This window comes from Cherax quadricarinatus, chromosome 59 (assembly GCF_038502225.1).
Source record: "Cherax quadricarinatus isolate ZL_2023a chromosome 59, ASM3850222v1, whole genome shotgun sequence".
Classification (NCBI taxonomy): domain Eukaryota; kingdom Metazoa; phylum Arthropoda; class Malacostraca; order Decapoda; family Parastacidae; genus Cherax; species Cherax quadricarinatus.
The window spans coordinates 9,531,488-9,603,576 of NC_091350.1; the positions used below are offsets into that span (position 1 = coordinate 9,531,488).

At 43.8% G+C, this 72,089-nt stretch overlaps 2 protein-coding genes across 4 annotated transcripts in view; one reads left to right on the forward strand and one right to left on the reverse strand.

Moving 5' to 3' along the window:
• The first annotated feature begins 2,546 nt into the window (after positions 1 to 2,546).
• Lk6 (Lk6 kinase) lies at positions 2,547 to 41,690 on the forward strand. 3 transcript variants are annotated; one of them, XM_053791178.2, is made up of 6 exons: positions 2,558 to 2,656; positions 16,594 to 16,641; positions 37,173 to 37,298; positions 37,470 to 37,567; positions 37,760 to 38,580; positions 38,909 to 41,690. In XM_053791178.2, the coding sequence occupies exons 1-6, from the start codon at positions 2,632 to 2,634 to the stop codon at positions 39,129 to 39,131; spliced, it is 1,341 nt and encodes a 446-aa protein (XP_053647153.1). In that variant the 5' UTR covers positions 2,558 to 2,631; the 3' UTR covers positions 39,132 to 41,690. The 3 variants fall into 3 exon arrangements, with proteins under 3 accessions (XP_053647155.1, XP_053647153.1, XP_053647156.1); XM_053791180.2 differs by lacking the exon at positions 16,594 to 16,641 and having other exon boundaries at positions 2,547 to 2,656; XM_053791181.2 differs by lacking the exons at positions 2,558 to 2,656; positions 16,594 to 16,641 and adding an exon at positions 32,882 to 33,206.
• Positions 41,691 to 55,823: 14,133 nt separating this feature from the next.
• Positions 55,824 to 72,089, reverse strand: part of LOC128698791 (uncharacterized) — a 22,571-nt gene continuing 6,305 nt past the window's right edge. The window contains exons 2-7 of the mRNA XM_070097710.1: positions 71,547 to 71,640; positions 70,727 to 70,899; positions 66,867 to 66,995; positions 65,890 to 66,038; positions 65,554 to 65,672; positions 55,824 to 57,124 (exon numbers count right to left, since the gene is read on the reverse strand). Coding sequence (XP_069953811.1) covers positions 56,519 to 57,124; positions 65,554 to 65,672; positions 65,890 to 66,038; positions 66,867 to 66,995; positions 70,727 to 70,899; positions 71,547 to 71,603 — 1,233 coding nt within the window. The 5' untranslated portion in view covers positions 71,604 to 71,640 and the 3' untranslated portion in view covers positions 55,824 to 56,518. The remainder of the gene's footprint in view (positions 57,125 to 65,553; positions 65,673 to 65,889; positions 66,039 to 66,866; positions 66,996 to 70,726; positions 70,900 to 71,546; positions 71,641 to 72,089) is intronic.

The window sequence follows — 72,089 nt, forward strand, 5'->3', positions numbered from 1 at the left end:
CCTTTGTTTAGCACATGTAGGAGAACTGACAGTCAGAAATATTTACCTTTGTTTAGCACATGTAGGAGAACTGACAGTCAGAAATATTTACCTTAGTTTAGCACATGTAGGAGAACTGACAGTCAGAAATATTTACCTTTGTTTAGCACATGTAGGAGAACTGACAGTCAGAAATATTTACCTTTGTTTAGCACATGTAGGAGAACTGACAGTCAGAAATATTTACCTTTGTTTAGCACATGTAGGAGAACTGACAGTCAGAAATATTTACCTTAGTTTAGCACATGTAGGAGAACTGACAGTCAGAAATATTTACCTTTGTTTAGCACATGTAGGAGAACTGACAGTCAGAAATATTTACCTTTGTTTAGCACATGTAGGAGAACTGACAGTCAGAAATATTTACCTTTGTTTAGCACATGTAGGAGAACTGACAGTCAGAAATATTTACCTTAGTTTAGCACATGTAGGAGAACTGACAGTCAGAAATATTTACCTTTGTTTAGCACATGTAGGAGAACTGACAGTCAGAAATATTTACCTTTGTTTAGCACATGTAGGAGAACTGACAGTCAGAAATATTTACCTTTGTTTAGCACATGTAGGAGAACTGACAGTCAGAAATATTTAGAAGGAGAAGAGTGTGATTTACTTTTTATTGTTTTTTATTCGTTGTAAATATGTACATCAACGATTTAGAATAGTTAGTGGGTTTTTGGTAAATTTATGGTTTGTTACGATAATCATATTGTAGTAGGAATACTAGGCTTAGGTAGATGGTATAACTTATGATAATGGTGTAATGCTTCTTGACATTACAAGATTATTTATTATAACAAGGTGGTTCAATGTTTTATGGCAAGCAATTTATTGGAAAAAATTTGAACGTATTCTCATAAAGAGAGGGATGTATCAATAGACCTATGCTGATTAGTGTAGTGGTTTGTATATGAGGTTTCTAAATTTACGTAGGTCCATTCTTATTCTATATTCCTTTCTTGTGTTCAGAGCAGAAGGAATTTGAAGAAAAAAAATGAAGGATAATTGTACTGTACAGATATCAATTTCGAGCTAATTAAGAGATAGAATGCTTAGTTTGATGAAGAATTAGGTTGCATTGTTACTATTGTTAACTTATACACATGCATCTAGTTTAGGACAGTTTAAGCTTCGCCATCAGATATAGTATTGGTTATAGTTGTTATAATGTTAACAAAGTAATGGTAATTAGGTATTGTGTCAATATCCGATGTCAGGATTTTCATTCAGCGCAATATATTTGTTTGAATTTTCTTGTGCCTCATGTTTGTGTATGGTTTTAAATAAAATATATAAAAAAAAAACTACTATATAGAAAGCCGCTTGTTATGCAGAGCATTTCAGGCAAATTAGGTTAATTTTGTCCCCAGGATGCGACCCACACCAGTCGACTAACACTTAGGTACCTATTTTACAGATAGGTGAATAGGGACAGCAGGTGTGTTAAGAAGACACGACCTAATGTTTCCAGCCATACCTGAGTATTCCTACTGTGACGTTTAAAGTAAACTCTAAGTGTGTATATATTAAGATTCAAGGTGTGTATATATATACACTGTTGCTTTCAGAGTATACACATCCAAAGAGGTTAGTTGGTTAATGGAGTTAAAAATCTATCTACTGCACAAGGGTCATAAGGGCAATAATACTCTAATCCGTAAAATAGGATTAAGGTAGACTCTCATTATATATATTCTATGCACCTCTCGGTGCGTCCTAAGGAATGTACATCTCAGAATATTTACCCAGTGACTAGTGTTCATGGTTCACCTGGGATGGTTCACAAGAGCGCAGAACAACGACTCGCTCCTCACTTGTCAGTAAGTTAAGATTCGGATATAAACCTTCATCATCACTCTCGCCTTCCCATTGTTTTTATGATAAAAAAAATGACGAGACTTCTACGTTACTGGTAGATTTCAAGGTTAGGTTAGGTTAGGTTAGGTTAGGTTAGGTTAGGTTAGGTTAGGTTAGGTTAGGTTAGGCTAGGTTAGGCTAGGCTAGGTTAGGTTAGGTTAGGCTAGGTTAGGCTAGGTTAGGCTAGGTTAGGCTAGGTTAGGCTAGGCTAGGTTAGGCTAGGCTAGGCTAGGCTAGGTTAGGCTAGGTTAGGTTAAGTTAGGTTAGGCTAGGTTAGGCTGGGTTACGTTAGGTTAGATTACGCTAGGCTAGGTTAGGCTAGGTTAGGCTAGGTTAGGTTAGGCTAGATTAGGCTAGATTAGGTTAGGCTAGGTTAGGCTAGGTTAGGCTAGGTTAGGCTAGGTTAGGCTAGATAAGGTTTGTCAGTAAACAGGACAAGTGTTTCCTGACGCGGGTGTTATGATGACCCGCCGCTGGAGCTTATGGTCATCTGCCCGAGGCCTTCCGCTGGCTTATCCCACAACCCCTTTAAAAATTATGATTATGATTGGAGCAGAGTGGCATGAAGTACACGTAAGATGATTCGCTGGGTTTCAGTGTGGTGAAAGACGCGAGGTTCACTAGCTCTGAGTGGGGCTCAGGACAAGCAGGGTTGGTGGGGTGGTCAGTTGTGCAGTGTTGGCTGTCTGAGGCTGTTATGATTCTCTGGTGGAGTTGCTACGCTGGGAGTCCAAGATGGTTCTTGCCCTCACTCACGCAGGTCAGGAAACTTATTTTCGTGAATTTTGTATATTTATGGTTTACAAAATTCAAAAGTATATGGGAAAAAATATCGTATAGGCAACGCTGTGGTTTTTTTGTTAACCAATGTTGTTAACAGTGAAGACGGTTAACAGTTTGAGGTAATCAGTCCCTCTATGTTGATCAATGTTGGAGATGAGATGAAGGGACGGATTACAACTATTTCTAATATTTTGTAATCGGTCCCTCAGCCTTGTAAGTTCCTAGCATGAGCCAGTAGACCTCCTGCAGTGCTCCTCCCTTCTTATGCTCTCTTGCAAAATATTAGTTTAATAATCTTTCCTCAATATTCTGGTCAAAAATGATGACTAATAAAAGTCGTCCTTAAGGGGAAGGGGAATACCTTGATGACGGTGAAGGGCTCTTGATCTCTTAAGTTGGAGCTACTTCCCCGCCCCCCATGAACTTAATACCTCGTATTCCCCACGACAATGAACGACCCCATACGGATTCATCGCTTCCCCGTATAAAATCCTTTATATCAAAAACTTAGTTCTTTGGTCAAACTCTTCATAATAACGAAGGTTTGTGAATAAGACTCGTATACATCATCTGGGCATCTTCACTGGCGAAACTTCTCGCCCGCACAACAGGCTTCTTCAGTCGAATACAGGAGAATTTAACGGAAGGCACAAGTTTTAAGGTGATCAGTCACCCTGGGTGGAAGATGGTCAAGGTAGAGCAGTCGTACTACTGCCATCCCTTGTGCATATATTAGTGGGATGAAGCTTCTGAGTGCTCATAGCTGAGTGAACCACGAGTGAAGGCAGTCGTCTTCAACAATTCTTGGCTAAAAGACTAACATGACCACCTTCCACTCGTGGACCACGCTCACTTGTGACATCACTTCCAATTGCTTCACCTCGTCTCTACTGTAGTATACAAGGTCTGAGTGCATGCCTATGGTTTAGGCTCTAGGGACTGACCACCTACCTATTGGTTACTGACTAATCGTCAATACTACTATTGCTGCTTGATCCTTACGGGTTTGGCGCTCTCCGTAAATGGAACACCTCTGTACGTCTGCTGAGTTAGTCGCGTATTAGACTGAGGAAGCCTGTTGTGCAGGCGAACACTTAGGCGGTATTCTGGTGCTGAATGTTTTAAGTCTCGGTATTGTATACCATCTTGATGCCAGAGGTTCCTTGGCACAGGTGGGTGGGAAGGCTCTAGATTAAAGGCACTGAACTTCACCTCTTCTTTAACTCGAACCTGATTACCTCCTGTCCCTAGGCGCTGTGACCTAGATAGGTTCTAGAAGCACTGTATTAGCCCCTAAGAGTTTAGCTCTTTCCCATTTGTTTGTCCCTTTATCCCAGGTAACCTCCAGGTCCCTTAAGAACCACTTAAAAGGATTGTACAACGTGTGGGGGATGAGGTTAATTTCTTACCCAGACGAAGGGAAGATTGTTCAAATTACCAAGAGACCTTCCCTTGAAAGTAATGGCAAGTGTCTACGACTGCTATCAGAATAGTGTGTGTTAGGTAAGACACATATGCAACAGTTAGATATCTTTATTCCGAAACGTTTCGCCTACACAGTAGGCTTCTTCAGTCGAGTACAGAAAAGTTGATAGAAGCAGAAGATACTTGAAGACGATGTAATCAGTCCATCACCCTTAAAGTTTTGAGGTGGTCAGTCCCTCAGTCTGGAGAAGAGCATTGTTCCGTTGTCTGAAACAATATGAAGTTGAAGTGACAGGATGGAGCCTTTATATAGTGCCAGGAGGTGAGACGGGGGTTGCTTTGGGAGGGCAGGTCCCTCTCAAACCCAGCCGTTCTCACTAGTAGAGGTCGAAGTTGATGGTCTGTACCAAGATACCCTTGTGTTGCAGTGTCTGACAGAATGAACATTAAAATGGTATAAAATACCGACAGATTGTTAGGTAAGACACATATGCAACAGTTAGATATCTTTATTCCGAAACGTTTCGCCTACACAGTAGGCTTCTTCAGTCGAGTACAGAAAAGTTGATAGAAGCAGAAGATACTTGAAGACGATGTAATCAGTCCATCACCCTTAAAGTTTTGAGGTGGTCAGTCCCTCAGTCTGGAGAAGAGCATTGTTCCGTTGTCTGAAACAATATGAAGTTGAAGTGACAGGATGGAGCCTTTATATAGTGCCAGGAGGTGAGACGGGGGTTGCTTTGGGAGGGCAGGTCCCTCTCAAACCCAGCCGTTCTCACTAGTAGAGGTCGAAGTTGATGGTCTGTACCAAGATACCCTTGTGTTGCAGTGTCTGACAGAATGAACAATCTGTCGGTATTTTATACCATTTTAATGTTCATTCTGTCAGACACTGCAACACAAGGGTATCTTGGTACAGACCATCAACTTCGACCTCTACTAGTGAGAACGGCTGGGTTTGAGAGGGACCTGCCCTCCCAAAGCAACCCCCGTCTCACCTCCTGGCACTATATAAAGGCTCCATCCTGTCACTTCAACTTCATATTGTTTCAGACAACGGAACAATGCTCTTCTCCAGACTGAGGGACTGACCACCTCAAAACTTTAAGGGTGATGGACTGATTACATCGTCTTCAAGTATCTTCTGCTTCTATCAACTTTTCTGTACTCGACTGAAGAAGCCTACTGTGTAGGCGAAACGTTTCGGAATAAAGATATCTAACTGTTGCATATGTGTCTTACCTAACAATCTGTCGGTATTTTATACCATTTTAATGTTCTATCAGAATAGTGTTGCTGGATAACACATGTTCAACACAAATAACCCGCACATAGCGAGGAGCTTGCGACGTTGTTTCAGTCCGACTTGGACCATTTACAAACTCACACTAACAAAGACAAAAGATGAAGATTGAGACACTTATGCAACATATGGGAATCTTTATTCAGGAAACGTTTCGCCACAGTGGCTTCATCAGTCCGATACAGTCCGATGGTTTGAAAAACCATCGGAGGGTTTTTCAAACCCTCCCTCACGTGATGGTGGGGGAATGGGGGGGGGGTCGACGTTCGTAGAATAGTAGTGTCAATGTTAAAGGATGATGCATATTGGTCAGAGTTTTATGGTATTTTGTTAAGGATTCTTGTAGATCAATGGTTCAGAGAGCCGACACGTTGATAAATTAGACACGTGTGCAACTCTGGGTATCTCTATTGAGGAAACGTTTCGCCACACAGTGGCTTCGTCAGTCCATACAAAGGAGAATCTTGAACAGGAGGAGAATGAGGTAATCAGTCCCTCAGCCTTGAGTCGATGTGGTCAGTCCATCAATCTTGAATAGAATACGGCATTAGTGCGGAGGAGGAGCTTATAAACCGTAGGCAGGAGAGGTGCAGCAGTCGTAGGAGATGTCACGTTTGTTCAATGTGGAAGTAGGTCGTGCCCAAGGGTTAGGCAAGCGAAGAATTCCCAAGTATTAAGATCCCAAGAAATTGCAGTGTCTGACAGGATTGTAGATCCTGTTCAAGATTCTCCTTTGTATGGACTGATGAAGCCACTGTGTGGCGAAACGTTTCCTCAGTAAAGATACCCAAGAGTTGCACATGTCTAATTTATCACCGTGTCGGTTCTCTGAACCATTGATCCACAATCCTGTCAGACACTGCAACTTCTTGGGATCTTAATACTTGGGAATTCTTCACTTGCCTAACCCTTGGGCATGACCTACTTCCACATTGAACAAATGTGACACCACCTACGACTGCTGCACCTCTCCTGCCTACGGTTTATAAGCTCCTTCTCCGCACTAATGACCACATCGACTCAAGGCTGAGGGACTCTATACATCAAGATCAGTGATGTCAAAATACACAAACATTTAACTTTGTGCTGACACAGTGACCACATCGACTCAAGTAACAACAAAATTTAAGCTGATACACAATCAAAAAAGGGACCGATTACCTCATCTCTCCTCCTGCCATTAAAACTTCATCCAGATTCTACCTGATTGTATGGACTGATGAAGCTACTGTGTGGCGAAACGTTTCCTCAATAAAGATACCCAAGAGTTGCACATGTCTAATTTATTATGGATTCTTGTCCAAGGAATTTATAGTCTCCAGGTAGACGAAAATGAAGGCTATATGCGATTTGTAGCTTTAATATGTTGTATAATATAATGTGAAGTGCAGGTGCTGCTTCAGTTTCTCTGGAACACGAGTCACACGTGCAACAATCTTCTATAAATGGCTACCACTTACACAAGCACCAGCAGTCTCTCGTAGAGACTAGAACCAGTGATAACGCGGAGTCCTCAGCTGCCCTCAGTTTCCCAAGAATTGTAACCACCATAAATATAAATTTCTAATCAGCCATAACGTGCTCTTTATGCTGGTTTCTTCAGTTTAACTGGGGAAACCGGCAGTGTTTCCTAACCTGTGGTCCACTCGCCTGAGACCACGACTTGGCTCCAAGTACTGCTGCTCCAGCCTGTTTATCACTATCCCGACAGACATTTGCAGGTCACTTTTCTTTCAGGGAAAAGCTAGAGGCGTCCTGCTCTGAAAAATGTTGGACCACTACAGTGCTAGCATCCTTTCGCTGACCTCTTATATTAATCAGGTCGTAGATCGATAAGTTTTTAATACTGAACAAAACAAATGCTCTAGTCTATAGAGGGGCATGTATTCAGACTAGACAGGATAGAGCAATCACGTGGAAGGACACTATTAGTGATGACTTGTGGAGTTTTACACAAAGTTGGACTTTAAAGTATACCTTGATGACTCCAGGCCTTAGTGTAACTATATAAAAGGCTTCTCGGCAAGTTTGCAGACATGGGATTGTTTACAAACAGGGTGGAGGCGAGGCCAGTAAATCTTGAAAGGGTGCAGGGTTACTGTAAAAGTGGGCTTAAGCGTAATTGTTTAAAATTATACGCATGACTGTGGCACTATAAGCAATTTTGTGTGAGCATAACTTAAAACTAAAGAAACGTATATAGTGCAATTGGTAAATGGTGTACGTATTGTTGTCTTCATGACCCTCAGGTGAAGGTTTGTCAAGCGTCATAGGTAATGAAGTGATCAGCAAAACTTCTCGTCTGTAACCCGCAGGTCTAAACAGCTTATAGGACCTGGTTGATGTGGCAGTCGCTACAAGAACTTCCACAATTCACGAAAATCTTAAAACTAAAGTATAGCTGCAGGTCAGATTGAGATTCAGGGCTCTCATTGTATCCCCCCCTCCCCTTCAAGGGAGGTTTCTTGACGCTGGTGAGGGGGCTCTTGATCTAGGGAATTGGATCTGTGCTCTGGTTCCCTTAATTAAGCCTGAATATTTTCCATCCCCTCCCCCCCCACAGGCGCTGTACAATCCTACGGGTTTAGCGCTTCTCCATTATGATATTGTATCCCTTGTCTGGCTGCTAAACCCTGGCAAGCCGGTCCTGGAAGCTAGTGGGCCAGTGCTCACACTACCCCACGAAGAAACTAAAATTTGCACATCGTTAAAGCTGTTTTTGTTGGTAGAATGTCTTCGTTGCTCTAACACCTTATACCCGGCTTAATACCCTCTGACCATTTCTTGTCATCTATCCAATAGAGGAAGTTTCTTGATGGTGGCGAGGGAGTCGTGATCGAAGACACTGGCCCAAAGCTCTGATTCCTTGACTCGAGCCAGAATACCTACCCTTTCCTCTCAGTGCGACTCCCACGAGTTTAACGCTCCCCTAATCCCTATTACCTGTAATACGTAGAATCTCCGACAACCGATGCCTTCGAAGGCCAAAAGTTTCTCGTATGTAGTATGTTTATCTAGTTAGTATTCTACACCATTACAATAAGGGGGAAACTTTTCGCTACAGTGGCTTCATCAGTCCAATAAGGTGGAAAGAGGGAGTTTGAGGTAATCTGTCCCTCAGCCTGCAATGTTGTAAAATTTTCATTTTTCAACTTGTGTTTTCTAAACCATTTATGGAGTAATAGTGGGTGATGCTGGTGGGTGATGATGTCTGTTTACCTTCAGGGAACCTTGATGCTAGTGAAGGGGTCTTGATTTAGAAAATTGGTTCAATCTTCCACTTCAGCAGTGATGGCCTCCCATTCCCTGTGCTGTAAAGTCTAACGCTTCACTATCAATGTATCAATTTCTCCCATTACCTGTGTTATTAAAGCTTTGAACCATTAATGTGTGATTGTAGCTGCTCCACAGTGCACCGCAACCCCCCTTCCCTATACACTTTACCCCCCCCCCCGTGTGTACTTCACCTCCCCCCCGTGTGTACTTCACCTCTCCCCCGTGTGTACTTCACCTCCCCCCCGTGTGTACTTCACCTCCCCCCCCGTGTGTACTTCACCTCCCCCCCCGTGTGTACTTCACCTCCCCCCCCGTGTGTACTTCACCTCCCCCCCCGTGTGTAGTTCACCTCCCCCCCCCGTGTGTACTTCACCTCCCCCCCCCTTCACCTCCCCCCCCGTGTGTACTTCACCTCCCCCCCCCGTGTGTACTTCACCTCCCCCCCCCCGTGTGTACTTCACCTCCCCCCCCCCGTGTGTACTTCACCTCCCCCCCCGTGTGTACTTCACCTCCCCCCCCGTGTGTACTTCACCTCCCCCCCCGTGTGTACTTCACCTCCCCCCCGTGTGTACTTCACCTCCCCCCCGTGTGTACTTCACCTCCCCCCCGTGTGTACTTCACCTCCCCCCCCGTGTGTACTTCACCTCCCCCCCGTGTGTACTTCACCTGCCCCCCGTGTGTACTTCACCTGCCCCCGTGTGTACTTCACCTGCCCCGTGTGTACTTCACCCCCCCCCCCCCGTGTGTACTTCACCTCCCCCCCGTGTGTACTTCACCTCCCCCGTGTGTATACCAGTGAGTGGCTCTTCCTGGTGGCCGTACCACACTAGCTATCAACGTGAAGGTCGATGTGCTGACCTTGGTGTTGTATAACGGAGTAGTGGTTTGTTTGTGTGTTTGCGTGTACCCGCCTGATTGTGGTTGCAGGGGTCGAGACTTGGCTCCTGGCCCCGCCTCTTCACTGGTCGCTACTAGGACCTCTCTCCCTGCTCCATGAGCTTTATCATACCTCGTCTTAAAACTATGTATGGTTCCTGCCTCCACTACGTCACTTGCCAGACTGTTCCACTTCCAGACATCTCTGACTGAAGAAATACTTCCAAACATGTGTTTGTGTGTACGTACACTCATCCTTCAAGTCTTCCCACACGCCTCTCGTAATATTACTATCGACTTCACTGTTACTCTCCCTGCTCCTTCCTCTCATTCTTGTTCATTTCCCCGTCATCTTCCTCCACTGGAAGCGCTAAGCTCACGCCTCTCTAATGTCACATGTCTAGTGTTTACCACCGGAGCCTTTCTACACGAGATAAGCAGAGCTATTCCTAGACAGCTGCTTCAGTCTGTTAGTGGAATATATCAGATATATTTAATTAAACACGAGGTTTACATTATACTGCCTTTCTGAGAACTGCCTATCATAATTTCCAAAGCAAAATATGACTCAACACGATGGAGATTAGCAGTGCCATTTATTACCTCTTAGTAGAGTATAGACATTTAAATGCAAATATCACTAACATTAGACTATAATAATCAAGAGGTGGGACCATCAGTAGTAACTTTTCCTTGCTGACATAATAAGCTAGTCTGCCAGTCATCGCCTCGACATAAACACACATTAATTTCATGACCAATAATACGATGCCTGCATCAGTCCTAGTTTCAACTTCGTGCTACTGAATATACTCGTGTCTAAGTGAATTATAGCATAACTTCCTACTGATTATAGCTCTTCACCATGACTATAAAATAGATGGTAGAGACGAGGCATATGATTAAGTTTTAAATCCGCTACTGCTCTTCACATAACATAAAATAAGGGATACCGTATGGGGATGGGCCCAAAGGACCCAGAGGACTCTAAAGTAGTCCATACTGGCCTTTCATGGGCATAGATTTTATGACTGGCACAACCCACTGGTCTAACGCGTCTGTCCCACGAAACCATATAGTTAACCATACCCCTGGCCGGGATTGAACCCGCGGTCATAGTCTGTGTTAGCCACAGTGTTAGTCATAGTGTTAGCCACTAGACCAGCTAGCTGGTCTAGTGGCTAACACGACGGGCTGGAGTTTTGAGACTCTATGACCGCGGGTTCAATCCCGGCCGGGGGTATGGTTTGTTTGCAATAGTGTCATTACGATTTCTCGAGTCACCATATAGTTATTTGAAGAGACCGTGTGGGCTGTGGGGTCGCTGAGTGTAAGGAGTGTTGAAGGTTATGTTCTTAGTCACTTAATGCCTGTGGAGATGGGGAGGGGAACCATAAAACCCTGGAGAAAAACTACTTCCACACTGCAAAACTCGTCCGGGTTGTCAGACCCCAATCAACATTTGTGTGGAGCTCTAAACCCGTTATGAAGGGGGGTGAATAGTGAGCCTCGCGAAGGAACGTTGAGGCTCCAGCATCCTTCTCTCACTCAAGCCACAGATGACTTGCATATTTCTTCAAGCCCTGATGACACATTGCGTGGGTCAGATTTTAATGCTTTGTTTGCTAGGTACTTTGTCGATATGTAAACTGATAATTCCTTAGTCTTCTAATACCCAAGCTTTATCATTGTCATTATAACACTAAATATATAATTCACCATATACACAGTACTATACAGAAGGAATAATTCACCATACATATATAGTGCAGCACTGCTGCCAGGGTTAGTAACTGGGTATGAGACAGGAAGTAATTTGAAGCAATTTGTGCAGGGCCAAATCGATGATTGTGAGGGAAATGCAGGTACGGATGACTTCCACTGTAGTGGTCACATATTTGTAGCCATGGATGTTGTCAGTATTGTCAACGCTGGTGTCGAGAATGTTATCATACTGCTCGGCGTCTACAGCGGCTTGTCTCCGGCTTCAGGGGAAAGTATCTCACTTTCAAGGATCACAACAGTGCCACGATCGCACGTGCAAAGATGATGATAGGATGGATAATGAGAACGTTCAAAACGAGATATGCCAAGCCAATGATTATCCTTTTCAAATCACTTGTTCTCTCCAGGCTGGAATACTGCTGTACATTAACATCTCCATTCAAATCAGGTGAAATCGCAGATCTAGAGAGTGTACTGAGATCTTTTACTGCACGTATAAGTTCTGTCAAGCACCTTAACTACTGGGAACGCTTGGAAGCACTTGACTTGTACTCGTTGGAACGCAGGAGGGAGAGATATATCATAATCTACACTTGGAAAATCCTGGAAGGAATGGTCCCAAATCTGCAAACAGAAATCACTCCCTACGAAAATAAAAGACTGGGCAGGCGATGCAAAATGCCCCCAATAAAAAGTAGGGGCGCCATTGGTACACTAAGGGAAAACACCGTAAGTGTCCCGGGCCCAAGACTGTTCAACAGCCTCCCATCAAGCATTAGGGGAATTGCCAATAAACCCCTGGCTGCCTTCAAGAGAGCTGGACAGATACCTATAGTCAGTGCCGGATCAGCCGGGCTGTGGCTCGTATGTTGGATTGCGTGCGGCCAGCAGTAACAGCCTAGTTGATCGGGCCCTGATACATTGGGAGGCCTGGTCATGGACCGGGCAGCGGGGGCGTTGATCCCCGGAATAACCTCCAGGTAACCCCCCTCCCCCCCCACTCTGAAAAAAATGTGGTTGATTTTACTTGTTCCTGGTTAAGGCGGTCTGCTTCTCGTCTGAACGAGGGGCGTTCCTTCCCAATGAACAATTAACATTTTTCTCAATCTGTGATCGGGGCCTCTCGTATGAAATGATTGTTCTGCAGACTCTACATATTGTGCTCTTCCACAGTCACAGTTGGCACATGTAATACCTTTATTTCTACAACTACATGTATAAGGCATTCAGTCGTAGCTGACATCACTGACATACTACTATACAAAAAACCGCTTGTTATGCAAAGTATTTCGGGTAAATTAGGTCAATTTTGTCCCAGGATGCGACCCACACCAGTCGACTAACACACAGGTACCCATTTTACTTATGGGGAACATAGATAACTGGTGTAAAGAAATACGCCCAATGTTTCTACCCTCGCCGGGAACCTAACCCCGGACCCTCAGCGTGTGAAACGAGAGCTTTAGCCACTGGGCATCACTGTACTGTTCCTAGATGCAGCTTTCTGTCGTTCCTGTCTGAGTATGACTGCCAGACCTCCTAGTCAGACAGCTGTTGCACTTGCTATTAATTTTGTGGAACAGCATGTGGGATCAGTGATCCAGAAGTGGAGGCTAGATCCTTTGCTCGCTGCCACGGCTGTATTCATTCTTTCCCTCATGACTTAAGTTGTGTAGCAAGTTTTTCCATAATCTCAGCTACGAGGCTCTAGACCTGTGCTACCTGTTAGACTCAAACTTGGCAGTCTGACTTTAACTGTGGTCTTGATGTAGAGGAGAGCTCTGCTTCGTGGGAGGCTTCCTGTGACTTTCTTCTGATACATAGGCTGTTCTGGATTGTGGCCTAGATGTGTCTGTGGTCGGAGAGGTTTAGTTCTTGTCTCCTTGGATGGTGTCTGAAAAAAAATTGTGCAGAGTATCGAGACTGGTTAATGTATTAGTGAGTTTTGTTCAGGCTTAAAGCACGAAAGTCATGACTAATGGGTCAGAGGATGGTGTTGGTTTTGCAGTGAATTCAACTGACTCCTCTTAGGACAGTTCTGTGTTCACTGATGAGTTCTTAATAATCCTCCCTTCTCTCTTCCCTACAACTGGCTTAATCTAAAAATGGAAGGTATGACAATGCCGACAAATGTCCGAAAGAATAAGTGAATACATTTATGCCATCTTTATTGGGAAAGTTTCGGTCCTGGGACCTTGGGCAAAGTGACCAAGGTCCCAGGACCAAAACATATCAAACAAAATGTCCTCCATATTTTCATTATAGTTATACTTTCTATTTTTTATTAGATCTGCTGTCTTCTCGTATTCACAATGTTCTCTATGGCCCAGTTCGCTTCTGTCCGCCCTCTGGACCACAAGATGCGGCAGTTTGTTTCAACATGAAACAAATCTGGAGTTTAGTGGTGCCCTGGCCAGCTATAATGTCCCATGACGTGAACGAGCAGATGCCGAGGTAAAATCTGTAATTTCCAGCTCTGTAGCATTAATGTTCTTTGGAAGTCTGGTGAGCTATACAAATTAAAGGGTTCACCAGGTCGTGGGTGCTGGGTCGCCTTCCACAGTCACTTTCTGGTTTTATACTTGTAAGAGAGCCTATGACAATCTGAACCTTGAGGTTCTTTTGATATTGATTTCATGGGGATTTAAATAGTTTTTAACAGACAGCGTAAAGTTTAGTCGTGCTAGGTTTTTGTTTATCTTTTGTTAAGTCTAGTATTTGTCAAGCTAAATGATTTTTCCGGAAGCGCCCGTCAAATGTTTCAACTTGGCCATAGGGGGTTGTTGGTCAGGAAACTGTGTGGACCAAATGATGGTTAAGCCCAGGCAGGTCAGTTTAGCACGAGGATTGGTATACTGTCATCAAAGGGAATGGACTTGCCTTTAGTCTGTCTTTGATTTAACATGACCTCCCGTTCCTCTTAGCGCTGTGTAACTCCTGTGGGTTCAGAGTGAAAGCTACTCGCAGGCACCTTACTGCCTAGGAAAACGCTGTCACTACATTACTGAGACTTGCTATTGTCAGCATAGTTGCTGATCCCCTGTATATGTTTATGTAGCATATCTGAGCATCTAGTTAGTACCGTCAATATATTTTATATAGACGATCCCTTGCGACTGACATGTGATGCCATATGTGAGTGTCTCCCTGCGCCTCTGTCCCGGATAGACCTACCGTCAAGAAGGCTAGGCTGGGCTTTCCCTCACGACTCTGCAAATATGTTACCAGCCATACCCAAGTGTATTACTACACTACCTTTATCTCCTAGAACCCTCCGTCACACTGGAGTATACAGCGAATGATGATCACTATTGACAAATAATAAAATCAACATAGAAATGTCACTTTGACTTCTAGGTTATTGTAGGTAATTCAAGTGTTACTATGCATTATTTGTGTAACTATTTTGTACCTGTACCTAAATAAGCTTTCTAAAAAGCTCTACACACCACAAAAGGTTGACCCATTGTTCAGTCTTCTGTTGATAGAGAAAATAGGGTGGGTGTTGCTGGCAAGAAGTGTTCACACCAAACTACGTGCTCCTTGGTCACTGTCTAAGCTGAGTTAAAACAATTGGTCCAGACGGTCGTCAGTTCCAGCAGCAGTGCACTTACTGTCACGGTGGCTGGTAAGAATGGTTGTGTGGCAAAGGGAACATTTAAGAGACTTATTTTTTTTTTTTTGTCCCATAGAGTTTGACCAAAACATTTTGATATTTCCAAAGGAAACTGTTAAGTTATATAAGATCAACCTTAATTCCTCGAGTTAGGTTCCTTGATGCTGGTGAAGGGCTCTTGGTCCAAGGCATTTGACATTTCCTCTTCTTGGATCGAACCTGATTCTCCCTATTCCCAGGCATCGTGTATACAAGACTTTAGCCATTTAATCAATCTCCTTAAAAGCAATATAAAGGTTAAACTAACAATTTGCTCATTTCTAAGATTACCTGGAGGTTATTCCGGGGATCAACGCCCCCCGCGGCCCAGTCCACGACCAGGCCTCCCGGTGGATCAGGGCCTGATCAACCAGGCTGTTACTGCTGGCCGCACGCAGTCCAACGTACGAACCGCATCCCGGCTGATCCGGTACTGACTTTAGGTATTTTTTTGATTACCAAGACTAAAGAAATTGCAGCTACCCTATTCTTCGATCATTCCTGATCACCTCCCAGTGTTCGAATTTAGCTTCTGTTCCTTAATGTATAATCTATGCAGAAGTTCTAGCCCCTCGCCACTCCTTAAAAGTTTGGTTTGCAATGATTTAAGGGACAGTTTCTTAAGCTACCAGATTTTCAGCAACTGTTTAACCTTGTGATGAATGGTTTGAAAAACCGACAAGTTGAAGATGGGATCTTGGTACAAAGAATTCTTCAACACTTGTTCAACCTTTGGACGAAGACCTACTTCGACTAGTGGATGGTACCACTATGACCCCGCCTCCGCCTGCTTCGTCACCTCACTACAGTATATAAGCCACGTCTACGGCTCTATGCTGTACATTCTACAAGATTGATGGACTGAACACATCGACTCCAGTCCGAGGGACTGATTACCTCATACTCCTCCTCTCCTTACGCCTTCCTCTTTGTATTGGACTGATGAAGCCACTGTGTGGCGAAACGTTTCCTGAATAAAGATTCCCATATGCTGCATAAGTGTCTCAATCTTCAACTGTTTAACCTGTCAGGCTGCAGTGTGTTAAATATAGTTTTGAACAAACTTGAAATGAGAGGTTTAAGCTTGTGTAGACTAAGACAGCAGTAATGGTACTTAATACACAAGACCTATGCGCAATACCTGGGCAACTTTTCTTCTTAAGAGGCATATAAAGGCACTGGTAAGCGAAACTTCTGAATAGGTAAGTACTGTCTTGTTGATCCTTTGAGTCCATGTTGAGTAGGTAATGGTGAGTTAACGACAACGTAGTATTAGCGTAGTTAACATTGAACTTCTTGACTTTTGAAGCCGGTTTCTTGATAATGCCCACTGTGATAATGCCCACTGTGGGGTTAAAAAAGATTTCATGTAACTAACTTTTCTTATACACTCGTCTGCCCACAAGTATTAAGACCAAAATCTGTGGAACAAACCTTTTTATGAGACCATTTCATAACTTGGTAATTAAACCTGTCACTGGTAATTTTTCGCTACAAAAAAAGCCTTTTTTTCCAACAGTTTCTTCCCCTGACAATATTAAGACTTGCTACTCAGGTTTCAAAATTTGACAAGATTCTTGTGGACAATGACAAAATGTCTGCACCGTGGATTTTTTTTACCCAATACATTCTGTATATAATTTTGAGTTTTCAGGTGCCTGGTGGCCGCCTCAGGAGGACAACACATCACCCTTTGCTAAAGGCAAGTTAAAATTGTTTTTTTTTTTTAAATAGAGACTTTGGGGTAACATCTTGGTATCTTCACTGACGAGACTTTTCGCCCGCTAAGCAGGCGAAACATCTATCTAGTAGAAATGAAGACTAGTTACAAAACATTAGAATCCCCGAAATTTATTGACCAATCTTCGCAATTATTACTGTCACTAATTATCTTCTATAATGAACACTTCCGCTAGTTTAGTTATTTAAATATTGCGCAAAACGTCAATGTAAACATTCATAAAAGTTAAGGGACGCCTTTTTCCCCCTCCCATTAGCAACTGGGTTAAATTAACCCATATCAAAGGACCTGACACTCTAGTATCGTCACAAATCCTCCCGCGAGGAGAGGAACCTTTATGACGTTTCAGCCCAGGCCAGATCGAAACTTCGAAAGATTCCTCTGCGGTATTTTGCATTGTTCCAGCCACGGTATTTACGGTGTATTTTGAATCCGAGAAGAGTAACTTAGCTCCCTCGATGGTGGCTCCCTCGATGGTGGCTCCCTCGATGGTGGCTCCCTCGATGGTGGCTCCCTCGATGGTGGCTCCCTCGATGGTGGCTCCCTCGATGGTGGCTCCCTCGATGGTGGCTCAACTTTCCCCACACAGTGGCTCCCTCAGTCCAATACAAAGAACGGTGGAAATATAAACACACATGCAGTATAATGTGATCCTTTATTGACAACGTTTCACCCACACAGTGGGCTTTTTCAAGTCACACACTTGAAAAAGCCCACTGTGTGGATGAAACGTTGTCAATAAAGGATCACATTATACTGCATGTGTTTATATTTCCACTGTGTCTGTATTTGATACTATTTATTTCCACAAAGAACGGTAGAGAGAGAAGTCTGAGGTAATCAGTCCCTCACCCTTGGAGCTGAAGAACACCGGTGGTCTTCAGCTCAGACTGAGGGACTGATTACCTCGTCTTTTGTATATAATTCCACATTCTTCACATCATGTCCTTGTATTGATAAAGCCACTGGTTGGCCAAACTTCTACAATTAGGTAGCCAGATGTTGCACAAGTGTCTAATTTATATTATCGTATTGTATACCATTTATATAAAATTTTAAACGTATCCTGCCTTATGAACCCTGGAGGTTATTCCAGGGATCAACGCCCCCGCGGCCCGGTCCATGACCAGGTCTACCGATGGATCAAGGCCTGATCAACTAGGCTGCTACTGCTGGCCGCACGCAGTCCAACGTACGAGCCACAGCCCGGCTGATTCGGCACTGACTTTAGGTATCTGTCCAGCTCTCTTGAAGGTAGCCAGGGGTTTATTGGCAATTCCCCTAATGCTTGATGGGAGGCTGTTGAACAGTCTTGGGCCCCGGACACTTATGAACCCTCGTATATCCCTTCAGGTGGGGATGGGGGGTGTTTATTGCTAGTGATGGGCTCTTGTTCTAGAGAATGGAGTGGTCCTTCCCTTGTATTAAACCTGACTAATAAATTGAAACTGGACATAGGCATAAATTTTAACTAGGTACTTTTTTAGTAACTTCCTAAATAGGTCCATTTTGTACATTAATGTGGGAACACAGAACCCTCGAGGATCAATAGAAAACCTGGAGAGAAAGGTGATCATAAAATATAATTCGAGGAAGAAGCTACCACTAATTCCTCAAAATACCATTCACCAATATAACTCTTGGTAAGAATAGTTCTTACTTACTAGCTTAACTAATATGAGGATCCCCCAAAATGGAACCTTGCTAAGCATTACTTGATGCGTTGAAAATGGTATAAAATATCGACAAATTGATGAACAAGATGCATGTGCAAGAGGGATATATTTATTGTTGAAACACTTCACCTACGAGGTAGGCTTCAGTCAGAGGAGAATGTAATGCAAGCAGCAGTAGTGGCGAGGTGAACATGTAATCAGTCCGTCAGCCTTGAAGACACAGACGTGGTCAGTCCCTTAGCCTGGAGAACTGTTCAGTTCTATGGTCTGGAACGATAGAGATACCCAACTGTTGCGCATGCATCCTACTGAAGTTTCCAGCTCCGGCTGACAATTTCAACATCTTGTATGAGCCGCATTGTACGTGATGGAATATGACAGGGTAATAGATTTTGCTCCCAACGCTTATTGACATAGAATAGGGTAGCAGCAAAGTGCTGATGTATCCACTTTCCTGGAAAGAATAAGCATTGCGTATATACTGGATGCTGGCAGATGGCAGAGGCTGAAAGTCCACAGTGGACAAAAGTTTACGTGGTGTTCCGTATACCTTGATAATCGCCTCGAGCGACAGGTGGGCACAGTCTCGCTGCCTTGTACTTGATGAATTATAAAACTTCGGATGAATGGTAGCTGGTGAAATCTGTCAGAATCATGGGGATCCGATCTTCCTCGAAAAAAGTGGTTTCAAAAATCTGATAAATCGGCAGTCCTGCTGCTATATTCTGAGGGAACAAAACTGTTTTCTATGTGCAGAAGGTGGTGGGGGGAAGGAAATAGGGTCAGCGATAGCTGGGTTCAGATCTCAATTTCCAGATGGGAGGGATAGTGGGGATAGTCAGAACATGACTACGTAAAGGCAAGAGAAATGTTTACCTTGACAAATTCACAAGTGCGTATATACGCACTCTTGGGCACTCGCTCGGGCGAGTACGCATTCGAATTTTGGCACTTTAATATCTCTTAAATTACTCTGCCAGTTTGATGTGAACTTCTAGGCACCATGTAACGCTTTGGGGAATGGAAGACAAATCAACCTTGTTTGAATTGGTCAGTCCATCAGCCTGAAGATGTGCTAAACTTGTTCTTAAATCCGAGCACATCCTCCAGGCTGATATTGTACTTCAAAAGCTGGACTGATAACATATTTCCTTCTACTGCTTCTGCTGTCTGGTATTAACCACCCCTGTACCAGACTGATGAAGTCGACTGTGCAGACGCAGAGTTTAGGAATAAAGGTCTGTGGCACGCTTATCTACCTGCCGGTACTGACTTGCGTACGGAAGTATGAGGGCACTTGGTGTGCAGCCAATTGGAACAAATATTCGAAGTTTTTAAAATAAGTTGCCTGTAGGGACCTCGGGGAACTTGGTGATCTGAAGATTTTGACTACCCTCCTCCCACCCCCGATGAGTTATTTTAATTTTGCACGAGATATGGTCTTCGTGCTAGCTTGCCTTGGTATTGTCGTTGCCAAGATGGCAGTGTGATGTAGCAGTGTGATGTATCAGATCAGTGTTCCCAAATGTCAACTTTCCTCCACGTCTAGGCTAAGGCAACCTTTCGTCCAATGCCTTAGCGCATTGGACGAAAGTATGGGTAATCGTCACTCACCAAGTAGCCTCGTTCCAACAGAGCTGCGTTTACTATTACCATATATGAGGCAGCAGGTGTGAGTGGGACCTTATCTGGTTGACACTGAGGCCGACGTTACTCCTGCCAGTGTTGATAAAATATTTAACCTTCAAAGCACTGGAGGTGACAGGCAGTGAAGCATGGGATGGCATCGTATATACAGTATGTAGCATTAAACCCGTGTATTGTAGGCTCTTATCCTCCGTCCGATGAACTCAACACTGCGCTTTCTCAGTCCGTAAACTATGTATTGAGGTTGATGATACCAGTGGCTTGTAATTCTGACCAGTGATCCAGCATTTGAACACCGGGTAAGTTTACAAAATACTCACATAAGTGAAATGATACTTGTAGTGGTAGAATATTTTGAGGAAAATTTTCAGTTTACTTAAGAGGTTCACATAACTACAATTATTATACATAGTGTAAATTACCAAGGATAACGAATGAATGGCTGCTCTAGTACTGAAGGAATTACTGGCGAAGTTACCTCCACACACATCTAACAAAGTATTAACAAGAGGCTAGTTACTGAACCCAAACGAAGTCAGTGTCCCAGAACTGGGCGGATCTATGGCAGTGGATCTCTTACACAAGAGGTCTGACTCCTGTAAGTCGCACTGTTAGTGTTTCCTAGAGTAGCCTAGTGGTGCTACCTGTTACAATTAACATTGGGTAAACATGTTCACTTGCCCCCCACCTACCTATCTGGAGTAATTCCAGCAGGTACTAGTTTCTTACACACGACCTGTGTTTTCTTACACAGGATGTGACATTCCAGCAGGGTGAGTGACACTGTAGGAGGGAGGGCGGAGTGAGTACCAGGAGACCCACAATACCCACCACCATGCCCTCCACCCACCATGAGCTCCACACCTTCACCAGCCCTCCTCCACCATCAGCCCCCCCCCTCTTCCAGCCCTCCACCCACCACCATCAGTCTTCCAGCCCTCCACCCACCACCATCAGTCTTCCAGCCCTCCACCCACCACCACTGGAGTTTACCTGGAGTTTACCTGGAGAGAGTTTCGGGGGTCAACGCCCCCGCGGCCCGGTCTGTGACCAGGCCTCCTGGTGGATCAGCGCCTGATCAACCAGGCTGTTGCTGCTGGCTGCACGCAAACCAACGTACGAGCCACAGCCCGGCTGATCAGGAACTGACTTTAGTTGCTTGTCCAGTGCCAGCTTGAAGACTGCCAGGGGTCTGTTGGTAATCCCCCTTATGTGTGCTGGGAGGCAGTTGAACAGTCTCGGGCCCCTGACACTTATTGTATGGTCTCTTAACGTGCTAGTGACACCCCTGCTTTTCATTGGGGGGATGGTGCATCGTCTGCCAAGTCTTTTGCTTTCGTAGTGAGTGATTTTCGTGTGCAAGTTTGGTACTAGTCCCTCTAGGATTTTCCAGGTGTATATAATCATGTATCTCTCCCTCCTGCGTTCCAGGGAATACAGGTTTAGAAACCTCAAGCGCTCCCAGTAATTGAGGTGTTTTATCTCCGTTATGCGCGCCGTGAAAGTTCTCTGTACATTTTCTAGGTCGGCAATTTCACCTGCCTTGAAAGGTGCTGTTAGAGTGCAGCAATATTCCAGCCTAGATAGAACAAGTGACCTGAAGAGTGTCATCATGGGCTTGGCCTCCCTAGTTTTGAAGGTTCTCATTATCCATCCTGTCATTTTTCTAGCAGATGCGATTGATACAATGTTATGGTCCTTGAAGGTGAGATCCTCCGACATAATCACTCCTAGGTCTTTGACGTTGGTGTTTCGCTCTATTTTGTGGCCAGAATTTGTTTTGTACTCTGATGAAGATTTAATTTCCTCATGTTTACCATATCTGAGTAATTGAAATTTCTCATCGTTGAACTTCATATTGTTTTCTGCAGCCCACTGAAAGATTTGGTTGATGTCCGCCTGGAGCCTTTCAGTGTCTGCAATGGAAGACACTGTCATGCAGATTCGGGTGTCATCTGCAAAGGAAGACACGGTGCTGTGGCTGACATCCTTGTCTATGTCGGATATGAGGATGAGGAACAAGATGGGAGCTAGTACTGTGCCTTGTGGGACAGAGCTTTTCACCGTAGCTGCCTCGGACTTTACTCTGTTGACGACTACTCTCTGTGTTCTGTTAGTGAGGAAATTATAGATCCATCGACCGACTTTTCCTGTTATTCCTTTAGCGCGCATTTTGTGCGCTATTACGCCATGGTCACACTTGTCGAAGGCTTTTGCAAAGTCTGTATATATTACATCTGCATTCTTTTTGTCTTCTAGTGCATTTAGGACCTTGTCGTAGTGATCCAGTAGTTGAGACAGACAGGAGCGACCTGTTCTAAACCCATGTTGCCCTGGGTTGTGTAACTGATGGGTTTCTAGATGGGTGGTGATCTTGCTTCTTAGGACCCTTTCAAAGATTTTTATGATATGGGATGTTAGTGCTATTGGTCTGTAGTTCTTTGCTGTTGCTTTACTGCCCCCTTTGTGGAGTGGGGCTATGTCTGTTGTTTTTAGTAACTGAGGGACGACCCCCGTGTCCATGCTCCCTCTCCATAGGATGGAAAAGGCTCGTGATAGGGGCTTCTTGCAGTTCTTGATGAACACAGAGTTCCATGAGTCTGGCCCTGGGGCAGAGTGCATGGGCATGTCATTTATCGCCTGTTCGAAGTCATTTGGCGTCAGGATAACATCGGATAGGCTTGTGTTAGTCAAATTTTGTGGCTCTCTCATAAAAAATTCATTTTGGTCTTCGACTCTCAGTCTGGTTAGCGGCTTGCTAAAAACTGAGTCATATTGGGACTTGAGTAGCTCACTCATTTCCTTGCTGTCATCTGTGTAGGACCCATCTTGTTTAAGTAGGGGCCCAATACTGGACGTTGTTCTCGATTTTGATTTGGCATAGGAGAAGAAATACTTTGGGTTTCTTTCGATTTCATTTATGGCTTTTAGTTCTTCCCGCGATTCCTGACTCCTAAAGGATTCTTTTAGCTTAAGTTCGATGCTTGCTATTTCTCTGACCAGTGTCTCCCTGCGCATTTCAGATATATTGACCTCTTTTAGCCGCTCTGTTATTCTTTTCCGTCGCCTGTAAAGGGAGCGCCTGTCTCTTTCTATTTTACATCTACTCCTCCTTTTTCTTAGAGGAATAAGCCTTGTGCATACATCGAGTGCCACCGAGTTAATCTGTTCTAGGCATAAGTTTGGGTCTGTGTTGCTTAGTATATCTTCCCAGCTTATATCGGTTAGGACTTGGTTTACTTGGTCCCACTTTATGTTTTTGTTATTGAAGTTGAATTTGGTGAATGCTCCCTCGTGACTAGTCTCATTTTGTCGGTCTGGGGCTCCATGCATACATGTCTGAACCTCAATTATGTTGTGATCTGAGTATATTGTTTTTGATATGGTGACATTTCTTATCAGATCATCATTGTTAGTGAAGATGAGGTCTAGTGTATTCTCCAGTCTTGTAGGCTCTATTATTTGCTGGTTTAAATTGAATTTTGTGCAGAGATTTAAAAGCTCGTGTGAGTGTGAGTTTTCATCAGAGCTGCCTCCTGGTGTTATTACTGCAACAATATTATTTGCTATATTCCTCCATTTTAGGTGCCTTAAGTTGAAATCCCCCAGGAGCAAGATGTTGGGTGCAGGAGCTGGAAGATTTTCCAGACAGTGGTCAATTTTTAACAGCTGTTCCTGGAATTGCTGGGATGTTGCATCCGGAGGCTTGTAGACTACCACAATGACTAGGTTTTGGTTCTCGACCTTTACTGCTAAAACTTCCACTACGTCATTTGAGGCATTAAGCAGTTCTGTGCAAACAAGTGACTCTGCAATGTACAGGCCAACCCCCCCCTTTTGCCTGTTCACTCTGTCACATCTGTATAGGTTGTAACCTGGGATCCATACTTCGTTGTCCAAGTGATCCTTTATGTGGGTCTCAGTGAAAGCCGCGAACATTGCCTTTGCCTCTGCAAGCAGTCCACGGATGAAAGGTATTTTGTTGTTTGTAGCTGGCTTTAGACCCTGTATATTTGCAAAGAAGAATGTTATCGGACTGGTGGTATTGTTGGTACTGGGGGGGGATTTTTTTTCCGGCATTAGTATCTGTATCTGTTGGTTTGGAGTGGAGGCCATCGACTGTGGTTCCACTCCAGGAATGACTGGATTTGGTGTACGATTTCTGCCATTTCCTGCCAGTTTTTTTTCCTTCCTGGCACTAAAAAACCTCTCCCTCTTGAGTGGCTGTGGCTACCCAGGTTTTCCCATGGCCTGGATGTTTTGTATCTTTTTGTCCCCTTTAGATGGTATGCCTGGCAATTTAAGTTATAGCACAGTCTTTCCTGTACTGAAGAGGTACACATTTCAGGGTGAAAAAGCTTACAGGAAGGGAGTTTGCATTTTCCTGTTTTCATATGGGCATGGCATTTTCTAGGGTGGTCATAGTTGCATGTCCCATCTGTTTTTCCAGATTTCCCATGCCAGCAGATACCAAGTGCATAGTATGTGCACAGGCTTGGTTTCCGCTTGCCTTGGGTTTCTGTGACTGTATTCCCTGTTGGTGCATGTTTCCCTGTCTTACTTCTATCCTCCCTAGCACCAACAATGGAGCTCCCACCAGTTGTTTTTGGTAATTTATCCTCACTATTGCTATTGGAGTCCTCTTGTTTGCTATTTCCTGCGGTATTTCTAGTTTGCAATATTGGTTTTATCTTATCTTTGACTACACTTGTTTCCCTACTATGGCTCCTGTCCCCTATGAGATCATTTATATGTATTCCTTCCTGCGTATAATTCCCGACTACCTGGACAATATCTCCAGCTTCACCATTTCTGTCTCCCAGGACAGTATCTCCAGCTTCACCATTTCTGTCTCCCAGGACAGCACCTCCAGCTTCACCATTACTGTCTCCCAGGACAGTATCTCCAGCTTCACCATTTCTGTCTCCCAGGACAGCACCTCCAGCTTCACCATTTCTGTCTCCCAGGACAGTATCTCCAGCTTCACCATTTCTGTCTCCCAGGACAGCACCTCCAGCTTCACCATTACTGTCTCCCAGGACAGCACCTCCAGCTTCACCATTACTGTCTCCCAGGACAGCACCTCCAGCTTCACCATTACTGTCTCCCAGGACAGCACTATCAGCCCCACATTTACTGACTACCAGGACATCACCTCCAGCCTTACAGTTTATGACTACATGGCCAGTATCAAGGGCAGTACCATTCAGCCCAGACATTTTATGTTCCCATCTGTTGTAGAAAGCTTCCAGGTTTTCTATGAAAGCAGCTTTGATGTTGTCCTCTTTTAATACCCTTGTGATTTTAGTCCACAGATTTTCCTCATTTGAGCATACCCAAAAACACTTCTCTGTTTTAATACTGCTTGTAGCTAGTTCTGGGATATCTGCACAAGGGGCGTGACACCAATTTCCACAAAAATGACAATTTATCCATGTGGAAGCCCGTTTGTTTGACTGACCACAGACTACACAGGGCTTCATAATGATTTGAATGGTTGATTTACTGCAAATTCTACTAGCAACCTCTTGAAAATTCTATTAATAACCTTAAATGAAGCTCTAGCTATTTGTATTTCTGTTTCTAACTCTTTTTGTATATTGGACAGCTTACCGTCACGTTCCTGATTTTTAATGTTTGTGTTTATAGGGCGCCTACAACCCCATCCGTTTACAGTCTGCTTTATTGTCCAACGAAACTGTTTGAAACCAGTCCCGGGTTCGGACCAGTCAAGGGTTCGGACCAGGCAAGGGTTCGGGCCAGACGATCTGCTCTGATCAGTGGGTCACTTATTTAAAACATACTGGTCGGTGATTTGAGCTAACACATGAAGGATCTACTGGAAATTATCTACCCGAGTAATATGTGATTTGACTGATACAAAAGTATAACTTGCGTGTTGAAGAGCCGGTGATATCTGGCAGCTCCTACAATGACGAACGGTCACCTCCTTGTTTATCAATCGCTGTATCTGGCTTTTCTCTTTTTTTTTTTTTTTTTTTTCTTTTTTCCGTCTCCACCACAATAAATGCTATATTATCACTATAGTTGACTGGTGCAAATTTTGGAGGAAGGACGCTTTTTCTGTAGTAATAATTGCTTCTCGTTGTGTATATTGCGACTGCTGGTAACTACAGGTTATATGAAATTCACAGTAACGTCTCGTATTTCAAGAAAAAGAAACTAATGAAAGTCACTCCACTCCACTAAGTACCATTATAATACTGGTTAGTTGCTACTACAACACTGTATTCTGCTAATCACTGGTATCACTAGTTATATAATCATGGGGGAACGCTAAACTCGTAGGATTATACAGCGCATGTGGGGGGGGGGTGAAAGGTATTCAGGCTCAGTTCAGGGAACTGGAGCACAGATCAAATTCTCTAGATCAAGAGCCCCTCACCAGCGTCAAGGAAACTCCCTTGAGGTGGGAAAACCCCTCAAATCAGTACTAATTGATTTCTTGTATAGTTGACATTCGTGTACCTGGTGTAAGCTGAGACACACTTTAAAGTTAATGTAAATAACTAATTGTATTCCTGCTGTATCTCCTTTTATTGTAAATGATTTTCAGTTTAGTTACTTACCAGTTTTAACTTTTAAGGGTTAAAATCATTACTTTATTTTTTTACTAACTTAAACACTAGGCTTTAATAAGTCACTTTGTGTTATTCTAGGTAATTTACACGCATGTTAAAATATGATAATTGTACTTGAATAAATTTACTCTTAATTCCTAGGTGCTGTCTAGTATTCAGAGTTCGTTCATCGTGTCACGTTAGTTTGATAAGATTTATCTCGTCACTTCGTGTTGATGTACAGTGGACTCTTGTAGCAGGTCATCCCACAGTCCTTAAGAGCGGTGTAGCCTCACCCCACCAAGGCGGCAGCAAAGTAATAGCAAAGAACTGTAGATCGATAGCAATGTCATCCCACAAAAAAAAAAAAATCTGGTTGAAGACGCAAGTAGGCTACCCACATGGGTTAACAAGTGCACAACCTAGAGCAGCATGGGTTTAGAATAGGTCGCTCCGGTGCCTCGTAACTCCTGGATCACTATATAGTGCTGGATGTAACCTGAAGACAGAATGCCGATGTACATGCTCTTTGAAAAAGACGCTCGACAGTTGCGCCCGTGTTGTAATAGCGTATACAGTGCGTGTGCAAAAAGAACTAGAAAAGTGGGCAAGTGGATTTTTAACCTTTTACCCAGTAAGACTTTCAACATCCCGGGCTTCCCCCTGGTCAAGGACCGGACCGCGGGGGCGATGACCACCGGAAGCCACTCCAGTTAAGAGGCTGCCACAGTGCAAAGCTGTTTCCCAAGGTACGGTAGTAGCCCTCATTCTTTTCCCCATCCTCAGTCGACATAGGCTAGGACAAATCGAAGCACAGAATCATCCTTCGTAGACGCTACTAGAATCTGGAAAACATTCATTGAGGACGCTATTGATCGCAAAGCTGATATAAACAGTCTTCCAGTGGGTCACTGATGTTCAATGAGGACAAATTTTCAACTTCTCGCTTATGGAAAAAAAATAGGAGCATAAAGCTAGCCGCTCAGAGATAGAAACTAACATGGACTTTGGAAAATGTAGGTGGATCTCGCTTTCAAGGATCAGTGTCGTCATAACAGCGACGAAACGATAAGATGGATAACAAGAACCTCAATGATCCACTTTAAAGTCGTTCGTTCTCTAGGCTGGAATATTGCTCTACACTAACAACCCCCTTCAAGACTTGTGAAATTGCAAGCCTAGAGAATATACAAAACATCACTGAATGTACATACTCAGTCAAACGCCTAAATTACTGGAAGGCAAGAGAGAGAAGCAGAATAATTTACATCTGAAAAAATTGTAGAAAAATTTGTCCCGACTCTGATTATATACACCTGGAAAATCCTAGAGGGACTAGTACCGAACTTGCACACGAAAATCACTCACTACGAAAGCAAAAGACTTGGCAGACGATGCAACATCCCCCAATGAAAAGCAGGGGTGTCACTAGCACGCTAAGAGACCATACAATAAGTGTCAGGGGCCCGAGGCTGTTCAACTGCCTCCCAGCATACATAAGGGGGATTACCAACAGACCCCTGGCAGTCTTCAAGCTGGCACTGGACAAGCACCTAAAGTCGGTTCCTGACCAGCCGGGCTGTGGCTCGTACGTTGGTTTGCGTGCAGCTAGCAGCAACAGCCTGGTTGATCAGGCTCTGATCCACCAGGAGGCCTGGTCACTCAATGATTCCCTACGAAGGAAGAGGCTCTGCATACTGTGCAAAATATTGTGAAAAGCAGAGGTACATTAAGAGAACACAAGTGTAAGCGGGCGCATGAGGGGTTGTCAACATACCCCTGGATGTCTTTTAAGAGGGGAACTCTACAAATTCCTAAACTCTTCCTGATCAGTCGAGTATTGATGCATACAGTGGACTGTGCGAGGCTGTTTTATGTCTGGTTAATTAGGCCAGCAACAGGGAGGTATGGTTTGGGACCAGGGCGCAGTCTGACACTTTCCTTACTACAAACTGTCTATATGTAGCCATTATTACCACCCACCCACCTGGTCAGTCAGGCTATGGTTAGTACCTTGATTGCTAGTGGGCAGCAGTAATAGTCTGGGTAATCAGGCCTTGGTCCACTTGGCTAGGCTTGGGGACAGGGTCACGGGGGCATTGTCCCTCGAAAACATCTTTCATGTATGCTTCAGGTATCCTTAAAGTATCCTTAAAGTACCATTACCGTCACTAACGAGGAAGGCTATCTATAGAGGTCTTGTAATCTTGTAACTCATTCTTCAGTAAAAGATTACACTCAAAGCGGGGTTAAATGTCAAGATTTATAGACAGGAGTCTCTTAGCGCCTGGCTTTTGAACACTGATTCCGTGATCCTCTGTCCCCTGGAAACTTGTAGCGACTTGGTGTCCCTCCTGGAGGTCTCCCCACCCTCGCGGCCCCGTCGCAGACCAGGTCTCCTGGTTGCTCTCTTGATCGATCAAGCTGTTAGTGCTCACAGCTTACAGTACCACAGCCGGGCTGATCGGGAGCTATTTAAGAAACCTGAATTCCCTCATGAAGACAACTAAGGGTTTGTTTATAATCCTCCATATGAGTGAAGTGTTGGATGTATCCCCCACAGTCTGCCAAGCCTCGTGTTCATAATTGGTAATTTGGATTTGTAGGTTTGGTACCGGACCCTCGGGGTCTTGTCAGTGTACAAGGACAGGCTAGTTAATGGCTCGCTGAACACACTTAATGTGTATAAAGTTTTTCACTCATTTGTGTTGTTTTTTCCATATATTTTAATCAGACCCGATACAAATGTTCTTGATCTGGATTTTACATACGAGAAGTACATTCCTCGCTGGATAAAGTGCACAATAAAGCAATATAAACTACAGAGTATGCAAGATGTCCACATTGTAGTGGCTTTGACCAGCCTTGGAGCATTTACCCAAGATGAGCCTTTATAATACAACCTTTTACTTGCCTAAATGTCTCACTCCAGAGTGGACCTTATTCCAGCGTACATTACGCTACATAGAGTACACCATACTCTGGCAGAAGTAATGGTGTACAATACTCGAAAATGTCAAAAAGTAACTGGGTATCTTCACTCTGAAATTCTCAAAGATGTCTGTGTTGCAAGAGTCTTAACCGAACCTTAACCTGGAGACGAACTGGTAGCAGCAACTGACGTAAAGAAGCGAGTCTACCTGGAGGGTGGGGGAGCTCTGCGGTCTACCTGGAGGGTGGGGGAGCTCTGCGGTCTACCTGGAGGGTGGGGGAGCTCTGCGGTCTACCTGGAGGGTGGGGGAGCTCTGCGGTCTACCTGGAGGGTGGGGGAGCTCTGCGGTCTACCTGGAGGGTGGGGGAGCTCTGCGGTCTACCTGGAGGGTGGGGGAGCTCTGCGGTCTACCTGGAGGGTGGGGGAGCTCTGCGGTCTACCTGGAGGGTGGGGGAGCTCTGCGGTCTACCTGGAGGGTGGGGGAGCTCTGCGGTCTACCTGGAGGGTGGGAGAGCCCGGCGGTCTACCTGGAGGGTGGGAGAGGTCTGCGGTCTACCTGGAGGGTGGGGGAGCTCTGCGGTCTACCTGGAGGGTGGGAGAGCTCTGCGGTCTACCTGGAGGGTGGGAGAGCTCTGCGGTGGGAGCCGAGGCTCTTCCCCGGGGAACACAGAGTACCTACCTGGAGGTTATTCCGGGGATCAACGCCCCCGCGGCCCGGTCCATGACCAGGCCTACCGATGGATCAGGGCCTGATCAACTAGGCTGTTACTGCTGGCCGCACGCAGTCCAACGTACGAGCCACAGCCCGGCTGATCCGGCACTGACTTTAGGTATCTGTCCAGCTCTCTTGAAGGCAGCCAGGGGTTTATTGGTAATTCCCCTAATGCTTGATGGGAGGCTGTTGAACAGTTTTGGGCCCCGGACACTTATGGTGTTTTCTCTTAGTGTACCAATGGCGCCCCTACTTTTTATTGGGGGCATTTTGCATCGCCTGCCCAGTCTTTTACTTTCGTAGGGAGTGATTTCTGTGTGCAGATTTGGGACCTAGGCAAGTTGAAATTTCTGATAGGCCTCTGTAAGGGTACTGAAAAGAGATCTTCTGTAGATGTACTAAAGGACGAGTTAGTTTTGTTTAGCAGTTGGTACAAAGCACATGTTTGTACATGTAAAGTGTACATGTGCACGCGTACATACAAATGTGTGCAGAATACACTGTGCTCTTGTAAATATGTACATGTACTTCGTACACACACACACACACACACACACACACACACACACACACACACACACCACACACACACACACACACATATATGGACTGGAAGTTGAAGACAGATATATCACAGGGATGTTAGGAAGTATTTCTTCAGCCAGAGAGTAGTCAGTAAGTGGAATAGTTTGGGAAGCGATGTAGTGGAGGCAGGATCCATACATAGCTTTAAGCAGAGGTACGATGAAGCTCATGGTTCAGGGAGAGTGACCTAGTAGTACTCGCCTCAACTAGGCGAGTACAACTAGGCGAGTACACACACATTATATATATATATATAAATATATATATATATATATATAATTAATAATGTATATGTATGGAATAGTCTGGGAAGTGTAGTGGAGGCAGGATCCATACATAGCTTTAAGAAAAGGTATGATAAAGCTCATGGAGCAGGAAGTGACTTAGTAGCGGCCAGGGAAGAGGCGGGACCAGGTGCTGTGACTCTACCCCTGCAACCAAAACTAGATGAGTACACATACTCACGTGTACACTCACACATACTCACGTATTCACATTCACGTACTCATACACATACGTACTCACACATACACACCACACACACACACACACACACACACACACACACACACACACACACACACACGCGGGGCCGGGAGCTAGGAATCGACCCCTGCAACCTCAACTAGGTGAGTACAACACATACACACGGGCAGGCATCTCCGCGTAGTAAAGGTGAGCTTGTTGTCGTTATTTTCGTTTCCAGGGTCACAGCAGACCAGTGTGGCATCACATGTTTACCCAGTGACCAGGAACAATACAAGTACACAATGACGTCACTGAATCCGCGGTGTATGCCCACGATCATGAATTCTGTGAAATATACGACCAAAAAAAACTAAGTCCTAGCAGGATGGCAGCAGGTGACTGGTTGTTGTTGGTTGTGGTGGTATGGGGGGTGGGGGTTGATGGGGGTGTTTGGGTTGCTGGAGGGAGGGTATATTTGAGGGGAAAGGGGGGAAATATGGGTAAATTCTAGATAGTTTCGTTGGTGTTTAAAATTGGTTCGTTCCGTTGCATCTTTGCGTGGCCTCGCGCGCGCGCGCGTCCCTTACATGACGCCCAGTCAACGCTAAATTACTGGTGGTACGGGTTACCAGCGAGTGGATATGCACGGAGTGTCCCTCTATGCTACAGTCAACACGTTGAATATTGTGTAACATTGTAGATAAAATGTTTTAATTACTTATCTTCCTTGCAGTTATCTACGCACCCACACACTACAAACCTAACCGATGTATACACAAATTACTGAGGCTATACAATTTTTTTTTTACAAAGCGTTATGCGTGGGCGTAGGGAGGTGCATAATGTACACTGTATATAAACTATGTTTATATGGAAGGACGGTAATTGGGTTATAATATTATGATTGGGTAAATTCTGATGGGTTGGCATCCCTGATCACGCCACAACACTGCCAGCGTGGAGACCTCAACCTAGTGGTCGGAAAATTGACTAGTTTTTATATTAGCGTTCTTGTTTATATTTATTAAATCTTTGTCTATAAGTGTAATTTTATGCGAATTAGTCTTTAATGTTTGTTCTTGAAACCTTGAGTTAGTGATGTTTTGAATGTAAACCTTGATGGATATAGTTCCCTTTGATCTTGGGAGGAAAGACCGATGCCTGGGAATAATTGTATATAATTTACTTGACAGCTGTTGATAACTCTTCAGAAAAGCTGCATTAACACTACAAAAGATGTGGTATTAAAAATATGTGCGAATACAGAAAGAAAATCCCTCACTGAGGCGTTAGCGCTATAAGCTTTGCTGATGTAATATCTCGGTATTGACTGATTTTAAAGTTGGCGATATTGTGTACGTGCACCAGCGCTGAAATCTTGCCAGTACCTGATTGTTCACCCGCATAAATTACTCTCCTTCCAGAAAGCATAACAGCAAAACTTAAGCGGGTTGACATATCGGCCAAAAAATTATAGGTACGATGGGTGTTTATAGGCGATTTGGCAATAAATTATAAAGGGTTATAATGATGTAGAAGGTTGGACTGCGTGGTGATGTATGGCAAGGTAATAGGGGTGGGTGGCCGGGTATATAAGCCGCCGCTGCCGGAGAAGCGACGCAGTTCGCCAACAGAGAGAGAAAAGAGATGGGTAGATAGGAGTGTACGCGCGCCAACGGGATCTTTTCCTACCTTTCTAGCTTCCCAAAGCTGGTACTACATCCAAGTGCAAGAGTGAGGCACCGGCCAAGTGTCTGCCACGTGCAAAACAAGGAGGTCCACGGCGGTTTGGAAGGTCTAGTCAAGCATCAAAGTGCTACTCAAGAATCTGTGATTTTTTTTAATTTCCCATATACTTTGGGCCCCTACGTATTGTGATATATTCTTCGCTCATTGATACCTACAAACCGTCAAGATGGTGCAAGGTACGTTGACACGACGCTTGACACTCTCCTACCTCTGTGAAAGTTGTCTTAATCATGTCAGTGGGTTTTGAAAGTCGATTTCTGACGTCTCCTTTATGACTTTGACTTCAAATTTGTATTGTGTGTGTGTGTGTGTGTGTGTGTGTGTGTGAGAGAGAGAATTGTTGTAAATTGCCTGGAACCATGAATTTGCTTGTAGTTATGTGTTCGTTAGTGTGACGTGCCTGAGTGACACTTTCAACGTAGTTGTGAAAATCTAGTGGTGAAAATTTAATCTCTAATTGTGTTAGAAAACTTAGATGTTTGAGACGTGAGAGAGCATCTAGATGCTTTGTCTAGGGATGGTGCTAACACCTTGCAGTGGTGCTAACACCTTGCAGTGGTGCTAACACCTTGCAACAATGCTGCTAAACCCCTTTTAGCTAGGGAAAGAGTTGATCATCATTTCAGCCACAATAAGACTGTTAAAACCTTCATAAAGCCCTGGTGGGTGGCAAATCCGCCAAATAAACCAAAAATCACTTAAAAATGGCGTCTGCCATGGTGGTGGTGCAGGCGGCAGTATTGGAGAGGGTTCCGCCCTTTCTGGAAGCTTCTTCCTCCCCTTTCCCAGAGCTCTTGATGTGAGGAATTGGAGCTGACCTTCCAGTATCTTTCCCCAGGCGTTGAGAGAGACTTCCCCCCCCCATTTACCCTTACGGGTTGAATGCTCGGAGATGGATGCATTAGAGGTGCATAGAAATATTTAACGTCATTAAATGTTAATAACAAAAAAGTTTGAGGGTGTGTTGGGGGGGGTTAGTGATAAAAAAATATATTGAAAGGTATTCTCAGGCTGTGGAAGCCGAGGAATGTTGAAAATGTTTTAGACTTGCTTTTAGAACATTTATTCGGCTGGTTTAATTTATGCATTCGTGAGACTTTAAATTTGTGGATTCTAAGGCTTTAAATGTTTACATTCGGGGAGCCTTCTATTTTGTTTTATACTTGGCTTGCTTTAAAACTAGAAGCTGGGAGTGTGATCATAAAGAGGCCAATGTTTTTCATAATTGCCAATGCAGTACTAGATTTCTAGAGGTACTAGATGACGGCCATGAATAGGGAGGGCGGGTGTGTGTATGCTGACGATGGGCTCTTGATCCAAAGTTTATACCCTCCTATTTTCCTTGTATCAAATTGATTTAGACCTCCCTCTTCCTCCCCGTGTGCTGCATCACCTTAAAAATTCAGCCTCCCATGCATATAATATAGCAAAGTGCATTCTTAACTCTCATACCTCATGTATTGTAGTCTTACAAATAATGTTCGCACTGTTTGCTTGAAAGATATAGCAATCCTTCTTTCGATATTAAGAAGTTAAAGGTGTACTAGTATATGGGATTTTTTAGTGTAAACATTTGAAAAATTGGTGGTTAATATTAGACTAGACTCCCAAGGGATGGCCTTTTATCAGTGGGGGGGGGGGATTCTTGAATCCCTGATCTCCCATGCCATTCGTTGAACCTGACTGCTGTCTTATAAGTTATTAAACTATGGGTTTAGGTTGCTCACGATTACATTAAGGCTGTAGTTTACCTGAACACTAAGAACAAATGGTTTAATAAAATACCTAAAGTACTGTAAAGCTATACACATTAAACTTTATTCCCCGGAATTGGTGCTGAATAATTCAGGAATGTTCAGATGTGTATTTTAACAACCATAAGTATGTATTTACAGAACTTTAAGTGCAGGTTAGAGGAATGTACGTGATCAGTATTTTGTCAATAGTGACAGCCTCGTTTGGGTCCTTAGGCTTTCTGAAGCACATTTTTTTTTTTTTGTTCCTGTTGTAAGGAAGGTAGACAATATTTAAGAAATCTGATGGTAAAAGCTGCATTACTATCTACTTTATGGAGCAAAAAGGCCATTTTACCATAGGCATTATTACATACAGCTTAGTTAATTTTTCATGCTCTAAATGTAGTAGGCTGTAAGGCTGTATTTGAAGTCTTACATCGGATTTCTTGCATATCATGACATAGGTTATACAAATACTGATGGGTGACCCAAGTAAATCTTGTATTGCATTAGTATTTAAACTGTCTAAATAGTCGGCAATTTCACAAACTAAGACTGTAGATACACGACTGTGAAGACGGTCACGATGTAACCTTGAAAAGTTTTTATTCTGACAAGATAAAATGCTAAGTCCAGTTATTTGATGTTAACCACAACTATAAAGATTGCAGGTTGTGTTAACGCAGGGAACGTTCTGTGGCCCTTAAATGAATGGAAAGAAGAATGACTAATAATGTATTACGATCCAGTTATGAGATGGTACTAAATTTTGCGACGTAACTGGGTCCATAAAGTCTATGGGATTTTCACAAAACTTTTCACTGATACTTTGTGGGGTGCCTTGATACCGATGAGGTGTTCTTGATCAAATAAATTCGAGGTACTTTTCCCTTGTATCAGACCTAATTCCCTCCCATTACTTTAGTACTTAATAACCCTTGCAGGTTTAGAGCTCCCCCTGAATATATTATCCCTCCTGGGAAATTCCTTGGTGAGGGGCTCTTGATGAAAGGAATTGTACTCTTTCTCCTTGGATTATACCATACCTCCCATTCCCCAGGTGCTGTGACCCATACGTTTTTTCCCCTACGTTTCTTCGCATGGTTGTATCACTTTAAAAGTTGCTAGCTTGGAAGAGAATATCGTATCAAGGAACAGGAAGCCTCGTCTTTGGAGGTCTTGCAGTCACCTTTTGTATGTTGCAAATCCAGTAACGGACCAGACCTAGTTTATTAAATTATCCATTAACTCGACTGTATTGGCTTTTACGATAATGTATTAAGTGCAGTACCACCAGGCACTGTTCTCAGTAAAGCTAAGCAACATTATAGCAGTTACTTGGCATGTGTTGCCGTGTCGTCAGCCGCTAAGAATAGCGTCGGGCCGTCTGATAAACTCTGCCAGACTTTCCTATGAGAAACATACCGGCCTTTGTTACAATGTTAAAATAAGTTTCATGAAGTTCAGTTGCACTCTAGAAATACCTACCACCCACCATCCATGTACTAGTGACCCACAACAGTGCCTACTCTTACCCTTTCCTCCACGAACTATTCTCGCTCTACCTCCCTGCATCTAGACCCAGCCAAGCTCCTCTCATCCCCTCCCATTTAACTAAGCTCCTCCCACCCCTCTAATCTCCCCCCCCCCTCTCCTGCCTGCTTGCCTCTCCCTCCCTCTTGCATCTTTGCCCCCCTGCCCTCCCTACCTTACCTGCTTCTCCCTCTCCCTCCCAGCCCACTCCCTCCCTCTTTCACTCCCATCCTCTCTTCCTTTCTCCACTTTCCCCCTCCCCCTCCCCCTCCCCCTCCCCCTCCCCCTTCGCCCTCTACCCCTTCTGTCCCCCCCTTCTCCCTCCCCCGTCTCGCCACGCCTCAAGTCTTTGTTCCCTTTGCTCTGTCGTGTCTGTGCTCTTAATGTGTTTGTAGACGAGAGAAGCTTGTATAACAGTCTTGAAAATAGTTCTCTACACTGGTAATTCAATAATTGGCATAAATTTAAACAATCACTTTTTCTTAAAATGCATGGGGAACTTGAGACGTTGCCACTCTCCAGATGCCAGAATTATTCTGTACATCTGTAAAAGAGAACGTTTTGGTGCTCTTATCCAGTGGCCAGTAATTTAAATTTCCTGAAGTGTGATATAAATACTAATGGAGTAAATATTTGTAAAAGAAGCTTCAGCCATTTACTAAAGCATTGTGGGCAATAATTCTAAAACTAAAACCCAAATGGGCTTCCAAAGGTAAATTTGTGTTAGGATGTGCAAGTGACTTACTTGCACAGTGGTACTGAAGGAACGTTGGTGTATGCATTCATTTGCTTTTAACCAAGATTAACTAAAATTAATTGCATAACTAACATTAAGCAATTCACATGGCATGACAATATATATTTTTTTTCCAGGAGATGTTACTAGTGTGTTAAGGGACACCACCAACCTGGAGCAGGTGCGCGAGGAGGCCAAGGAGAGACGTAAGAGGCGAAAGAAGAAGCGTTCAGGGTCCACTCTTGTTGCCAGTGTTTTCAGTGGTAAGTTTGTCCTCCTTTTGCCTTCATTTTTGTTGTCATAAAATGCAGCTTTCTGTGGTCACAACTGTGAAATACAGCCTTCAGTATCTGATTTTGATTAATATAGACTAATAAAATTGACTAACATTGATTAAAATTGGTGGTTTAACATTCCTGATTTTCATCTTGCAGATCTGTACAAGCTTACCGGTGAGGTGTTGGGACAGGGTGCATATGCATCTGTGCAGACATGTGTCAACATCTATACAGACATAGAGTATGCCGTAAAGGTGAGCATATTAATTATATTATGCTAGTAATGTCTGATTGTTCCATCTCCTAGATGCTATATGACCCTTGTAGGTTTAATTCTCATATGTAATGTACTGTTAATGCCATTACATTACACCCTTCATTTGTATGGTCAATTTTAAACAAAAATTTGGGTAGAATTTAATGCATGTACTATATTTTTTTTACAGATCATAGAAAAGGTACCATCACACAGCCGAACGCGAGTCTTCAAAGAGGTAGAGATGTTCCACCACTGCCAGGGACACAAAAATATCATCCAGCTGGTAGAATTCTTTGAAGAGGAGGAAAAGTTCTACCTAGTATTTGAAAAGATCTATGGAGGTCCTCTGTTGTCCCACATTCAGCGGAGGACTCACTTTACCGAGGCTGAGGCATCTATGGTAATCAGAGATCTTGCCTCAGCTTTGGCTTTCCTACACAGCAAGGGTATTGCTCACAGAGACCTGAAGCCTGAGAATATCCTTTGTGTATATCCAGACCAGTTATGCCCAGTAAAGATCTGTGATTTTGATTTGGGGTCAGGTATAAAGTTCAACTCCAACCTGAGCTCTCCACTGGTGACACCACAATTGCTAACACCTGTGGGGTCTGCCGAGTTCATGGCCCCAGAGGTTGTAGAGGGATTCATCAGTGATGACGCTGGGCCCTATGACAAACGATGCGATTTGTGGTCTCTTGGTGTGGTGACTTACATTCTTCTCTGTGGATATCCTCCTTTCTGTGGCAACTGTGGGGAAGACTGTGGATGGGAGAGGGGAGAGGCTTGTCCTCAGTGTCAAGATCTCCTCTTTAACAACATCCAGGAAGGCAGCTATGACTTCCCCAAACCTGAGTGGTCTTCAATCAGTGAGGAGGGAAAGGATCTGATCCGCAAGTTGCTAGTGAAGGATGCATCACAGAGATTATCAGCAGAGATGGTCCTTTCCCACCCCTGGATCAGAAATGGTGGTCCCTCAACCCGCTTAGAGACTCCAAATGTCATCAGGAAGTGAGTACTGATAATAGTTTAAAAACCTTCACCAATTCAGACTCCACCTTTGTGGTGGAGTCTGAGATGACTTCCCTTCCATGAACTAGAATTTTCTTAATTGAAATCCTTAAATATTAGTCATTTGTTAAAATATCAGTAAGTGATTAAGATTGAGGATCAATTTGACCTTTAATTTCTTAACTTAAAAATATCTGGCATCAACAAACCCCTAAATATAGACAAAACCTTGAATAATTGTTACCTTTGTTATATTTAAATATCACCATACACATTTTGGTTTCTTTGTGTGAATATTTTAAACTTAATAAAAAAAATTTATTTCCAGGAACCACAGTGCACAGCAGTTGTCGCTCTTCGCAGAGTCCTGCATGGCGCTGAATAGGGTCTTGCTGCAACACTTCAGTATGAACCAGGATGAGGATTGTGAGAACATGCATGGGGATGATCCACCCTTTGGGTTATCGCCCCCATCTGAGTCACGCCTTGCCCAGCGGCGGCTTCGTTCTCTCAGCCTCAATACTGAGCATCTCCTCACTGCCACCGGCTAACTGGCACCTTTGCCAGTCACTCAGGGTTAGGTGCTACGCCATGGTAATGGCATTGGTGTGGCACCCTTCATTTTTCATTCTTGTTTAGGCTTAGGCTTTACAAGCAATTTAATGCTGCTTAGAATCCTAACAGTGGACAAGGAGTCTGAACAGCAAGGCTTGCTGTAAGCCAATATTATAAGCCTCAGGTTTTTCTACCTTGTAATGTTATAACATATAATGGAGGTTTAGCCAGCTCATTAATGATCAAATATAAAAAAAAAATATAAAATATTTGTTTATTAAGTTTGATATATATGTAGGCACAAAATTAATATATATTTTCATATGGATATGCTTTATTGGTTATTGAATATTGAGTTCAGGACATTAACATCAGTTTTACCTGGATTCTTAAATTTTTTAGTGCCAATGACTAAAACTGTGTGGGCTATAACCAACAAATTAAGTACAAAGATTATTAAAAATCCTTTGAATCTGTCCTGAATGCCACTGTCAAGTAAACTAGGGTTACGAAATGTGCGGCGGTGTGGCTAGCTACCCCATCCGTGGATGGTGTGTGTGGATCGGCAGGGGCAGGCTCCAATAATTCTTTTAGTGTGTAAGTTGAGAACAGACCCAGTTGTAATATTGCTTGGAATAATGTTTCTCTTTGTGTGTGGTGCTTAGTAACTTAAGTTGATAGTAGTAATCCCAGTAAGTGCCTACGCTTTTACAATGTCAGTTGTGACACCAGGTCCCTATTTGTTTGGATAATTTTTCAAAGAGCATTGATTTAAGGTTCAATACAATTAGGTCTACACAAGCCAGAGGGTCGATTCAGGGCAGTTCAGCTTAAAACATTTTCATATGAAGGAAGGCTTCTGAATAAGCTTGTCAGTTCTAGTCGCATTTGAGAATGCACAGAACGCTCTAGTTTTCTCTTTTTGCTAGAGCGCTGTATCAGCTACCAGACTTATTTTGTGGTGAGAGTAGTACATTACACACAGTAGAGGCAGATCACTCTTAATCTTGACAAGTTTGCATAAATGAGGGAAGCCATTGTGATTCTGTTCAAGGTGCCGTATTGCTGCTCGTTCCCACATCTAGGGAATGGATTGTTCCCGAGACATGCCCTCTGGTGTGTCACCCAGTTTCAGGGAGCTTGTGCTGGACCCTAGGAGGGCCACGCAGGCAAGGCACCCAACAAAAGGTTGCCCTATCAAGTGATGTGTGTACCTGCAGTGCCATAGCTTGTGCACACGTTGCCCCGTCCCTCCCGATCCACACACACCTTTCCCATAGAGTTACGTTTTGTTACTGTTTTCTATCTTTTTATACATTGGAATAGGAAATAAAAGTAAGAGTTACTTTTTAAATTTGCCAAAAAAGGTTTTGTTTCCTGTGGGGTAAGATGGCCCCATTTTGATTTTTTCATGTTTGACTTTGTCTTTCTGGTTTTTTACCTTGTTCTTTAAAGGTAATCTTTGAATACTTTTCATTTACAAAGGTAGAAACTGGGTAATTAAAGACAAAGGTTTTTGGGGTGCAAGTAGTCTCTGGTTGTTCTTCCTGCCTTATCCCAATGCCAGCTTGGACAGGCTGATCATATTGAAGTAGTTTTGTAGATCCTGGTATACCCTGTGGTCTGCTGAAATAGTTGCCCAGGGATACTTATTGTCCCAGTGATTGTAGGTGCAGTGGCCAAGTTCAGGTGGAGGAGAAGGCAGGTATACCAATACAGTGGCTGACTTCAACTATCCCCCACAACATTCCTCATCCATCATCGTATCATTTAGCTGCGCGGTCGATCCATTACACTGGTCCATGCTTTTCTCATGCTCCTGTCACATCATGATCTCATTTGTTTAGCCTACCTAGCAGGGCTAGAGATATTCATTTTCTATTTTAATTTATTTGACATTTCATTGATGAATTCCTTTGCTACCTTCATAAAGCCATTAGGGGCCTAATTTCCAAACAACACTAAATTATCTTGTAAATTTGATAGTGAGCACGTGAATTCAGGTAGAAGTCATTTAAGTTACCTAGAGCTTCAGTGGTACTAAGTGTTGTTTGTTAATTACGGATTGGGAGTATAGTCCATGCGATAGCTCAAGGATCGACCATGCTGCTTCATACTTCATCCTTGTCTTCCCATTGTACAGCCTATAAGAGTTAGGCAGTACGAGAGGAGAGAAAAATTGAAAAGTGGCCCCCTTCTGTCTTAACTGTTAATATGAATTTCAAGGGCGATAGAGAGAGATTACTGTTTTAAAAACAGCCTGTATTAGCTAGTCTTGTAAATGTCTGTGAGAGCAGAATCATTTAAGGATATTATTCGCCATATTTGGAATAATTTAAACGAATTTATATATAGACATAATAAATGAAGGTATAGGGAGGTCATGTAACTGGATGTGTTGTACCTGTTTAACAGTGGTACGATCGAAAGTGTTTTAACAAAGTACTACGTAAAAAGAGCCGACATTATCATGTACTGTACCCTGTGTTCGCCGGAACAACTCGATAAACTAGCGGTACCAGGGAAGAGGTGCAAAATAAAAGTTATCTTTTTAATACCATGTTTTAATTTATCCAATCATTTATTGGTTAATTGTAAGTTCTGTAGAGAACTGCAAAGGTGACCTGGAAATGTTGCAAAGCGTTTCAACATTGCCTTAAGCGCTTCATAACCTTATGGGTTTAGTTTTCATGTGTAGTGTGTGCTTAATTAATCTCTTCATGGGGCTTATCTTGACTGGTGAGAGGCTTCTGATTCAAATCAGTAGTACAATCTAACTCGGATCAAACATGATTTTGCCTAATTTCCCCAGGTGTTATATCAACCTCTGTGGGTTTCGTGCTTTCCCATGAATGTGAATGATGGGCTGATAAAATGCTACCTATAAATAATTTAAGTGAGGAAATATGGGTTAGCCAATTCAATAAGTTTAACATTTAACTGTGTTTATGCAATATTCACTTTACCTTAGATATACCTTAACAGGTTTAGGTTTTCTCCTTCCGTAGACTGGCACTGTGCCAGGCTTGTTTGGCGTTTAATTTGTCAACCAGGTTGCTGCTGGCCCAAGTATCCATCGTAACATTTGATCCGGCACCTGGAGGTACTTCAAGTTTGAAGACTACACTTGAACCTGCAGTATTTTCATAAGAAAGAACACCATATATGAACTACCAACCACAGGCATCCTGTGGGTGGCATTATGTGCATAAAATTAGACCCATCACCAGTACACTGTATCCCATTGCTTAGTTTAATATGTTTATTATGCACCCCATACCCATCCTGTGGGCGAAGTAGTTTTACTGTATAATCCTACGGGTTTAGCGCTTCCCCATAAGTAGTTTTACCTTGATAAGCTCGTCATCTGTCACACTTCTTCCTATCGGACCTGAACGCCACATAACCAACCCTTTTAGTGTCGACTTAAATTGCTTCCCCTCTAACTTGTCAGGAGAGGTTCCTTGATGCTGGTGGGAGGCTCTTGATCTAGGGAATTGGATCTGTGCTCCTGTTTCCTGAATTAAGAATGAATGCCTTACATCCCCTCCACCCTTTACAAACGCTATATTATCCCTACGGGTTTAGCGTTCCCCATGATAATCCTCTGTAACCCAACTACAGAAATCGGGCTTCGAACCTTCTCTTAAAGGATCCTCTTGATCCCAGTGAGGATTCTTCATCTGAGGGATGTGATTAGTCCTTCAAAAAAAAAAAAAAAATCCTCATTAGCTGGATGACCCCTACTAGTTGGGCGCCCCCTCCCCCACACCCCACGACTAAATTGAAAGTAAAATCCTGAACTTGGCTCTTCTCTTGATACTGGTGAGGGGCTCTTGATTTACAGACTTGGATCTGTGATCCAGTTCCTCGAATTAAGCCTGAATGCCTTCCACATCCCCCCCCCAGGCGCTGTATAATCCTCCGGGTTTAGCACTTCCCCCTTGACTATAATATTGATACTGGTGAGGGGCTCTTGATCCGAGGAATTGGACCTTGCTTTCACCTACCCTTCAGGTATAACTTGGATCGAACCTGTGGATCCCATTCTCCCAGGAGTTATGACCCCTACGGGTTTAGCACTCCCCATGAATGCAAGAATGTTTCGCGTTTACCGGACGGAGGATCGAGCCTTCATCTTCCTTTGCGCTTTGTGATTTCCACAGGTTTAGTGCCTTAATCAGTAAAATGAGCTTTAGGCCTAGTTCCCCACCTCAACCCACCAGTTTCCCCCCCTTCCCCCTCAGTCCGCCAGGTTTTCCCCAACTTTTATCCCCCAGGTTTTCCCCAACTTTTATCCACCAGGTTTTCCCCCACTTCAATCCACCAGGTTTTTCCCCACTTCAATCCACCAGTTTTCCCACTTCAATCCACCAGGTTTTTCCCCACTTCAATCCACCAGTTTTCCCACTTCAATCCACCAGGTTTTTCCCCACTTCAATCCACCAGTTTTCCCACTTCAATCCACCAGGTTTTTTCCCCACCTCAGTGCACCCGGTACCACTTGGACATCAAAGTTTGTGTATACATCACGAAATGACCCGTATTTTTTTAAGATTTCTCAGTCAGCAAAGCTGTCACTTTTCTCTGCTAATCACTACCCCCGCGCCATCTGTTGATAAAGCGACTCACTAGTGATGCGGGAACTGTTGTGGGACTCTGGCTATGGTAACCTACGAGTTTAGGCAAGATTTGTCAGGAAACAGCTGTATAGCCCTTGTGGCTTAGCGCTTCTTTTTTATTATAATAATAATTGTCAGGAAACAGGACAGTGTTTCCTGACGCGGGTCGCTATATGACACTCGTGGGTTTAGCTCCTCTTTTCATTATAATAATTCTGGAGCGAGTCTTAAAGTTGGTGTTGTCTCCGAGTATCCCAGGTTAATTTGACCCCTATTGGACTTCTCAATTGTCATGTGCAAAATAAAAACAATCTGAGGTTTGCTTCAAGAGGGCCCCATACAAAATTAAATGTCTTTCAAATGTGTATTTTTAATATGAATATCCATCACCTCTCCACTTGCAATGTAAGTCACAGGGCTGTATGACCCGTGTGGGTTTAGTGCTTAGTTTTGATTATAATGTAAGCTTATTCAGGTACAGTTACAAATATAGTTTTGTGAATTATTATTGTGGAAAATACTGTATATATTTTCCAGAAATACAGTAGTTATATGTATATAGATGGTCATAATGTATTGAATAAAAATTGTTATCGAAAATGGGAAGCCTGCGCCTGCGCAGACGAGACTCGCCGTTGTTTTTTGAATTGAGTAACAAACGTTAGTGAATATTGGGAAGAATTTTCATGCTCTAGAGGTAAAATTGGGTTGACACCTCTCAAATAGGAGCCGAAATTGTTGGATGTGCATTCCTGCATAACTTGAGATATCAGGTGACTGGACAAGACAGCTACAGGAACCTCAGATAAGTCTGTTAATATTTTAACTCTGGCCAGTGTTATTTTCATGTATAGACAGTGAGGTTTTTGAGTATGATACACCTTAATCTCCAGTCAAATTGGTGAGTGATATTAAGATATATTCTCCTTCTGTTATGTAAATTGTATGTATATAATCCTTTATTAATTTAATATACAGTCCACAAATTTTTATATTTACCAGAATTCTTGTTGATGCATATTTCATTTGTAATTAATAGGTCTAGAGCAACTTGTGGATATGACAGTTGTAGGTATCGAAGGGGGACATTTTTGCGACCTAGGTGTCCCAAATTCCTACTTGTCTGTAACTCTGATAAATAATAATCTTTGTTATCATTTACTGTTATGTACATAATGAGTTACATTCAGATAAATGCAATTTTCCACAATTATTATGTGAGCAAACTAGCTGCATGAGGAATACAGGACCCCAATAGAAATAAGTCGCTCTGACTTTTTTTTGGGTTATCCCAGGTTCTCTATGTCGTAGGGGTTCTTAAAGGAGATCTGAGGGTTGAAGGTAGACACACTAGTTGGATGGTAACGATATATATTATCAGACTGTGATAATGGGAGATGGAGCCCAGCCTGCCGTGTCACTGCCTAGCTGGATGTTATACGCCGACTGAGGCCGAGGTAGCTCGCCTCACAAGCTGTATCCCGTGACGTCATACAGTCACAGGCCTAAGGGATCTTCTGTATAAACACATCGATGATACTATAATGCTCAGTTAATCTATACAACACATGTAAGGGGATTCAGCAACTATGCTGACATCTACACATATGCTGCTATGTATGATAATCTATGTAACTGTTTGTGTATGCCTGAATAAACTTATTACAGGCAAGTAATTTGGGTGAGATAAGTGGGACTGAGTCACAGTAGGTCACAGGGCCGTAACTCCCTCGATGCCCACTTCTTCACCACTGTCACAGAAAGCTAGACCTGACATTAAATTAAAAATTACAGTATTAAAACCGGCTACTCTGGTAAATTAAAGTTGTAGACCGTATATGATTAGACTTGCTGGGTACAAAAAAGGAATTTGTATTACCACTTACCATTTAATTACTGTAGATGGATCACACCACATCACCTACCTAACACCTAGACCCTACACTGGCCAGGTAGAGATCTAAATGGAAGGACTAATGGTGCACTTCCCTGTGAGAGATGGTCATATCCCTTGTGTTCTGCCATCCACACATAATTTTTGAGATCCCGCAAATTTCCTGGCCCAGTTCTTCAGCAGGGGATATTAACACGGGTTCCTATTACAAATTTGGGCCGAAAACCCCCAATTTGGCCACGAAGCTGGATTATCAGCTGAATTTCCCACGACAACCAGTGCTCGTTAGTTAGTTTAATAAGTTTATTATGCACCCCATACCCATCCTGTGGGCGGTAGTCAAAAGATTACAGAGGTACATAATTGGTCCAGGGACTGGACTCCAAAGTTTTGATAGCTGAGCAAGTTACAGAGGTAATGAACTCACAATTTACAAAGGTAATGAACTCACAATTTACAAAGGTAATGAACTCAATTTACAAAGGTAATGAACTCACAATTTACAAAGGTAATGAACTCCAGGTAGGTCTGGTCACAATCATGACAAGTTACAAAGGGCTCGCAAATTACAAATGGCGTTCCCCTTTCCGGTGTCACTCAGCAGCTGTTCTAGCCCCCCTCACTCGAAATTTCTTGAAAGGGTCAAATCAGCGTCATATTTTATTACACTTGTATTATTCAAATTTACACATGCTGAATTTAGGAAAATCCAAAATTTTCCACAAGTGATATAAATTATAACACATAGCAGCATATGTATAGATTACCTAGGATAGTTTAATATCAGTATTATACACACCATACCCATCCTGTGAGTGGTAGTCAAAATATTACAGAGGTACATAATAGGTACAGGGACTTCCACTTTGTACTGCACATGGGTATTTTCCCTCTACAATCGATATTCAATGTAGTTTTATGTGTCTTATTCAGCTCCCTGAGGAGAACTTATTATGGTTTGGTTATTCTGTGAGGCTATAAGATTTCATCGCACGTACAGTATTATGATTATTTTCATTCGTATTGCATTATTCCATATAAATTCCCTTTGGTAGTTTTATTATAAACCCCTCACCCATCTCACCCATCTTACCCATTTCACCCATCTTACCCATCTCACCCATCTTACCCATCTTACAGAAGGTAATCAAAGAATTATAAACATTGGGCCCAAACATATATGTTTGCTAAGCAACAGCGGAAATGAACAGTAATGAGTTTACAGTCGTGAATTTGGTCATGAAAAATAAAATATGGTTTATTTACAATAGCCAATATTTAGCAAGGTAAGAGCCGTTTTATGTTTTATTCGTCAGGAGACTAGTTTTTATCATTATTATTAATGTTAAGCGCTAAACCCATATGGGTCATATAAATGACCCATATTGCTAAAGTTCAATATATTAGATTAGGTTAAGTAATGCTTATCAGGAAACAGGGAAAGTGTTTCCTGACGCGGGTCTTAACTATATGATGGCCCGCAGCTGGAGCTTTTGGTAATCTGACCAAGGCCTTCTGCTGGGTTATCCCTCCACCCCCTTCAAAAATTACAGTTAGTTATAATTATTCAGTTTTTTTTAATTAAAGTTAAGATGGTTATATAAACTAGACAGTCAAAGGACTCTTCAAGAATGGCTGGTAATATGCCACTGTGGTATATTACCAGCCATTTTATTTTATTAAATGCACCAAAAAAAATCTATTAATTTTTTATACTTCAAAAAAAGTGCCAGTGGCCGGGGCAGCCACAACCACTCCAGAGAGAGTTTTTTTTTTTTTTTAGCGCCGGGAAGGCAAAAAGGTTGGGAAAAATGACACATCGTACACTAATTCTGATCATTTCTGGAGTGGAATCACAGTGAATGGCCTCCACTCCAAAACAACAGATATTAGTGCCAGGAAAAAAGCTCCTTCCTTATGCCACCAGTACCACCAATACGACGACATTCATCTTTTCAAATATACAGGGTCAACAGCCAGCAACGAGCAACAAAATACCTCTCATCCATGGGCTGCTTACAGAGTCAAACGCAATGTTCACGGTTTTCACAGAAGCCCACGTAAAGGATCACCTTGACAATGAAATATGGATCTCGGGCTATAACCTATACAGATGCGACAGAGTGAACAGGCAAAAGGAGGGGGAGGGGGTTGGCCTGTACGTCACAGAGTCACTTATATGCTCGGAACTACTATGCCTCAAATGTTGTAGTTGAAATATTGGCAGCAAAGATTGAGAACCAAAACCTGGTCATTGTGGTTATTTACAAGCCTCCGGATACAACTTTCCAACAATTCCAGGAACAGTTTTTGAAAATTGACCACTGTCTGGAAAATCTTCCAGCTCCTGCCCCCAACATTTTGTTCTTGGGGGATTGCAACCTAAGGCACCTAAAATGGAGGAATATAGCAAATAATGCTGTAGCAGAGATAACCCCAGGAGGCAGCTCAGATGAAAACTCGCACACACACGAGCTTTTAAATCTCTGCACTAAATTCACCTTAAACCAGCAAATAATAGAGCCAACAATATTGGAGAATACACTGGACCTCATCTTCACTAACAATGATCTGATATGAAATATTACCATATCAAAAACAATATACTCAGATCACAACATGATAGAGACTCAGACACGTATGCGCGGGGACCCAGACCAACAAAATGTGATCAGTCACGAGGGAGCAATCACCAAATTCAACTTCAATAACAAAAACATAAGGTGGGACCAAGTAAACCAGGCCCTAAATGATATAAACCGGGAAGATAGCCTAAGCAACATGGACCCAAACCCATGTCTAGAACAAATTAACTCTGTGGCACTCGAGGTATGCTCAAGGCATATTCCTTAAAGGAAAAGGAAGAGAAGATGTAAACTAGAAAGAGACAGGCGCTCGCTATATAGGCGAAGGTAAAGAATAACAGAGCGGCTACAAGAGGCCAATATATCTGTAATACGTAGGGAGGCACTGGTCAGAGTAATAGCAAACATCGAACTAAAGCTAAAGGAATCTTACAGGGGTCAAGAAATGCAGGAAAAACTAAAAGCCATAAATGAAATTGAAAGAAACCCAAAATATTTCCTTTCTTATGCCAAATCAAAGTCAAGAACAACAACCAGTATTGCGCCCCTACTTAGACAAGATGGGTCTTACACAGATGACAGCAAGGAAATGAGTGAGCTACTTAAGTCCCAATATGACTCGGTTTTTAGCGAGCCGCTAGCCAGTCTGAGAGTCGATGACCTAAAGGAATTTTTTATGAGAGGGACACAGAATTTGGAGACTCAAACCTATCTGATATTATCCTGACGCCAAATGACTTCGAAAAGGCGATAAATGACAAGCCCATGCACTCTGCCCCAGGCCCAGACTCATGGAACTCCGTGTTCATCAAGAACTGCAAGAAGCTCCTATCATGTGTTTTTAACATCCTATGGAGAGGGAGCATGGACAGGGGGTCGTCCCACAGCTGCTAAAAACAACAGACATAGCTCCACTCCACAAAGGGGGCAGTAGAGCAATAGCAAAGACCTACAAACCGATAGCGCTAACATCCCATATCATAAAAATCTTTGAAAGGGTTCTAAGTAGCAAGATCGCCACTCATCCATATACTCATCAGTTACCCCAGAGCAACATGGGTTTAGAGCAGGTCACTCCTGCCTGTCCCAACTACTGGACCACTATGACAAGGTCCTGGATGCTCTAGAAGATAAACAAAACGCAGATGTAGTATACACAGACTTTGCAAAAGCCTTTGACAAGCGTGACCATGGTGTAATAACGCACAAAATGCGTGATAAAGGAATAACAGGAAGAGTTGGAAGATGGATCTATAATTTCCTAACAAATAGAACACAAAGAGTAATAGTAAACAGGCGGCTACGGTGAAAAGCTCTGTTCCACAAGGCACAGTACTCGATCCCATCCTGTTCCTCATCCTCATATCTGACATAGACAGAGATGTAAGCCACAGCACCTTGTCTTCCTTTGCAGATGACACCCGAATTTGCATGACAGTGTCCTCCACTGAAAACACTGCAAGACTCCAGGCGGACATCAACCAATATGAAGTTCAATGATAAGAAATTTCAATTACTCAGATATGGAAAACGTGAGGAAATTATAAATAAAATAAAATATATATTTCTTTGCCAAGGTTACAATGTGTGTTTACATATCAGAATATGCCGAGGTATTTCGGAGTATAAAACAAACTCCAACCACACAATAGAACGAAAAACCAATGTAAAAGACCTGGGGGTGATAATGTCAAAGGATCTCACCTTCAAAGACCACAACATAGTATCAATCGCATCTGGAAGAAAAATGACAGGATGGATAATGAGAACCTTCAAACCTAGGGATGCCAAGCCCATGATGGCACTCTTCAAGTCTCTTGTTCTATCTAGACTGGAATATTGCTGCACACTAACAGCACCTTTCAAGGCAGGTAAAATTGTTGACCTAGAAAATGTAGAGAACCTTCATTGCACACATAACTGCAATAAAACACCTCAATTACTGGGAACGCTTGAAGTTCCTCTACCTGTACTCCTTAGAACGCAGGCAGGAGAGATACATGATTATATACACTTGGAAAATCCTAGAAGGATTAGTGCCAAACTTGGATAAGAAAATCACTCCCAATGAAAGCAAAAAACTAGGCAGACGATGCAACATTCCCCCAATGAAAAGCAGGGGTGCTACTAGCACGATAAGAGGCAACACAACAAGTGTGAGGGGCCCTAGACTGTTCAACTGCCTCCCAGCATACATAAGGGGGATTACCAATAGACCCCTGGCTGTCTTCAAGAAGGCGCTGGACAGGTACCTAAAGTCAGTACCTGACCAGCCGGGTTGTGGTTTATACATCGAGTTGCGTGCGGCCAGCAGTAACAACCTGGTTGATCAGGTCCTGATCCACCATGTGGCCTGATCACAGACCTGGCCGCGGGGGCGTTGACCTCCGAAACCCTCTCCAGGTATCCAGGTATACTCAGTATATTATTTTTTTTACCCACAGACCAGTAGGAACACGGGTGTTAATCAACTGCTGTGGGGTCTCATCCTGGGGGGAAAAGAATAATAGAACTCAATGGAAATAAGCCAGATTGGCTTACGTGGGTTATCATGGGTTAATAACCATCCAGATTAATAATCTTACACCTGTGGCTACTATTCACCTAGGTGTTACGCGCCTGTTGTCAATCACATAGTTGGGGAGAAAACCAAAAGAACCCCAATAAGCCACACTGCTTGGCTTTTATGGGTTATCTTGGGTTATCAACCCTCTGAATTAATAATCGGAATGGTCTGCTGTTTTCTCTTCAGTAGTTAAAGTTATACAGTGAAAAATCGAGGATTTTCTATTCATCTTCGTTGTCTTCAGCAGTTTATAGTACATATGAGAAGCAATATCGTTTTCTTTAAAATTGTGTCATAGAAAATGCTCCCAGTATATTTTATTCAAGGGGTAGTTTAAGGATTTTGAAAGAAGTCAACAAAACCACCATTACTACTACTGCTGTTACGTTTACTACTACTACTACTACTACTACTACTACTACTACTACTACTACTACTACTACTACTACTACTACGTTTATTACTACTACTATTACAACTCCACCACTGCCTTATTCCACCGCCCCTTCAGTGTATCCCAATTGTGACTTGACAATGGTTCAGGACGGACCGAAACATCGTCTTATTATTATTATTATAATCAAGGGGGGAGCGCTAAACCCGGAGGATTATACAGCGCCTGGGGGGGGGGATGTGGAAGGCATTCAGGCTTAATTTGGGTAACTGGAGCACAGATCCAATTCCCTAAATCAAGAGCCCCTCACCAACATCAAGGAACCTTCCTTGAGGGGAAACATCGTCATAAAGTTTCTCTAGAAAGTACAAACTTTCAGTAAATTGTACCAAGGAAATCGACATATATAACTGTCAAAATGAATTGGAAATTACAGTATATTATTCCGCAAGGCATAATGTACCGTCGAGTGCGTGTATGCGCTAGGAAGTGTGTATATGTGATGGGAAGTGTGTATATGTGATGGGAAGTGTGTATATGTGATGGGAAGTGTGTATATGTGATGGGAAGTGTATATGTACTCATATTTTAATCCCTCTTGTTACAGATTAAAGAATTTATGTTTTTTTTTAATATAACGAGGAAATGCAGATTTAATAACCATATCGTGTCCACTCACGGGAGGGTCCATGCCACTAGCGAGGGGTTCTGGATCCAATTTCTTGGATCCAGAGCTCCTGAATTGAATCTTTTTGCCCCCATTCCACATTTGCTACATGATCCCTACGATGTTAGCTCTTCTTATCAAATTGTAAATAATAATTAATAATAATAATAATAATAATATAGCAATTGATAATGAATGTATGCCACAAGATGGGTTTCATTATGCAGTAATGAAACCTGTCATACTGAGTAAAGAGGTTTCATTATGATCTTTACAGGCTCATGCCTAACCCCACGGGCGTTGAGAATATCGCCTAGCATGACACAGTGGGTTCAGTAGCTGAGGAAGTTTTTTAAGGGTTTCCTTCCGGCTGAGCTGCGATTGCCGTACTATAAGGACTTCATACACAAATAACCCGCACATAAAAGAGAGAAACTTACGACGACGTTTCGGTCCGACTTGGACCATTCACAAAGTCACACTAACCAGAGGTGGAGCAGGACGGCTATATATAGGCAGGAAGAGGTGGTGGTAGTAATAGTAGTAGTAGTACAAGAGTTGTAAATAATACCGACAAGATGAAATTAAGACACATGCACAACACCCGGGCATCCCCATCATAGACGTTTCGCCATCCAGCCAGCCACTGGATGGCGAAACGTCCACAACAAAGACAACCAGACGCCACACACGTGTCCCAATTTCATCAGTAGTTGTAGTAGTAGTAGTAGAAGAAGAGGTAGTAGTAGTGGTAGTGGTAGAAGTGGGAAATAAGGAGGACGAGCCAGTCAAATACAAAGGAAGGGGAGCACTGCAAGAGAGCTAGAAACCCACAGAGGGAGAGCAAGCGCACAGAGGTGCGTGAAAGGGGAAGTGGTGAAATAAATGAAGAAGGAACAGAAACACGAGGCAGGAGAGAGAGAGACAACCCAGAGGAGAAAAGGAAAAAGGAAAGGGGAAGAGGAAGAAGAAGAAAAAGAAAAAGAAATATTGAGGATTCATGTTAAGTCACGGGTGTTCTGAAGTTTGGAGCATTTTACAATGTAGTGGGAGAGGAAGGCATCTACAGAGACGAAGCCAGGGCTAAGGTTCATACAAGGAAAGTTGTGTATTAGAGAGGATTCAACTAGACGGCGACTGTTCGAGTTGGAAGTAGGGAAGACAGTTTTAGCAGAAGACCAGTCAATAGGATGGCTATGATCTCTGACGTGACAGAAAAGAGCATTGTTAGTGTCGGCAAGCCTAACACTATTTTTGTGCTCCCTAAGTCTGTCAGAAAGAGATCGACCAGTTTCTCCGAAGTATTGAAGAGGACAGGAGGAGCAAGAAATAGAGTAGACACCAGGAACATCTGTAGAGGGAGGAGAGGTGTGAACGAGATTAGTGCGAAGAGTGTTAGTCTGGCGGAAGGTAAGCTTAATGTCTAAGGGACGGAGAGAATTGTTGAGATTAGAAAGACCGGAAATGTAGGGAAGGCAGAGGATAGAAGAGTTCTCATGAGTAGAGAGTTTGGGAGAGAATAAATTGCGTTTAGCACGTGAGAGGGCAGAGTCTATGAAATGGGAAGGGTAGCCAAGACGGGAGAACGAATTATGAAGAGTGGAAATTTCTGCTGGAAGGAACTGAGGATCACAGATGCGGAGGGCACGGAGAAAGAGGGAGATAAGAACACTTTTCTTGACAGGGGAAGCATGATAGGAAAAGTAGTGAATGTACATGCCACTGTGCATAGGTTTACGGTAAACGGAAAAGGAAAAACCTGTAACTGAGCGGTGGACATGGACATCAAGGAAAGGAAGCAAGGAATTAGATTCCCATTCAGCTTTAAACTTAATGGAAGGGGAAAGATTGTTAAGAGCTTCAAGAAAAGGTTGGAAGAGACTGGAGTCATGAGGCCACAGAGCAAAGATGTCATCCACATAGCGGAGCCAGAGTGAAGGTTGCACATCGAGGGTAGGAAGAAGAACAGTCTCGAAGTATTCCATGTAAAGATTAGCAAGGACAGGAGAGAGAGGAGAGCCCATAGCGACACCGAAGGTTTGAGAATAATATTTCCCTTGGAAGGAAAAGGAGTTAGAGTCCACACAGAGGCGGATCAGATCAAGAAAGACATCAGTGGGGATAGGGAGATGAAGAAACCCTTCATGGGCCTTCTCTCTAAGGAAATCAAGGACAACATCAAGAGGGACATTGGTGAAGAGGGACTCAACGTCAAGACTAAGCATCTTACAGGTTGGGAGAGAGCGAACCCGTTCAATGAAGTCTTGAGAGTGACGGAGGTGGGCAGGAGAAAAAGTACCAAGAAAGGGAGTAAGCTTCTCTCTTTTATGTGCGGGTTATTTGTGCATCGTTCCAGTCACGGTATTGTGCCTTTTTGTTATTTATAAAGACTTCAATTTAACAAGACTATGTGTTAAGAGTTCGACCTGGTGACCGTCAGAATCCCGGAGGTCGTCCTTACAGTGTGACTGGACTTTCCTGAGAAATAGAAATAGTGGTTCACCGCCCTAGTTTCTGGTCACGGTAATGGTGGAGTACGACAGGTACCGCTTGTGATCTGTTTTGCACCTTCCTTCAAGCGGGCATCCCTGTAAACTCGGAACTCTTCCACAATGATCTCCACCTGAGGGTCGGGAACTGGGTTGAGTGCTCCCTCCAGCCAGTCGTTAGTGCGCCATCTATTGCGTCGCTCCTGTCTCTTCTCCATCCTCCTGTCGTGGGTAGCCTTGCCCCTTTTGAACCATCTCAGTAAACACTCCATGCCGCGACGGACCTTCCTGGCGGCTGATTTCAGACAGTTAAAGGGTTTTCCATTCTGGAATCCCAAGGAGGAGGTGATACTGTTCTCTGGCTCCTCACCTTCCAAGTCCTCAGCATCGCGACGTGTCGGGTGGTCGTCCTCGGTGACTGAGCGACTGGTAGAGGTCGTCTCTCCCTCCCCAGAGGGATGTTTGCGTCCAAAGGCTCGGCTGAGACGCTGCCACTCCCCGCTGGTGACACGACTGATCGAGTCGAGGTTGTTTTGAGGAAGAGACAAGGGAGGGAGAGACGAAGGAAGGATTAATGAGTGAGGGATAGAGGAGGAGCTGCAAGCTGAGTAACGACCCTCGTGTACCCGGTCTTCTCCAGGACCGCCTCCTGTACCACCCTCGTCGGGGACACAATGTAATGACCTTATTTTGATGGAATTTCCCATCATGTAAATATCAGTTTCGATTCCTCCTACAATAATAATAATATCTTTATTTCTACAAGTACATGTACAAGGTATACAGACCATAGCTGACAGCAATGACATACTACTATATAGAAAGTCTCTTGTTATGCTCAGCATTTCGGGCAAAGTAGGTCAGTGTCCCAGGATGCGACCCACACCAGTCGACTGACACCCAGGTACCTATTTTACTGATGGGGAACATAGACAACAGGTGGAAAGAAACAAGCCTTACAAGGAGAACGAGATAGAGTATATACACCCTGAGGTATATTTCTCTCAGTGCATATACACTACGAGTTTACTTTAATCCCAATTTTAAGGATTAAAGTATTCTTGACCAGTGTAGAAAAGGTCACCTGCAATCTTAATGACCCTCGTGTAGTCGATAGGCTTTAAACCCTATTAACCAACCAATCAAGAGGACTGAATGCTCTGATGAGCTAAGTGTCAATAGGGATGAGTTTCGTCCGCTTCACACCAGAGGGATACGGAACCTTCCTCTTCACCTCCCTATAGACCGCTTCAATCTCTTAAAAATCCACTTCAGCCATATAGTATCCACTTCAGCTACTTAATATCCACTTCAACCACTTAATATCCACTTCAACCACTTAATATCCACTTCAACCACTTAATATCCACTTCAACCACTTAATATCCACTTCAACCACTTAATATCCACTTGAATGCTATATTAACCACCAGCAAAAATAATACTGAGGAAAAAGATCCACAAAAAAAAAACACATATAAATATATTTAATACACTAATAATGTGGATAATATACATAACCTCTTAATTAACCTTCCGGTAATTAACCTACCTGTAATTAACCTCTCGGTAATTAACCACTTACACCAAATATTTTATCCCAGTTTTTTTCTAAATAATTAACCACATATTGTCTTGTATCTTTCTCTCACTAATTAAAAAATTTAAGTCCAAGGGAAAATGGAGCTGCCCTTTCCTCGGATCAAACCAGTTTACTCCCTCCCCAGGTGCTGTGTGATTCTTTACGGGTTTAGAAATGAGAAACGTAGCAGAGTCCTTTTTTTCCACTAGACGACGTTTCGCCCTGATTAAGGCTTTATTAAGCCCTTTTTTTGTCTTGCAGGTTTATCGCTTTTTTTGTGAATCTGCATATACTGTTGTCGGTTTATTTAGCGTGTCAATTTTTCTCATATTTTCATATATACGAAGCGCTAAACCCGTGTATTGGGGTTAATTCAGGACAAGGAGTGATGGAGGCTCGATACTCCGTTCTCTAGAAAAATAAACACATAAGCAGTATAATGTGATCCATTATTAACAACGTTTCGCCCACACAATGCCCACTGTGTGGGCGAAACGTTGTGAGTAAAGGATCACATTATACTGCTTATGTGTTTATTTTTCCATTGCGTCGGTATTTTATACCACTGACTTCCACTCCGTTCTCTAGCCACGAGAGCCAAGTTCCACTCCCGCAGGCAGGCTTTCCCCACAGTGCCTCTCACAGACACTGGAATTCATCTTGATGTATGTGTAATCACCGTCCCAGTAGTCGTAGAGGACGTAGCCTCTTTCCTTCATGAATCTGACGAAGTAGTCGTCTTTCCCTGATGCTGGGTCGTGCTGGTTAGTGTACACAACTCTTGTTTGGACGACAACGTCTTGTTGTGCCGTGTGTGGTATGGTGGGGCCCTGATCCTTACTCTGTTGCGTTTTGTGTGGTACTGCTGAATCCACAGCCTTTCCGTTTTCTTCCCTCTGAGGTGTGACTGCCATACTTCCAAAAGGCATCTCATAATACTCTCTGAAGCAGGTATTTTGATCCCGGTGCTCAATGCTCAACACACTCACGTTGACCCTCTTCCAGGGTAAACTCAGGAGAATATCACACTCGGCGCCTTCTACATCGAGACTGATGTAGTGAAGGGAGGTGGCGTTGAGAGCCAAAAGGTAGGAGAAGAGTGGGAAGCATTGGATCTTCTCCTCTACCTTGGTACCCATCTGTCCACCTGCTGGAGACATCACCCCAGCTAAGTTACCCGTAGATCGCACCTGTTGATGTTTGCAAGGAAGTTAGTAAGTGTGTCACGCTTTGTCTCTTTGATTCTAAAAAAGCTTAGCTCTCTCTTCTAAATATCAGAATAATAATAATAATAATAATAATAATAATAATAATAATAATAATAATAATAAAACAATAATAATAATAATTTGCAAGAATGGTATACAAAACCGACAAGATGAAATTAAGACATGTGCAACATCTGGGTATCTTTATTGTAGACGTTTCGCCATCCAGTGGCTTTATTAATACAAATTCCAGGACATAACTTGAAGACAGTAAAACTATATACAGAAATGAGGTAATCAGTCCCTCAACCTTGGAGTTGGTGCGAAGAGCACCAGCTCCTTGCTTCTGCTTCAGAATCGCCACTACTACGATGCTCTTCGCACCACCTCCAAGGTTGAGGGACTGATTACCTCTTTTCTGTATATAGTTCTACTGTCTTCAAGTTATGTCCTGTTGATAAATTAGACACATGTGCAACTCTTGGGTATCTTTATTGAGGAAACGTTTCCTCAATAAAGATACCCAAGAGTTGCACATGTGTCTAATTTATCAACATGTCGGTTCTCTGAACCATTCATCTACAAACCTGTCAGACACTGCAACTTCTTGGGATCTTAATACTTGGGAATTCTTCGCTTGCCTAATTCTTGGGCACGACCTACTTCAACATTGAACAAATGTTACACGACCAATGACTTCTGCACCTCTCCTGCCAACGGTTTATAAGCTCCTTCTCAGCACGTATGCCGTATTCTATTCAAGATTGATGGACTGACCACATCGACTCAAGGTTGAGGGACTGATTACCTCATTCTCCTCCTGTTCTTCAAGATTCTCCTTTGTATGGACTGATGAAGCCACTGTGTGGCGAAACGTTTCCTCAATAAAGATACCCAAGAGTTGCACATGTGTCTAATTTATCAACATGTCGGTTCTCTGAACCATTCATCTACAAAGTTATGTCCTGGAATTTGTATTGATAAAGCCACTGGATGGCGAAACGTCTACAATAAAAATACCCAGATGTTGCACATATCTTAATATCAATAATAATAATAACAATAACAACAGTAATAACAAGAGATTAAGAAGAAATATGACTGCAACATCCAACATATCTCAAGGTAAGAAACAAGGCAGACGAGGAGCGGCTTTACCTGGAACAAGAGAACAGGATTGAAAATTACACTTCCAGATGAGCCACGGGGATGTAGAATTAAAAATAATCATCACTGAGAGGTAAACAATAGGGAGACGACGTGAATAATGACACAGTGAACGGTGACTACACTGTGTAGTGGTCACAGTGTGTGTGATGGTTACAGTGTGTGGTGGCCACACTGAGTCACTGTGGTGGTCACAGTATGTGGTCACAATGTGTGGTGGTCACAACGTGTGGTGGGCACAGCGAGTCAATGTGTGGTCACATGTGTGATGGTCACAGTGTGCGGTGGTAACAGTGTGCGATGGGCACAGTGTGTGGGGGTCACAATGTGTTGTGGTCACAGTGTGTGGTGGTCACAGTGTGCGGACACAATGTGTGGTGGTCACAGTGTGTGGTGGGCACAGCGAGTCACAGTGTGTGATGGTCACAGTATGTGATGGTCACAGTGTGTGGTGGTCACAACGTGTGGTAGTCACAGTGTGTGGTGGCCACAGTGTGTGGTGGTCACAGTGTGTGGTGGTCACAGTGCGTGGTGGTCACAGTGTGTGGTGGTCACAGTGTGTGTGGTGGTCACAGGGTGTAATGGTCAGTGTGTGGTGGTCACAGTGTCTGTGTGGTGGTCACAGTGTGTGGTGGTCACACTGTGTGGTGGTCACAGTGTGTGGTGGTCACAGTGTGCGGTGGTCACAGTGTGTTGTGGTCACAGTGCGTGGTGGTCACAGTGCGTTGTGGTCACAGTGCGTGGTGGTCACAGTGTGTGGTAGTCACAGTGTGTGGTGGTCACAGTGTGTGGTGGCCACAGTGTGTGGTGGCCAGTGTGTGGTGGTCACAGTGCGTGGTGGTCACAGTGCGTGGTGGTCACAGTGTGTGGTAGCCACTGTGGTGGCCACAGTGTGTGGTGGTCACAGTGTGTGGTGATCACAGTGTGTGATGGTCACAGTATGTGGTGGTCACAGTGTGTGGTGGGCGGTGGAGTGTGGTGATCACAGTGTGTGGTGGTCACAGTGCGTGGTGATCACAATGTGCGGTGGTCACAGTGTGTGTGGTCAGTGTGGCGGCCACAGTGTGTGGTGGTCACAGTATGTGGTCACAATGTGTGGTGGGCACAGCGAGTCAATGTGTGGTCACAGTATGTGATGGTCACAGTGTGTGGGGGTCACAATGTGTTGTGGTCACAGTGTGTGGTGGTCATAGTTTGTGGTGGTCACAATGTATGGTGGTCACAGTGTGTGGTGGTCACAGTGTGCAGTGATCACAATGTGTGTGGTCACAGTGTGGTGATCAGAGTGTGTGGTCACAGTGTGGTGGTCACAGTGTGTAGTGTTCACAGTGTGTTGTAGTCACAGTGAGTGGTGGTCACAATGTGTGGTAGTCACAGTGTGGTGGCCACAGTGTGTGGTGGTCACAGTGTGTTGTGGTCACAGTGCGTGGTGGTCACAGTGCGTTGTAGTCACAGTGCGTGGTGGTCACAATGTGTGGTAGTCATAGTGTGGTGGCCACAGTGTGTGGTGGTCACAGTGTGTGGTGATCTCAGTGTGTGGTGATCACAGTGTGTGGTGATCACAGTGTGTGATGGTCACAGTATGGGGTTGTCACAGTGTGTGGTGGTCACAGTATGTGGTCACAATGTGTGGTTGGCACAGCGAGTCAATGTGGGGTCACAGTGTATGATGGTCACAGTGTGCGGTGGACACAGTGTGGGGGTCACAATGTGTTGTGGTCACAGTGTGTGGTGGTGGCAGTGTGTGGTGGTCACAATGTGTGGTGGTCACAGTGTGTGATGGTCACTGTATGTGATTGTCACAGTATGTGATGGTCACAGTGTGTGGTGCTCACAACATGTGGCAGTCACAGTGTGTGGTGGTCACAGCGTGTGGTGGTCACAGTGTGTGGTGGTCACAGTGTGTGTGGTGGTCACAGTGTGTGGTGGCCACAGTGTATTGTGGTCACAGTATATGGTGGTCACAGTGTGTGGTGGCCACAGTGTGTGGTGGTCACAGTGCGTGGTGGTCACAGTGTGTGGTAGTCACTGTGGTGGCCACAGTGTGTGGTGGTCACAGTTTGTGGTGATTACAGTGTGTGATGGTCACAATATGTGGTGGTCACAGTGTGTGGTGGGCGGTGGTGTGTGGTGATCACAGTGTGTGGTGATCACAGTGTGTGGTGGGCGGTGGTGTGTGGTGATCACAGTTTGTGGTGGTCACAGTGCGTGGTGATCACAATGTGCGGTGGTCACAATGTGTGTGGTCACAGTGTGGTCACAGTGTGTGGTGGTCACAATGTGTGTGGTCACAGTGTGTTGGTCACAGTGTGTGGTGGTCACAGTGTGTGGTGGTCACAATGTGGTCACAGTGTGGTGGTCACAGTGTGTGGTAGTCACAGTGTGGTGGTCACAGTGTGCGGTGGTCACAATGTGGGTGTGGTCACTGTGGTGGTCACAGTGTATGGTGGCCACAGAGTGTGGTGGTCACAGTGTGTGGTGGTCGCAGTGTGTGGTGGTCACATTGTGTGTGGTCACAGTGTGGTGGTCACAGTGTGTGGTGGTCACAGTGTGTGGTGGTCACAGTTTGTGGTCACAGTATGTTGGTCACAGTGTGTGGTGGTCACAGTGTGTGGGGTCACAGTGTGTGGTGGTCGCAGTGTGTGGTGGTCGCAGTGTGTGGTGCTCACAGTGTGTGGTGCTCATAGTGTGTGGTGATCACAGTGTGCGGTGGTCACAATGTGTGTGTAGTCACTGTGTGGTGGTCACAGTGTGTGGTGGTCACTGTGTGGTGGTCACAGTGTGCGGTGGTCACAGTGTGTGGTGGTCACAGTGTGTGGTGGTCACAGTATGGGGTGGCCCGGTGGCCTGGTGGCTAAGCTCCCGCTTCACACACGGAGGGCGGGTTCGATTCCCGGCGGGTGGAAACATTTCGACACGTTTCCTTACACCTGTTGTCCTGTTCACCTAGCAGCAAATAGGTACCTGGGTGTTAGTCGACTGGTGTGGGTCGCATCCTGGGGGACAAGATTAAGGACCCCAATGGAAATAAGTTAGATAGTCCTCGATGACGCACTGACTTTCTTGGGTTATCCTGGGTGGCTAACCCTCCGGGGTTAAAAATCCGAACGAAATCTTATCTTATCACAATGTGTGTGGTCACAGTATGGTAGTCAGTGCGTAGTGGTCACAATGTGTGGTGCAAGAATGTAGCGGGGCTCACTCCTGTCAGTAGGTCAACAGAGGGGCCAAGAACTAGAGTTTAGCTCTTCTCCAGCAAACATAAATAAGCAACTGAAAAAAGGTAATCACACACACACACACACACACACACACACACACACACACACACTATCTATCGAAACAGGGAGATTGCCTGAGGCATGGAAGACAGCAAATGTAGTCCCAATCTTTAAAAAAGGAGACAGACATGAAGCATTAAACTACAGACCAGTGTCACTGACATGTATAGTATGCAAAATCATGGAGAAGATTATCAGGAGAAGAGTGGTGGAACACCTAGAAAGGAACGATCTCATCAACAGCAGCCAACATGGTTTCAGGGACGGGAAATCCTGTGTCACAAACCTACTGGAGTTCTATGACATGGTGACAGCAGTAAGACAAGAGAGAGAGGGGTGGGTGGATTGCATTTTCTTGGACTGTAAGAAGGCATTTGACACAGTTCCACACAAGAGATTGGTGCAAAAACTGGAGGACCAAGCAGGGATAACAGGGAAGGCACTACAATGGATCAGGGAATACTTGTCAGGAAGACAGCAGCGAGTCATGGTACGTGGCGAGGTGTCAGAGTGGGCACCTGTGACCAGCGGGGTCCCGCAGGGGTCAGTCCTAGGACCAATGCTGTTTCTGGTATTTGTGAACGACATGACGGAAGGAATAGACTCTGAGGTGTCCCTGTTTGCAGATGACGTGAAGTTGATGAGAAGAATTCACTCGATCGAAGACCAGGCAGAACTACAAAGGGATCTGGACAGGCTGCAGACCTGGTCCAGCAATTGGCTCCTGGAGTTCAATCCCACCAAGTGCAAGGTCATGAAGATTGGGGAAGGGCAAAGAAGACCGCAGACGGAGTACAGTCTAGGGGGCCAGAGACTACAAACCTCACTCAAGGAAAAAGATCTTGGGGTGAGTATAACACCAGGCACATCTCCTGAAGCGCACATCAACCAAATAACTGCTGCAGCATATGGGCGCCTGGCAAACCTCAGAACAGCATTCCGACATCTTAATAAGGAATCATTCAGGACCCTGTACACCGTGTACGTTAGGCCCATATTGGAGTATGCGGCACCAGTTTGGAACCCACACCTAGCCAAGCACGTGAAGAAACTAGAGAAAGTGCAAAGGTTTGCAACAAGACTAGTCCCAGAGCTAAGAGGTATGTCCTACGAGGAGAGGTTAAGGGAAATCAACCTGACGACACTGGAGGACAGGAGAGATAGGGGGGACATGATAACGACATACAAAATACTGAGAGGAATTGACAAGGTGGACAAAGACAGGATGTTCCAGAGATTGGACACAGTAACAAGGGGACACAGTTGGAAGTTGAAGACACAGATGAATCACAGGGATGTTAGGAAGTATTTCTTCAGCCACAGAGTAGTCAGTATGTGGAATAGTTTGGGAAGCGATGTAGTGGAGGCAGGATCCATACATAGCTTTAAGCAGAGGTATGATAAAGCTCACGGCTCAGGGAGAGTGACCTAGTAGCGATCAGTGAAGAGGCGGGGCCAGGAGCTCGGACTCGACCCCCGCAACCTCAACTAGGTGAGTAACTAGGTGAGTACACACACACACACACACACACACACACACACCAGCTTGAATAAAATCATAAACACGGAGGAATTCAGTAAAACCAGTTAGCAAGACTTGACTTCTGAAGCTGAGAAGAATGGCTGCACAAGGCTAATATTAGATTATGCTGTCTATGCCCTAGAAAGGCAGCAAGGAAACGAGTGATGGCGAGTAAGTGTTCTTCTTTGAGTCACTCTGCCTTGACGGGAAACTGCGCATGTGGCAGAAAATAATAAATAGAAGGGGAAAAAACAATTCAAAATCTTTATGGCAAGTTGGTGCTGGAGGCGTCTCCCACGACAGTTTGAGACGCAGTGCTTCTGTGTTGTGCACTTTGCTGCCCACACCCTGCACGGTGGACCACCTTCAGGCCAGTGGAGGTATCTTGATTCAAGGAACTGGAGCTACCTTCCGCTTCTTGAGATCGAGCCTGATAACCATCCTTTATCCGCCAAGACTCTGCATCATCTCCACGAATTTATGGCCTCTCAATGAATGTATTAATAGCAATAATGGTAATCTGGCGACGCCCTCTGAGCTCCGCCCTGAAGAATGTGGTAGCCACCTCGCCCTTGCTGGGCCCTGAAGGTCACCTGGATCACATCTTGGTATGCAAGACAACCTTTTAACAGAACATTTTGCTCAGGGTATTTTGCTCAGGGTAGAGCGAAACGTTCTTCAGCTAAAATCATGTATTTTCTCTTTATACCCATATATATTTTTGATTTACGTCTGTACATTGTACTCACCTAATTGTGGTTGCAGGGGTCGAGACTCAGCTCCTGGCCCCGCCTCTTCACTGGTCTCTACTAGGTCCACTCTCCGTGCTCATGAGCTTTATCATACCTCTTCTTAAAGCTACCTGGAGCTTACCTGAAGAGGGTTTCGGGGGTCAACGTTCCCGTGGCCCGGTCTGAGACCAGGCCTCATGGTGGATCAGGGTCTGACAAACCAGGCTGTTACTGCTGGCCGCATGCAAGTTGCCGTACGAACCACAGCCCGGTTGGTGAGGGACTGACTTTAGGTGCCTGTCCAGTGCCTCCTTGAAGACAAATAGGGGTCTATTGGTAATCCCCCTTATGTATTCTGGGAGGCAATTGAACAGTCTTGGGTCCCGGACACTTATTGTGTTGTCTCTCAATGTACTCGTGGCTATGTATGGATCCTGCCTCCACTACATCACACTCCAGACTGTTTTACTTCCTGACAACACATCTGAGTCTTCAAGTTCCAGTTGTGACCCCTTGTTGCTGTGTCACATCTTTGAAACATCCTGTCCCTATCCACCTCATCAATTCCTCTCGGTATTTTGTATGTCGTTATCATATCCCCCCCAATCCCTCCTGTCCTCCAGTGTCGTCAGGTCGATTTCCCTTAATCTCTCCTCGTAGGACATTCCTCTTAGCTCCGGGACTAGTCTTGTTGCAAGCCTTTGCACTTTCTCTAATTTCTTAACGTGCTTGACCAGGTGTGGGTTCCATACTGGTGCTGCATACTTCAATATGGGTCTTACGTAGCGCTGCATACTCCAGTATGGGCCTGGCGTACACGGTGTACATGTTCTTGAAAGATTCCTTACTGAGGTGTCGAAACGCTATTCTTAGGTTTGCCAGGCGCCCATATGCTGTAGCAGTCATTTGGTTGACGTGTGCCTCAGGAGATGTGCTCGTTATTATGCTCACCCCAAGATCCTTTGCCTTGAGTGAGATTTGCAGCCTTAGGCCCCCTAGCCTGTAGTCTGTGTGGTCTTCTTCGACTTTCCTCAATCTTAATGATTTTGTTCTTGGTGGGGTTAAATTCCAGGAGCCAATTGTTGGACCAGGCTTGCAGCCTGTCCAGATCCCTTTGTAGTCCTACCTGATCCTCATCCACTTGAATTCTCCGCATTAGCGCGCGCGCGCGCGCGTGTGTGTGTGTGTGTGTGTGTGTGTGTGTGTGAAGACAATGTGGATAACGTATCACTGGACCACCACATGACAGGAACAACATCATGTGTTTTACTAGACTAAAAGACCAAGGGTAAAACTGGGGTAGGATAGAGCAGTGAAAAAGGTCGTGGATAAACAACAAGATAAGGGTAAGAAAGAGTAAGCAGCCTGACCACTTTGGTTGGGTTTTAAGAGAGAGGTTTTTGTCACAAAGTGAGGAGTGCTCAAGTTGAAGCAATGTATGCGGGTAGAATATAAATAATTCAGTATCTGGAACACTCCCAAGAAGAGTGACACTCAGACCACTAAATCCAGCAGTGGTAAACCTGTGGTCACTGCTGCTGTGGTTCACCATAATACCACCGCCACTTGGATCACTGTTAAATCACAGATGAGCCTCTCCTATCTTCCAGAAGAGACGTTAATGAGGGGACTGTTGATCGACGAGATCGAGGCTACTCTTCCCGTTCCCCTACGGATTTGGTGCTTCCCAATGAATATAATGATGATTACCAGTAGACGTTGTTCAATGCTGGCGTGGGCTTCAGCGTGGTATCCCTCGAAGGTCATCTTTTGAGCATAAGATGCCGGGGATACACAAGAGTGGGATACCCACACCTTTCTGCGTTTACCTGCCAATATCAGAGTATTTTAATAATAATAAATAAAAGCTTATTCTGTCTGCATGTATCTTTGACGTTTCGCCCTTCAAACCTGATGATTAAATAAAGGGTAGTGATTTACCTAGAATAAAGGGATGTATAAGCTACAACTATCTGGTGTTTCAGAATAGTGTTGTATCGGCTCCCTGAAGCTGATAGTGACGAGAGAGAGAGGATTGCAACCAACCTGCTATGGCAGCATAGAGAGTTGAATCCGCTTCCACCAGGATCCCCGTCCATCCTAGCTCACGCTCCAGGTAGAGAGTGTTGGAGATGAATTCTCCATCGAGTGCTCCAGCCTCCAGAAAGAACCCAGATGGAACATCTGAGAAGAGCCTTTGGTTGGAGAGAAAAGAAAGGATTACTAGGAATCTGAATGACGTTGTTGGAGATTATTATTATAATCAGAAAGAAGCACTAAACCACAAAGGTTATACAGCAACGTTTTTGGAGAGAAGATTGGAAATCGCTGAGACTAGGGCGCCATTGTTGGTTAAATGAGCAAAAACTAACATCGACTACACAATGGTCACTGAGATTTCATATGAACCTGTTCACTACTTTTGTTGGAGAAACTGATAGTCACTGGGTATAGGTCACTTTTGTTGGAGAGAAGATTTGTAATTTCTGGGACTAGGATACCTAATTACCTCCCATTCCCCAGTTGTAAGACTTCCCTGTAAATATAATACTACTACTACTAATAATAATAAATATAATTTCTTGTTATATACAAGGCGTTATAAATAAAAACTGGTTGACATAGAGGAGGTTCTTGTAAATAAACACAGGTTATGATATCACTACGAGTGGCTCTGTACAAGATTTTGATTTTCATCTGTAAGTAAACATAGTTTAAAGAAACTGTCGATTACATTCGTTCGTTTGTAATACATACTATGTAGAAATGTAGATATTAATATATAATGGTGATGAAATGGGTGGAAACCCGTCGATTGCTTAGCCACAAAGGATTATCATAAGACGACGACCCGCGTTAGGTGAATACCAGAAAGAGCATGTGATGGCCCATGGTAGGGTTATCATATCCCTAAGACCCACGTCAGAGTATATTTACTCTGGAAAAAAATGACTTCTATCAGTATCAACGCAGATGAGAAGATAAATTCAATGCACACTGGACGGTGATACTGCTGGTCTTACCTTCTGAGGAGTTTGTTCGTCCTCATCCAAGACTTGAAACCTCGTCTGTAGAGGTTGTACCTCTGTGCAGTAGGATCTGTGCGGTCTAGCATGAGGTCCATTGGTCCAGGTGACGGAGGGTCTAGGTACCTATCATGGACCAGAATGCAGATTATAGAGGGCAGGACCTATTCTATATTTATGATTAATAGTTCACAACCCACAAATTTAGGTTAGATAAATACATGAATTAAAGGAGTGGAATTTGAGTGGGACTTGCAGTTACAAGCGATTATCTTCATAGGTTGAAAGTTATTTTCAGTTTTCATATATAACAACATTCTATAATTAGTACATTATTTATTATAACAATTATAGTTAACAAACAATGGGTAACCTAGTGAACCCACAAATTGCAAGCAACAAATTGCAAGCAACAAATTGCAAACAACAAATTGCAAACAACAAATTGCAAACAACAAATTGCAAACAACAAATTGCAAACAACAAATTGCAAACAACAAATTGCAAACAACAAATTGCAAACAACAAATTGCAAACAACAAATTGCAAACAACAAATTGCAAACAACAAATTGCAAGCAACAAATTGCAAACAACAAATTGCAAGCAACAAATTGCAAACAACAAATTGCAAGCAACAAATTGCAAGCAACAAATTGCAAACAACAAATTGCAAGCAACAAATTGCAAACAACAAATTGCAAACAACAAATTGCAAACAACAAATTGCAAACAACAAATTGCAAACAACAAATTGCAAACAACAAATTGCAAACAACAAATTGCAAACAACAAATTGCAAACAACAAATTGCAAACAAATTGCAAACAACAAATTGCAAACAACAAATTGCAAGCAACAAATTGCAAACAACAAATTGCAAACAACAAATTGCAAACAACAAATTGCAAACAACAAATTGCAAGCAACAAATTGCAAACAACAAATTGCAAACAACAAATTGCAAACAACAAATTGCAAACAACAAATTGCAAACAACAAATGTGTTAGTGAAGAGGACGCTCACATTCATCTTGGATTTTGCGCCGTTTCTCTATAATCTTCATAATTACGAGTGTATAATGTGGATCAAATAATAACTGGGGTAACCAGGGGATTAAGAAAATATTGCAGCATTGAAAACCAATGATTATCATCGAACGAGTGTTCTGTGAACCTCATAATTCACGGATTATGTGTACGAGTTTCTATTCCATCATTTCAAAAGCTCCAAAATCTGATGGTCTCCTTCTGGTAAAAATTATTAATAAAATATCTTATTTAATAAAGTAAACTTAGTATTTTTCTACTCTCATTTGACTCCTGTGTAATTTATACCTTAGTAAAAACCTTGGTATTAGATACCATCTACCTAACAACACAGGAGTCACATGATCACACTGTCTACCCGTCCTCATACTAATATGGCATTCTTCAGGTCACCATGCGTCACTCACACCTCACTCAAGCCACCATACGTCACTCACACCTCACTCAGGTCACCATGCATCACTCACACCTCACTCAGGTCACCATACGTCACTCACACCTCACTCAGGTCACCATACGTCACTCACACCTCACTCAGGTCACCATGCATCACACACACCTCACTCAGGCCACCATACGTCACTCACACCTCACTCAGGTCACCATACGTCACTCACACCTCACTCAGGTCACCATGCATCACTCACACCTCACTCAGGTCACCATACGTCACTCACACCTCACTCAGGTCACCATACGTCACTCTCCGCCTACATATACTGTCTTTGTAACCTCTGTATGTTAGAAGTGATCAAGGTCTCAGGACCAAAACATTTTTAAACAAATATGTCCTAGCGTTTACTGACATGTTTTTCTAAACCAATTTATACCTTCCTCGTATTCATAATCCATAACAAATGTCGACACAGCGCACGCAAGATGATGACCCATTGTTTCCAAAATACAAAATATTCTATAACCTGTGGTTACCTCAGTTATTATTTTGTTTACATTGGTCTCTCATAAATCTAGCATAACAGTGTTTTCTCCTTGATCCCTTATGATCCTGCTATTTTTCTGCCTCTCAATACCTCTTTCCCTTCAGTTCCTTGCGATACTTAATGAGCTCATGCTCGCCCTGTTGAAGTCTCCCAGCTCAGGCCGACACTACTGAAGTCTCCCAGCTTAGACCGATACTACTGAAGTCTCCCAGCTTAGACCGATACTACTGAAGTCTCCCAGCTTAGACCGATACTACTGAAGTCTCCCAGCTCAGACCGATACTACTGAAGTCTCCCAGCTCAGACCGACACTACTGAAGTCTCCCAGCTCAGACCGATACTACTGAAGTCTCCCAGCTCAGACCGATACTACTGAAGTCTCCCAGCTTAGGCCGACACTACTGAAGTCTCCCAGCTTAGACCGATACTACTGAAGTCTCCCAGCTCAGACCGATACTACTGAAGTCTCCCAGCTCAGACCGATACTAATGAAGTCTCCCAGCTCAGACCGACACTACTGAAGTCTCCCAGCTCAGACCGATACTACTGAAGTCTCCCAGCTCAGACCGATACTACTGAAGTCTCCCAGCTCAGACCGATACTAATGAAGTCTCCCAGCTCAGACCGATACTACTGAAGTCTCCCAGCTCAGACTGACACTACTGAAGTCTCTCAGCTCAGACTGACACTACAGAAGTCTCTCAGCTCAGACTGACACTACAGAAGTCTCTCAGCTCAGACTGACACTACAGAAGTGTCTCAGCTCAGACTGACACTACAGAAGTCTCTCAGCTCAGACTGACACTACAGAAGTGTCTCAGCTCAGACTGACACTACAGAAGTCTCTCAGCTCAGACTGACACTACAGAAGTCTCTCAGCTCAGACTGACACTACAGAAGTCTCTCAGCTCAGACTGACACTACAGAAGTCTCTCAGCTCAGACTGACACTACAGAAGTCTCTCAGCTCAGACTGACACTACAGAAGTCTCTCAGCTCAGACTGACACTACAGAAGTGTCTCAGCTCAGACTGACACTACAGAAGTCTCTCAGCTCAGACTGACACTACAGAAGTGTCTCAGCTCAGACTGACACTACAGAAGTCTCTCAGCTCAGACTGACAGGTTTCACTAACTCATACATCCTGTGTGATGGAGTATAACACAATGCAAAAATCGTAGCTGCACACTGTGTGTGTTACCAAGATGAGAACAGCGAGTGTTGCTGCAATGAAACTGTCATGCAAACTACTGTAGCAGCACCTTTCTTGTTCTCTCAAGAGGTGACGATCATATAGAACACTGTAGCAGTACCCTGTGGGTGTTCCCACTATGTAACTCTTATACAGAATAGTGTAGCCGTACACGGAATGTGTTCCCACAAAGAGAATAGTTTAGTTAAGCCGTGCCGTAAACTTTGAGTGTTCCCACTGCGGCACCATCCTACAGAATAGTGTAGCAGCATACTACGGGTGTTTTTCCAACTTAAAACCATTGCTGCGAGTCCTGTCTAGGCTAAATATTTTTATCACGCTATTTACATCCCCTTTATTTATTCCTGTTTTCCATTTATACACCTCAATCATATCCCCCCTAATTCTACGCCTTTCTAGAGTGCAGATTCAGCGCCCTCAGTCTATCCTCATAGGGAAGATTTCTAATTCATGGGATCAGCTTTGTCACCCTTCTTTGTACGTTTTCCAGAGCATTTATATCCATTCTGTAATATGGTGCCCAGAACTGTGCAGCAACAGCATACTGTTTTCCCACTAAGTAGCGATCACATAGAATAGGGCAGCAGCTTCTAAACAAAACAAAAAAATTCCTACCTTCATTTTCCTCCCGTCCGTCCATGACCTAACACTCACCTCTCCCTCAGGATCCTAAGGAGTGCCGGGTCGTCAGCTTCGAGAGGTCCCTGAGCTCGCCATATGATCTGACGAAGATACTGTTCTTCATCCCACATTGTTCTAAGGATCAAGGCGTCGTCCACAGGAAGCAACGTCCTTGGCACACCCCAGCTCACCACCATCACCCCCACCTGCAACACTCCCACACCATTAGTGGCTGCAATGTATGTCTTCATGGCGGGATGTTCACTCATGGTGGAATAATTGCTTTGCATAAGTAGCTCAGTTGGCAGAGCACTCAGCTCACATACTAAGGATTCAGGATTCGACCCCCGGCACGGATAGAAACGGTGGGCATGTTTCCTTACACTTGTTGGCCGTGGTCACCTAGAAGTACGTACCTGGGTGTGAGTCGACTGTTGTGGGTCGCGTACTAAGGGGTAAAAGTATACCATAGAGTGGGCTAAACTTTGAAACCAGCTGAGGTAGAATAACAGCTTTTAGTCTGTAGACTCAACTGTACACGCACAAAAAAGACCCAAACCCCTGCGTAAGATTTTTATTTTGCTAGCCACGAGGACTCTTACCGTTATCTAAGACTGTGTTGGTGGCGACGGATGAAATCTACACTGTCTGTGATTGTGTTAATAGTCAGGTGTTAATAGTGCGGCCAGCAGTAACAGCCTCGTTGATCAGGCCCTGATTCACCGGGAGACCTGGTCGTGGACCGGGCCGCGGGGGCGTTGATCCCCGGAATACCCTCCAGGTAGACTCCAGGTAGGAAAACTCCTTACCAATCCCTCCTTGATTGTGTCTATTACCCAGGGAAGCTCCTTACCAGTATACAAACGGTGATCCAGCCGGCCAGTCGTCTCAGCTTCCTGGGAACAATCATCTCTCTATTTATCTTCCGCTTCTTGTTGAATCAGTTACTGTAAATAAAATGTCTATAGTTATAATTCATAATCATTTGTTAAGGTTTGTTAGGAAATTCTTACACTAATATTACGGAAAAACTATCAATTACTTTACTGGATGGAAGATATTCAAGACCTGTAGCCAGCTCCAGGGGCTGGCTACCTCCTGGCCAGGCTGAGGGACTCACCACCTCAAAACAACCAACTTCTATACTGGACTTCATTGTCCGTATTTCCAGCGTATCATTATACCGTACGTTCTAGACACTGCTTACAATGTTGTCTCATAAAGCAAGGAGTGTTTTTGCTTAATAACTCTAATGCAAATTATTGTTCTAACTCTACAAAAAATTGTGTGAATATCAACCTATTTTAAATGAGTCAAGATTTAGTTATTATCACTTAACCCTCACAGGGTTGTATATATATATATTATATATATATATTATATATATATTATATAT

Excerpts from the sequence above, each read along its gene's own strand:
- Lk6 (XM_053791178.2), top strand. The coding sequence starts at position 2,632 with ATGGTTCTTGCCCTCACTCACGCAG. Across the intron at positions 37,299-37,469 it reads TGTTGCCAGTGTTTTCAGTG|ATCTGTACAAGCTTACCGGT; the intron begins GTAAGTTTGTCC and ends TTCATCTTGCAG. Across the intron at positions 38,581-38,908 it reads ACTCCAAATGTCATCAGGAA|GAACCACAGTGCACAGCAGT; the intron begins GTGAGTACTGAT and ends ATTTATTTCCAG.